The sequence below is a fragment of the Triticum urartu genome, unplaced genomic scaffold (genome assembly GCF_003073215.2).
Source record: "Triticum urartu cultivar G1812 unplaced genomic scaffold, Tu2.1 TuUngrouped_contig_711, whole genome shotgun sequence".
Classification (NCBI taxonomy): Eukaryota; Viridiplantae; Streptophyta; class Magnoliopsida; order Poales; family Poaceae; genus Triticum; species Triticum urartu.
The window spans coordinates 19,637-91,725 of record NW_024117928.1 but is presented as its reverse complement, the minus strand read 5'-3'; the positions used below and the strand labels follow the sequence as shown (position 1 = coordinate 91,725).

Genomic DNA, 72,089 nt, shown 5'->3' with positions numbered 1-72,089 from the left:
TCTTTTTAATAATGCAGAGAAGCCCTCAACGCAAAATAGCAATAAATATAGAGACAAAGGATCACCCTGTCGGAGCCCTCTAGATGGCGTGAAAGACGTTGACATGCCCCCATTTAACTTAACCCTGAAATTTGCAGACGTCACACATCACATAATCATGGAAATCCACCCAGGCTCAAAACCAAACTTTGACAACATCTGCTCCAGAAAAATCCATTCCACTCTATCGTATGCCTTCATCATGTCCAGTTTGACCGCGCACAAAGGTTTCTTGCATTTCCTGGTTCGTATAGCATGCACACACTCATACACCACCAAGACATTATCCGTGATGAGCCTTCCAGGTACGAAAGCACTTTGCTCTTCAGATATCAGCACTGGCAAGATTACCTTCAACCTGTTAGCAAGGACTTTTGATGCAATTTTATAAAGTACATTACATAAACTTATCGGTCTGAACTGGGAAAGCAACTCCGGTGAGTTGACTTTAGGAATCATGACTATTACTGTTGCATTAAACACGTCAGGCGCAGCCACACCACCCAAACGCGCTAGGAGGGGCTTCTAGGAAGTTCCAGTCGGTCTTTTCTGGTTTTGGGAAGCTTCCTAAACATAGTTCTTTAATATTTCTTTTCAATTTTTGTTTTTTTCTCTTGTTTATTTTTTCTGTCATTTTTATTTCCTTTTTCCTTCTTCCTATTATATTTTAGAAAAATTAGAATTTCATTATTTTGTTTCTTTTTTCCTTTTTCTTTTTTTATTATTTGTTTTTCAAGTTGAACTTTCTTTTTAATATTTTTCGAAAACTACAGCTTTTGTTCAGCTTTCCAAAAAATGTTCCTCTTTTTAAAATTTGTCCACAAATTAAAAAAAAATTGAGTTTCAAATATGTACAGGAATTTCAGAAAAGTTTTACTTTTAATATTTAGTTAGAATTTAAAAATATGTCTAGGAATTCGAGAAAATGTTCTTCTATAAAAAATAGTTCTCAAATTGGAAAAGTGTTGAAGGTATAAAAAATGTTCAAGATTTTGAAAAATGTTCGCGGTTCCAAAATTTGGTCAGAAATTCGAAAAATGTTCATGAATTTCATAAAATGTTCATGCTTTCATTTTTTTGTTCGTCATTTCATGAAATATTCCATTTTAAATTTTTTATTCAGCAATTCAAAAAATGTTCATGGTTTTAAATTTTTGTTTGGAATATCATGAAATGTTCCATTTTTTAAAATTTTATTCACCAATTCAAGAAATGCTCACGCTTTCAAATTTGTTCAAAAATTCAAGAAATGTTCAAGAATTTAAAAAAATGTTCGCGCTTTCGAATTTTGTTCATAATTAAATGAAATATTCTATTTTAAGTTTTTTATTCAGCAATTAAAAAAATGTTCGTGGTTTCAAATTTTTGTTTGGAATATCATGAAATGTTCCATTTTTCAAATATTAGTTCACAAATTCAAAAAATGTTCACGCTTTCAAATTTGTTTAGAATTTCATAATTTGTTCACAAATTCAAAAAATGTTCGCATTTTAAATGTTTGCCCAATTTGTTCCAAAATTCAAAAAATGGTTCATGTTTCTCCGAAACAATTTATGCCTTTTCAATTTTTTTGTTCACATATTCGAAATATGTTCCGGTCTCTAATTTTTTCATTAATTCAAATAATGTGCACACTTTTTAAAATATACACAATAAAAGAAATTACACTTTAAAAATCAATGTAGCAACTAATTTCGGGCTCGCTATAGTACACAAGTCAGGTTTTGTACTTTAAGCTGGGCGTTGTTGTTCAGCCGACTAAACTAGTCTACCCTAGTGGCCACGTGTGCGCGGTCGCAATCAGTTGGTCGTCAGTTTGAATCCCCTCCGCGCCTGCCACTTCTTTTTGCCATCTTTTTCGACCCGCGGTGGAGCTTCATGGGCCAGCCCAGTCGAGCTGCCCTGTGCGTGGCGCCGCCAATTTGACGCAAAGAACATCAAATAGGGGCTCCTGGAGGAGACAACCTCGTTCGTCCATGCGTAGCTGCCTGCTGCAGTGCTTTATGTTCTTTTTACACTGCACGTGCATGAATGGGAGTGGTTTATTCGAATATACAATTCTGAGCCCGGGTTTATCTGCACCCGCTCAAGAAACAACTCATACAAAATTCAAAAAAAAATCATGCGCATGAATGGGCTGGCCCAATATGAGGTGAGGGAGGAAAAAGCTTCAGCAATAGAAGCTGCTTGTATCGCTAAAGACGATAAATAATCGTCGCCGGAGGAGACAACCTCGTTGGTCCACGTGTGGCTGCCTGCTGTAGTGCTTTAGTGGGCTAGACCCTGGGCCCAACTTAAAATCCAGTCTTCTTTTAGCAAATTAAAATTTAGCTTTTTTAGAAACAGTGTAATTTTATTCATACTTGTAACAGTTACATGTACATTGATTTGAAACTAAAATCCAAGAAAATACATTGGTAAAGACTTCAGTAAAGAGGCTGCAAATAGATTGGAACAACGATATTGTCACTCTTACACCCACGTTGTCGGTGTATAAAACATGGGCATTTTATACCCTGACCTATGCACAGACAAGAGGCAGTGCCCCCCCTCCCCTTGCCAAATAAAGTTATAAATAAGACTCTCAAGCCAAGGGAGCCACTCCTTGAGAGATCAAGGAGTGCATCAAGAAGACCAAGATTCAAGGAACAAGACAAGCATAAGGGCAACTCCAGAAGCAGCCCTTGCCGGCAAGGCCGAGCTGGCAAGACGAAGGCCCGACAAGCTCCTTGGCCGACAAGCTCCTTGGCCGGCAAGCTCCTGCCAGCTGCCAGCGCTACACCTCATCGAGTAGCAAGTCGCTGATCAGTGAGGTGTCGAGCCCGTAGGCAGTTAGGTGAGGCTTGTCGGACACGTGTCACCTCGTCGGAAGGATTTTTACCTTTATTGACACCCGTCCAAATGGCGTGTCAAGCTAATAGGAGTTAGCTGAGCAAGCGGTGCAGCAACCTTGCCCGGGCTCCTCCTCCTCGCGACTCCTAACGATGCATTTAATGCTTTTTGTGCTAACTAGCAGAGTTAGGTATGATAGCACTGTTGCTATCTAATCATCATGTAATTATCTTTTTGTCACTGTGGTTACCCCTTTAGCTATAAAAGGGGGTGAAAGTGCGTTATATCGATTAGAGGGGGTGAATAGGCGATTTTTACAAATTCGTCACTGAGGAATTTCAGGGTGAGGAAATTCCTAAGCAATGAACTACTTAGCAGCGGAATAAGTACTCAGATGCAAGCATAACAAAGTAGTAGCACAATCATCATGAAGAAATGAAAACAAGCACAGGGTACAGAAAGCGTAAACACAGGATAAGCAGGCTGAGGACAAACTGACTGAAGAAATTGAGAAAATCTTTAGTCAAAGTCTTCAAAGGTAACAATCAAGAACAACAACACAATAATGAGAAAATGAAAGGGTTGAAGAAACAGAACCAGTTAGCTCGGTGAAGACAATGATTTGGTAGACCAATTCCAATTGCTGTGACAGTCATACGTCTGGTTAGAGAGGCTAGGTATTTAAACCTGAGGACACACAGTCCTCACCATATTCTCCTTGAGCTAAGGTCACACAGGCCTCGCCCAATCACTCGTAGCAAGTCTTCAGGTGACTTCCAGACCTTCACAAACTCGGTCACTGGGTGATCCATAATTTCCTCTCTGATGCTCTAGACCATGACGCCTAACCGTCTGAAGGATGCACAGTCCTCAAAGGTAACAAGCGTCGGTTCCACACACGAACAATATCTTCAGTGATGCTCAATCACTTTGGGTTTGTAGGTGTTTTTTTTGGTTTGGGGTTTTGGATTTTTCCTCACTTGATAATTTTCGCTCAAAGTCCTCGGAGGATGGGATGCTCTCAATGACAAGTGTCAGTTTCTCGCGGAGCAGCCAACCAGTTAGTGGTTGTAGGGGGGCGGCTATTTATAGCCTAGGGAGCAGTCCAACATGATAAGACATAAATGCCCTTCAATGATATGACCGTTAGGTGGATAAGATATTTTGGGATAGCTGGCGCATAGCACAGCAACTGTTGGAAATTCAAGGTTCAACTTCCTTAGGGCTATCATGTTCCTCACTTGTAGGCAATCCGCACTGGCGAATTCCTAACTCCTTAGTCAGAACAAATTTCTCAGAGACCAGAAGAAATTCGTCTCTGTTATTGAAGAAATTGACTGAACTGTTTGAGATTTCCAATGGCTTCACTCGAAGGGATTGGCAGGTGTAGGATTTTGAGTTGAGCATCACATGGAAACTTTTCCTTAGTTTTACCTCGACCCCCTTTAACAGTACGGTGTTTCCTATGACTCAAGAAAGAGAAAATGAAAATACGAAAACGAATGTCTTCACGCTTCATGTTCCTTGCATCAATACCAAGTCTTCAGGATCACACCAATTTCTTCACTTTCAAAGTCTTCAGAAAACCAAAGTCTTTAGTTGAAGACATTCGTTTTTAGGGGTCGACTCTCTCTGTAAATATCAAACTCCTCATAGACTTATAGACCTGTGTACACTCACAAACTCATTAGTCCCTTAACCTATAAGTCTTCAATACAGCAAAATTACTAAGGGGCACTAGATGCACTAACAATCTCCCCCTTTTTGGTGATTGATGACAGTATAGGTTAAGTTTTCAACGGGGATAAACATATGAAGAGTAAATACTGATATTGAGAAATTTGATTGCAAGATATAGAAGAACTCCCCCTGAAGATGTGTATGTGTCAGGAATTTGCTTTTGAGAAGCAATGCACATTGAAGAGTAGTATCATGGAGATCTCCCCCTATATCTTGTAATTCATACACGCATTTAACATATGATATGAAGAATTTGAAATGCATGATGAAATATGATGGCTGATGTAATTCAGCATGCGTGCATTATCATTTATGAGGAAATAGCATGCAGAGGAACATAGCAAAAGTATCAGACCACCATCGGAGTTAAGATTACAACTCGGTCCAACAAAGTTTTCAGAAGAACGAGAGTTGTAACTTAGCAAAAAAACGCCCATAAATAGATAGACCCGCTTGAAGATTAACTCAAATTTCTCCCCCTTTGTCATCGAATGACCAAAAGGGACGAAAAATCAGGACTAACGCCCCTGAAGAATATCATCATGAAGTCGATGGAGGAGCACCAGCGTTGTTTGGGTCGGTTATTCAAGTAGGGCCTGCCGCAGTGTCGTCCAAGTCTTCATTTTCATCAATCTCGTGCGATGAAGAATAAGAGCTGGACACTAAGTGAGGAACTTTGACCTTCTTGAATTTCTTCGAAGGTGGCTGAGACCAGTCAAAGTCGTGCTTGAAGCCCATCTGTTTAAGATCTTCTTCACCGTAGAGATGAGATAGAACATCCCAGGTGCGATCAAAAACTTCATGGAGGTAGTAATGGTTCTTCTTCACTGAATTCTGAGTGATGGTCATGTTCTGAAGAATTGAACCAAACTGACACTTGACCCATTTATGATTGCAATCGACCTTCTGGTGAAGAATGAGGAGAAGCTCACGATCAGTCAGCACCCTTGGAGCTGTGCCTTGAGGATTTTGCCTTGAAGCATTGGCGGCAGAGTCATGAGTGGCAGAGTCATCATTGATGGAGTAGGATGCAGCTTTGCGAAACTGTCCATCCAAAGGACGAATGCCTTCATCGATAATAGCAGACTTGCCCTTCTCATCAGATGAGGAAATAGGTCGTTGGAAGATTTCAATGGGCGACAAGTAGCCGAGATGATTCTGAAAATCAGCCTTGTAATTGATTGAAGACCTTGATCTGAGGAATCTCGTAATCCAATGAGTGTAGGGCTTCAACTCAAAAGGTGACAGTGCAACATTGGCCAGAGTCCTCATGAAGAAATCATGGTAGTTGATTGGAACGCCATGAATGATGTTGAAAAGCAAATTCTTCATGATGCCAACGACTTCTTCTTCATTTGAATCGTGGCCTTTGATAGGACTCAGGGTCTTGGTCAGAATGTGATAGATAGTCCTCAACACATATAGCAATTCCTTCACGAGGAATTTGGTTCTGTGGGCTTGACCAGGCTTCAGCGGCTTCATCAATACTTGCATGTAATGATCAGATAGCTCGGCACTAGTGCACGTCGGTCTTAAACAAACGGTTTTTAACCCCTTTTCGTGACGACAATTGGAACCGTCGCCAAGTGAGTGAGTGCGATAGGGTGTCCTTCGCACACGACCCAGAAATCGTCGGGGATAGGCCCTCCTGGGACCCAGGCTGGGGCCGTGTGCGATCGGGCGAGGCATCGAAACCCAATCATTTCCGTAGGTATGTACATCCCACACGGTAATCCGAGAAAATCATTTCCGTAGGTATGTACAACCCACACTATGAATCCCAGAAAAACATTTCCGTTCATATGTATATCACACACAGTCAATCCAAGGAATACGTTTCAGTTCTTATGTACATCCCACACAGTCAATCCAGGGAACACGTTTCCGTTCGGACGTACACCCCACACAGTTTTATGTGTAGGCTCGTGTGTGAAAGACGTAACTATCACACATGGTTTGCCATGGTTATGAAGGAAATATGCCCTAGCGGCAATAATAAAGTTATTATTTATTTCCTTATTTCATGATAATTTTTTATTATTCATGCTATAATTATATTAACCGGAAACTTAATACATGTGTGAATACATAGACAAACAGAGTGTCACTAGTATGCCTCTACTTGACTAGCTCGTTAATCAAAGATGGTTATGTTTCCTAACCATAGACATGAGTTGTCATTTGATAAATGGGATCACATCATTAGGAGAATGATGTGATTGACTTGACCCATTTCGTTAGCTTAACACTTGATCGTTTTAGTTTACTGCTATTGCTTTCTTCATGAATTATACATGTTCCTATGACTATGAGATTATGTAACTCCCGATTACCGGAGGAACACTTTGTGTGCTACCAAACGTCACAACGTAACTGGGTGATTATAAAGGTGCTCTACAGGTGTCTCCGATGGTACTTGTTGAGTTGGCATAGATCGAGATTAGGATTTGTCACTCCAATTGTCAGAGAGGTATCTCTGGGCCTATCGGTAATGCACATCACTATAAGCCTTGCAAGAAATGCAACTAATGAGTTAGTTGCGGGATGATGCATTATGGAAACGAGTAAAGAGACTTGCCGGTAACGAGATTGAACTAGGTATTGAGATACCGATGATCGAATCTCGGCCAAGTAACATACCAATGACAAAGGGAACACCGTATGTTGTTATGCGGTTTGACCGATAAAGATCTTCGTAGAATATGTAGGAGCCAATATGAACATCCAGGTTCCGCTATTAGTTATTGACCGGAGACGTGTCTCGGTCATGTCTACATAGTTCTCGAACCCGTAGGGTTCACACGCTTAACGTTCGGTATTATAAGTTTATGTGATTTGATGTACCGAAGGTAGTTCGGAGTCCCAAATGAGATCGGGGACATGATGAGGAGTCTCGAAATGGCCGAGACATAAAGATCGATATATTGGACGACTATATTCAGACATCGGAAAGATTCCGAGTGATTCGGGTATTTTTCGGAGTACCTGGGAGTTACGGGAATACGGGGAAGAAGTATTGGGCCTCATGGGCCAAGTGGTGGAAGAGAGGAGGCAAGGCGCGCGACCCCCTAGCCCAAACCGAATTGGACTAGGGGGCCGGGCCCCCTTTCCTCCTTTCCTCCCTCTTCTTCCTTCTCCCTCTCCTCCTTCCTTTCCTCCTCCTAGTAGGAGTAGGAAAGGGGAGTCCTACTCCTACTAGGAGGAGGACTCCTCCTCCTGGCGCGCCCTGCAAGGGCCGGCCGGCCTCCCCCCTTGCTCCTTTACATACGGGGGTAGGGGGCACCCTAGAACACAGAAGTTCATTGTTCCAAGCCATGTGCGGCGCCCCCTCCACCATAATCCACCTCGATCATATCGTAGAGGTGCTTAGGTGAAGCCCTGCGTCGGTAGCAACATCATCACCGTCATCACGCCGTCGTGCTGACAGAACTCTCCCGTGAAGCTCTGCTGGATCAGAGTTCGTGGGACGTCATCGAGCTGAACGTGTACTGAATTCGGAGGTGCCGTGCGTTCAGTACTTGGATCGGTCGGACCGTGAAGACGTATGACTACATCAACCGCGTTCTCATAACGCTTCCGCTTACGGTCTACGAGGGTATGTATACGATACTCTCCCCTCTCGTTGCTATGCATCACCATGATCTTGCATGTGCGTAGGAATTTTTTTGAAATTACTACGTTCTCCAACAGGTTAACTGTTTGCGGTTATCAACTATATCACGCACAATTTGATGAATAAAATTGTTTGGCATTGGGCTATCCATCGCAAGCGCTTTTTCTGCTAGAACCGTTTGCAAAGGTCCATGACACATTTAGTAGGTTTATTAGTTTACAATTAATAATTCCAGTATTACGCAAATTCACATTTCATATCGAACAGTTGTTTGCCAATTTCATATCAGGCACATAAATATATTATAACATCACAGTACGGTAGCTACATGAAAACAACACAGTACAACATATAGCTAGTTCAACTTTATAAGAACAATATATTCATTTCCCTAATCGAGATCATCCAGACTCGTCTTATCCACCTGCTTGCAGTTCAGTAAGAGCCCATTTTGCACGGACCAACTAGGAAAGTGCATCCTCCTTCGCCAACACCATCATAGCAAAGTTTGATTAAAAAAATATGAGCTCATTCTCCACCTTCAAATTTTTATCCCGCATCTTGAACTATGCTTCAGCGTTGACAACACTTTCTCTAAGCCTACGTGTGTTCTCTTCCTCATACATGCTCCAGAGCTTCGTTAGGCACATCTTCAAAGACTGTGGCCACTCTTGATCAACCCACTCAAAGTAAGAACACTTCCGTTCATCCTATAATATTTAAAATTAGACTAGTAACAATTGTAGGGGAAATGGGTTTATAGCAATATAGAAAATCATCAATGCTTATTTTGAAAAACTGAAGAAACATGTTAATTATGACATATCTTCTCAAAAAGATCAATGTGCAAATGAAATAATTGATACTGAGACAACAACCAAATTCTGAAACATCAGAAGCTATAATTAACTACAATGACGCTACAAGTTCTTACTCATGTACAATAAATAACAAATTGAACATTTTATGAGGAAGGTAAATATAACTGCAACAACATAGCGATAGTGTTTGGATGACAGCAAATTGATACTAACAGGTGTGTACATGCACAAATTTAGTAACATAGAACTAATAGCGCTAAGGCCGTCCACTATGTATGCCAAAACTAGGGTAAAGACAACTGTTGCTACATCTCGCACCGGTGCCCTACACTGGCGAGCCGATGCAGCGGAAAAAAATCAAGGACCCGGACTCCGGAGCACGTAGTTGCTCCGATGCCCAGTTCCTTCGTGCCATAAAGATTTAGTATTTTACTGCTTGGCTGCTCGGATGTGTGGACCAAAGTTGGCTGCACAAACTGCTGAAGTGGTGCCAAATATTTTTCTAATGGCACCGCTGATGAGATGGCAACAATTTAAGATACTAGGTACAAACTATGACACTATCTTACGGTGCGTTTGGTTGAAGGTGTGGTATGAATGGGTTGGGACCGTGACAGTGTCTGAATCACATCTAACAAATGATTTGTAACAATGAAAGAGGGTCTAACCTTCTCTGCACATGCCAGAAACTTCCTCCCACTGTCCACAGAATCAAACGCAACTAGCTTCACGCATGGAAATTGATGGTCACAACGAGCAGATAGATCTTCAGCCACCCCGCTCCATTCGTTGCCACTGATGGTCTTAGGGAGCTACAAGAGGAAGAAATGACTCAAATCGACCGCCGGGTAAAAATCCTTCATTCCAAGTCATAGACCAAGAGAGAGAAGAGAGGCATACCCGGATGTTGAAGGAGTAGTCGCCGGAGGAGGAACCGCTGGAGAGGTCTTTGAAGAAGACCATGGTGACCCCGGCGGTAGGATGCGAGACGACGAGAGCGAGGAAGCGGCTATAGATTAGCAATGAAGGAAGGAAGTAGGAAACAGGGGAAATGTGACTTGTGGTCAGGGAGAAAAGGGGGGGGGGGAGGGGGGAAGGGGGCGGGGGTAGATATTTTGGCGGTAAGCCAAACTTTTGAAAATGTGGAGGGGAAACTTTGCGCGTGGTGCCGCCGGACTATTCACTTTGAATGATTGTGTGCATCGCAAATGATTTTTCTGCTTTACGCGCATGGGATGAGTTTGATAATTCAAATTTTGGTGGAAATTTCCCCGGATACGTCATTGCATAATTTAACATCGCTTGCTAATTTGGGCACACAAAAGAGCGTACAGCAGACAGACCACACTTACTGAATCGAGCAATTTTAGTAATTAAACACATCCAGTTGACCTAAACATTACTCTAACAAAAGACCAGCATTAAAAACAAAGCCTAAGTATGCATAATTTTAACAAATCCGCTGCCGCGCCGGCCTATGCATCGTCGATGTGAGATGAGACGTCGATGACTTGTCCTGGCGACATGCCGCCGTTGGTGGACTCCGCGTCCCCCTGCTGAAGTCGACCGTGTCTTCGTCCTCGTCGTCGGCGCCGCCCTCAAGGTTGTAGTACTCGTAGTACTGGCTGCGCTAGAGCTCGCGTTGGTACTCCACAGCCGATTCCTTGACGGACAGACTCTTCTCTACCTCGACCTCGGCCACGCGCAACTCCTCTCCCGGCGCTCCTCGATCTCCGCCGCCTCCTGCATCTCCAGCTCATGCTCGGCGACCTCATGAGGAAGCAGGTGCTCCATGGCCACCGCCACCTTTTCAGATGTGGGTTGCATGCTGGAGTCCGAGGTGGCCTGGAATATCTTGGCGTGTGCATCCTTGATCTTGGTGTGGATGGCCTCGACCCGGGCCAGGGCGACATCAGCGGCACAGACGGCAGCTCAAGCGCTCTCGGCGTTTGCAACCATCGCCGCAGCAGCAGCTGCAGCCGTCTCGGCTGCTGCAGTTTCCCTATCGGCTGCCACAGACACCCTCTCGGTGGAAGCGGCCGCGCTCAATGCGGATGCGGTGGCACTCTCGTCATAGGCGGTCGCGCTCTTGGCGCAGGCGGCGGCGCTCGGGGGGGGGGGGGGGGGGGCGGGGGGGGGGGGGGGGACGCGACCATCGTACGGGCCTTCACGAAGCGTTTCCACGGTGTCATCTTTGCAAGAAAGGGGTGCGGGAATGGGGGTCGAGATTCGTGGATTTGGGGGTTGCCGGCACTGGAGCAGACGAGCCGGCGAAGCTTAAGGAGGGAGACTTAAATAGACCTAGATATTTTCATCGCGAACGGTTCCACGAAAACAACTGTGTGTGATGTTGTAGTTTTTTATTAGCTGCGAAAGACGAATTTGGAGTACAGTGGCAACGGATGGTGTTTTAAATGTATGAGAAATTTTGTAGTACTAATACAACTGTCATGTCAAATTTTGGAAAATTTCAGGGGTCATTTGACCTTTTAAGACATTTAAGTGATTTTCTAGCCATTTAATGACCGTAATTGAAATTTGAACTACATGTACATGCAACAGCTAACCATAACGGTTTGAAAACTCATATTTTGTGTACTTGTGTGCGATTTAATTCCATGTGCAGTAAATTGGAAGGAATTTTCAAACATATTGGTCTCAAGGCTATGACACAATTAAGCATGGAGTGACATGGCATTTTAATTCCAAAAAATTAAAAAAAAAATCAGAAACACATGAAACCTTGGTTGATGTAATTTCATGCCACCAAGATGATGTGGAAAAAATTGGGCATGTTTGACGAAAGTTTGGACACACACCCCTCACAAACCGAGCAACTCACTAGAAGGCTCGTCACTCGTGGTTCCGAGAGGGAACAATGCATGTTTGATGACGTACAAGAGATAGCTTCTCTTACAGACTTCAATTTTTTTTCTATGTTTAACGTGCACTACTACAACTATAATGTGAAAATTCTAGGGGTCATTTGACATTTTAAAGACATTTAAGTGATTTTCTTGCCATTTAATTCAAATTTGAACTATATCTACATGCAACGCTTAACCATAACGGTTTGACAAATCATATTTGTGTACTTATGTGCGAGTTAATTCCATGTGTAGTAAATTAGAAAGAATTTTTAAACATATTTGTCTCACAATATGGGCACATGCATATGTATGCATGGAGTGACATGGCATTTTAATTCCAAAAAATTAAAAAATATCAGAAACACATGAAACCTTGGTTGATGTAATGTCATGCCACCAAGATGATGTGGTAAAAAAATTGGCATGTTTGACAAAATTTTGGACACACACCCCTCACAAATCGGAGCAACTCACTAGAAGGCTCATGGTTCTGAGAGGAAACAATGCATGTTTAATGACGAACGGGAGATAGCTTCCTCTTACGGCCTTCAATTTTTTTTCTACGTCTAACGTGCACTAGTACAACTGTAATGTGAAATTTTTGAAAATTTTAGGGGTCATTTGACCTTTTAAAAAATTTAAGTGATTTTCTAGGCATTTAATGACCGTAATTCAAATTTGAACTACATCTACATGCAACGCCTAACCAAAACGGTTTGAAAATCATATCTGTGTACTTGTGTGCAAGTTAATTCCATGTGCAGTAAATTAGAAGGAATTTTCAAACATATTGGTCTCACGACATGGACACATGCATACCTATGCATGGAGTGACATGGCATTTTAGTTCCAAAAAATAAAAAAAATCAGAAAAACATGAAACCTTGGTTGATTTAATGTCATGCCACCAAGATGATGTGGTAAAAAATTGGCCCATTCGACAAAAGTTTGGACACACACCCCTCACAAACTAGAGCAACTCACTAGAAGGTTCGTTGTTCCGAGAGGGAACAATGCATGTTTGATGACGAACGGGAGATAGCTTCCTCTTACGGCCTTCAATTTTTTTTCAACGTCTAACATGCACTAATACAACTTTCATGTGAAAATTTTAAAAATTTAAGGGTCATTTGACCTTTTAAAGACATTTAAGTGATTCTCTAACCATTTAATGATCGTAATTCAAATTTGAACTACATCTACATGCAACGCCTAACCATAACGGTTTGAAAAATCATATTTTTGTGTACTTGTGTGCGAGTTAATTCCATGTGCAGTAAATTATAAGGAATTTTCAAACATATTGGTCTCAAGGCATGGACACACATGCATGGAGTAGCATGGCATTTTAATTCCAAAAAATTAAAAAATAATTAGAAAAACATGAAACCTTGCTTGATTTAATGTCATGCCATCAAGATGATGTGGTAAAAAAATTGGCCTGTTTGACGAAAGTTTGGACACACACCCCTCACAAACCGGAGCAACTTACTAGAAGGTTTGTGGTTCTGAGAGGGAATAATGCATGTTTGATGACGAACGGGAGATAGCTTCCTTTTACGGCCTTCTTTTTTTCTACGTTTAACATGCACTAATACAACTGTCTTGTGAATATTGGCAGATCGGTACGTCAAGCGCTGCGAGGCGGAGGAGGCGGAGTACTGCCTCCGCACTGGGAAGATGCCGTGCACCAGAGAGCTGTTGGCGAGGGGCTGGCGGAATATTGGCCCTAGGAGGGATTATTAGTTTTAGTACTTTTCGTTTTCAATTTTATGCATTATACATGGTAGTTAAGTATCAACACGTATATGTGATGATATTATATATATATATATATTCTGTGATGAATAATGAACATTTAATATATATATATATATTATGAATTCCATTTTCTATCTGTTTTATACTAATTTCAATCTAACTGTTATCATCCATATATACAGAATGGAAAGCGTATATACACACATTGAAAAAGAACATATCAGAATGGAAAAAAGAATACACACATTGAAACAAAGCAATACTATGATTGTTGTGAATACATAGCTATCCATGTCGAAACGACTTTTCAAAATAAAACGCGTCCATGAGACCATGACTAGCAGCCCTTGCCTATGGTAGCTCTTGGCTCTGCCTGAACTCGTGCAGGCGTTCGTCCAAGTGGTCGACACGCTTGCGGTACATCTGGAGCGCGATCTCGAGCTCCAAGTTGGCTATTTCATCGGAGATCACCAGCTCGAGGATGCGACGACCATGTTCCTCTACCGCGCCCAGGTGGACGCCTGGGCCAAGGAGGCGGTCGAGCCTACGGACCAGCGCGTTGGCATCCAGCGGGCAACGGACAAGGCGAACGACGGCACCCATGCGAACGGCGCGGCGGGCGTCCGGTGCAAGTACAGCGCGGCCGACCTCTAGTCCAAGTATGACGCTGAGGGCCTCTGCCCACTCCTGGCGAGGAATGAGGGTACTGACCGGACGTGTACCCAGCTGCGATGCCGTGTCGACAGCAGGCAAGCGCCGATGGATCCGCTTTTGCTATGTGGCGCACCGCGCCCCTTGCTCTGCGGCGCTCCAATGATCTTGCTGTTGGGGAACGCAGTAATTTCAAAATTTTCCTACGCACACGCAAGATCATGGTGATGCATAGCAACGAGAGGGGAGAGTGTCGTCCACGTACCCTCGTAGACCGTTAAGCGGAAGCGTTATGACAACACGGTTAATGTAGTCGTACGTCTTCACGATCGACCGATCCTTAGTACCGAAACGTACGGCACCTCCGCGTTCAGCACACGTTTAGCTCGGTGACGTCCCGCGAACTCACGATCCAGTAGAGCTCGAGGGAGAGTTTCGTCAGCACGACGGCGTGGTGACGATATTGATGAAGCTACCGTTGCAGGGCTTCGCCTAAGCACCGCTACAGTGTGACCGAGGTGGATTATGGTGGAGGGGCACCGCACACGGCCAGGAGAGATCAATGATCAACTTGTGTATTCTAGGGTGCCCCCTGCCCCCGTATATAAAGGAGCAAGGGGGGAGCCCGGCCGGCCCTGTAGGGCGCGCCAGGAGGAGGAGTCCTCCTGCTAGTAGGAGTAGGACTCCCCTCTTTCCTACCCCTACTAGGAGGGAGAAAGGAAGGGGGAGAAGGAGAAGGAAAGGGCGGCGCCACCCCCCTTCCTAGTCCAATTCGGACCAGAGGGGGAGGTGGCGCGCGGCCTTCCCTAGCCGGCCCCTCTCTCTCTCCACTAGGGCCCAACAAGTCTCATTAACCCCCGGGGGGTTCTGGTAACCCCTCCGGCACTCCGGTAAAATCCCGATTTCACCCGGAACTCTTCCGATGTCCAAATGTAGGCTTCCAATATATCAATCTTTATGTCTCGACTATTTCGAGACTCCCCATCATGTCCGTGATCATATTCGGGACTCCTAACTACCTTCGGTACATCAAAACATATAAACTCATAATACCGATCGTCACATGACTTTAAGCGTGCGGACCCTATGGGTTCGAGAACTATGTAGACATGACCGAGACACGTCTCCGGTTAATAACCAATAGCAGAACCTGGATACTCATATTGGTTCCTACATATTCTACGAAGATCTTTATCGGTCAAACCGCATAACAACATACATTGTTCCCTTTATCATTGGTATGTTACTTGCCCGAGATTCGATCGTCGGTATCTCAATACCTAGTTCAATCTCGTTACCGGCAAGTCTCTTTACTCGTTATGTAATGCATCATCCCGCAACTAGCTCATTAGTTGCATTGCTTGCAAGGCTTATAGTGATGTGCATTACCGAGAGGGCCCAGAGATACCTCTCCGACAATTGGAGTGACAAATCCTATTCTTGATCTATGCCAACTCCACGAACACCATTGGAGACACCTGTAGAGCACCTTTATAAACACCCAGTTACGTTGTGACCTTTGGTAGCACACAAAGTGTTCCTCCGGTATTCGGGAGTTGCATAATCTCATAGTCATAGGAACATGTATAAGTCATGAAGAAAGCAATAGCAGTAAACTTAAACGATCAAGTGCTAAGCTAATCAAATGGGTCAAGTCAATCACATCATTCTACTAACGATGTGACCCCATTAATCAAATGACAACTCATGTCTATGGCTGGGAAACTCGACCATCTTTGATTAACGAGCTAGTCAAGTAGAGGCACACTAGTGACACTATGTTTGTCTATGTATTCACACATGTATTATGTTTCCGATTAATACAATTCTAGCATGAATAATAAAAATTTATCATGATATGAGGAAATAAATAATAACTTTATTATTGCCTCTAGGGCATATTTCCTTCAGTCTCCCACTTGCACTAGAGTCAATAATCTAGATTACACATTAATGATTCTAACACCCATGGAGTCTTGGTGCTGATCATGTTTTGCTCGTGGAAGAGGCTTAGTCAGTGGGTCTGCAACATTGAGATCTGTATGTATTTTTCATATCTCTATGTCTCCCACCTGGACTTGATCCCAGATGGAATTGAAGCGTCTCTTGATGTGCTTGCTTCTCTTGTGAAATCTGGATTCCTTTGCCAAGGCAATTGCACCAGTATTGTCACAAAAGATTTTCATTGGACCCAATGCACTAGGTATGACACCTAGATCGGATATGAACTCCTTCATCCAGACTCCTTCATTTGCTGCTTCCGAAGCAGCTATGTACTCCGCTTCACACGTAGATCCCGCCACGACACTTTGTTTAGAACTGCTCCAACTTACAGCTCCACCGTTCAATATAAATACGTCTCCGGTTTGCGATTTAGAATCGTCCGGATCAGTGTTAAAGCTTGCATCGACGTAACCATTTACGATGAGCTCTTTGTCACCTCCATAAATGAGAAACATATCCTTAGTCCTTTTCAGGTATTTCAGGATGTTCTTGACCGTTGTCCAGTGATCCACTCCTGGATTACTTTGATACCTCCCTGCTAAACTAATAGAAAGGCACACATCTGGTCTGGTACACAGCATTGCATACATGATAGAGCCTATGGCTGAAGCATAGGGAACACTTTTTCATTTTCTCTCTATCTTCTGAAGTGGTCGGGCATTGAGTCTTACTCATACACTAAGCATAATACCTGGCCTAGATGCACATAAATACAATAAAGAGCCAATCATGGAGCGGTATACCTTTTGATCGAAGTCAATACCATTTTCATCAGTGCATAGATGGCCATTTGTGGGCATAGTGATTTTTACTCATTTGCAATCTTGCATGCCGAATTTCCTCAATACATCCTTGAGGTATTTTTCCTGAGATATGAAGATGTCGTTGCGCTGTTGACGTATCTAAAGACCTAAGAAGAATTTCAATTATCCCATCATAGACATTTGATATTCTTCACTCATCATATAGGCAAATTCATCACTGTAATGTTGGTTAGTACAGCCAAAAAACGATATCATGAACATATATTTGGCACACGAATAGTTCATCATCATAGGTTTTGGTGAAAAGAGTTGGGTCAAGTGAATCAGGTTTGAAGCCTTTCTTCATGAAGTATTCCTTCAAAATATCATACCACGCCCGAGGGGCCTGCTTGAGGCCATAGAGGGCCTTATTGAGTCTGAAGACTTTGTCAGGATGCTTTGGATTTTCAAAACCTGGGGGTTGAGCAACATATACTTCTTCCTCAAGCTTACCATTGAGGAATGCACTTTTCACATCCATTTGATATAAGATGATATTGTGATGGTTAGCATAAGCAAGTAATATGTGAATAGCCTCAAGTCTAGCAACAAGTGCAAAAGTTTCACCAAAGTCAATTCCTTCAACCTGTGTGTAGCCTTGAGCTACCAGCCGTGCCTTATTCCTCACCACAAGGCCATTTTCATCTTGCTTGTTGCGGTAGATCCATTTGGTGCCGATGATATTGTGCTTGCGTGGGTCTGGTTGCTTGACAAGTTACCACACATTGTTGAGCTTGAACTGATGTAATTCCTCTTGCATCGCTTGAATCCACTCAGACTCCAGAAATGCTTCATCTACCTTAGTGGGCTCTGTGATAGAGACGAAAGCAAAGTGCCCACAAAAGTTAGACAAATGTGAAGCTTTTGAGCGTGTGAGAGGACCCGGTGCGTTGATGTCGCTGATGATTTTCTCAATCTGCACTTCATTTGCGATGCAAGGATGTGCTGGTTGACGACGAGGAATTTTCTCAACATTTTCTTCAGAGCCATTTTCATCAGGTGCACCAGCATGATGTTCTTCACGATCAGGAATGACTTCTTCAGCAGATTCTTCGATAGGAATGACATCCTCAGTGGCCTTGAACTTGATGGTTTCCTCAGGTGATTTTTCATCTAGCATAGGAGGTAGGTGCTCTCTTTGCGAGCCATTAGTTTCATCGAACTGCACATCTACAGTTTCAACAACCTTGTGGTGATAGGTGTTGAAGACTCTATAGGTGTGTGATTCCTTTCCATAACCAAGCATAAAACCTTCATGTGCTTTCAGTGCAAATTTAGAACTGTGATGAGGATCTCTAATCCAACATTTAGCACCGAAGACTTTGAAATAACTCACATTGGGTTTCTTGTCAGTGAGGAGTTCATATGAGGTCTTTCTGAAGAATTTGTGAAGATATACCCTCTTGATGATGTGGCACGCAGTATCAGTTGCCTCGGGCCAGAAGTGAGGAGCATCTTGTATTCGTCAAGCATAGTGCAAGCCATCTCAACAAGAGTCCGATTCTTGCGCTCCACGACGCCATTCTGCTGAGGAGTATAAGGAGCAGATAATTCGCGAGTGATACCAAGTTCATCAAGATAGTCATCAAAACCAGTATTCTTGAACTTGGTTCCATTCTCACTTCTGATGTGCTTGATCTTCACACCAAAGTTGGTTGAAGCCCTCGAGGAAAATCGTTTGAAGACTTCCTGCACTTCAGTTTTGTAAGTGATGATATGCACCCATGTGTAACGAGAATAATCATCAACTATGACGAACCCGTAAAAGATGCAGCATTAGTAAATGTAGCATAGTGAGTTGGGCCAAAGAGATCCATGTGAAGCAATTCAAATGGATGAGTGGTAGTCATGATGGTCTTTGAGGGATGCTTGGCCTTGCTCATCTTTCTAGCTTCACATGCTCCATAGAGATGGTCCTTGAGGAATTTGACACCCTCGATGCCAATGACATGCTTGTCCTTCGCTAGAGTGTGCAGGTTCCTCATGCCTGCGTGACCAAGTCGTCGATGCCATAGCCAGCCTTCTAAAGCTTTTGCAAGTAGACATGTAGCAGGTTGTGGTCCTGTAGAGAAATCAACAATATACAAATCTCCTCTCGTAAAGCCTTCGAAGACTTTGTAATTGTCAGCTTCCATGATCACAACACAACGATACTTGTCAAAGACAACAACCATATCAAGATCACAAAGCATTGAGACAGACATGAGGTTGAACCCTAAGGACTCGACAAGCATGACTTTGTCCATGTGTCGATCCTTTGACATTGCAACCTTACCTAGACCCAATACCTTGCTTTTGCCTTTGTCAGCGTAGGTGATATGCTTCAGATGCGATGAAGATAAAGTAGTGTCCATCAATAAGTTCCTGTCACCATTCATGTGATTTGTACATCCATTATCGAGGATCCACTCAGTGGCTTTGGGTTGATCATCCTGCAGATGAATTAGTGCAACTTATGAACTCATATACTTCATCAGTGAAGAATATGACATCAAATTCATCATATCAATTTCATTAAGCAAGAGAACATGTAAAGCAGTATGAGGACGAGAGAAATGAAAGTTCATTTCTTCATGATTAGCTTGCATCTTTTCAAACATATTCAGGTCTCCAGAAAATTCTTCAAACGTTTAAGTTCGTCTGGAGACCTGACCCTGCATAAGAGATTAGTTCTTTTTCTTCACCACCCACATCTGGAGGGGTGGCAAAGATTCATCATTCTGCGAGCTCCATAAGAGAAAGGTGGCATTGAAGCCAATCCACTTAGTTTCACATGAGAGGGGTTAGAGTAAGCATATGAATAAGCAGAGAAATTCTTCGAGGACTTATGAACATAATGATTTGAAGAATGATGCACATATTCATAACCCTTAAATCTTCCCTGCGAAACAGAAGTTTTAGCACGATGACGTTCATATGAGGACTTTGATCCATATGAGGAATTTGATCCACGCGAGGAATGTGGTCCATATGAGGACTTGGATCCGTATGAAGACTTTGGTCCATATGAAGAATTTGAACTGGGGTTCCTATTCTTCACAAGTGGTGTCATGATGACATTCACCTGAAGACTTTCAAGGCACATTTTGGGAACCCAGATTTTCTTCATAGGGGGGACCATTCCTACAGTTAGTGCCAACATATCTAGCAAATACTTCATCATTCTGAATTTTGAACAGTTTATAATTGGAGTCAAATGACTCATCAGAAGAATATGAAGATTCACATGTAAAGCCAGATAAGGTAGATGGATCCACTGAAGGTCCCTTTGCAGGAACCCATGAGGTTTTGGGATACTGCTCAGGTTTCTAGTAGGTCCCATCAGCATTGAGTTTCCTCTCAAAGGCAATACCCTCTTTCCTAGGGTTCCTGTTGAGGATCTGCTTTTTAAGCACATCACAAAGAGCCTGATGCCCTTTGAGGCTTTTGTACATGCCTGTCACATACAATTACTTCAGCCCTACATGGTCAGTGATACTGGCAACATCCTCAAACGATGAATTAGTGATAGCAGAGACAGTTGAAGAATTTGCAGCAATAGAAGCATTTGAACTTTCAGGTGAATAATTAGCAGATTCATGTTCAATGCATTTCAAACATGGTGACATGAATTCTTCCTGAGTAGCGCTGATTTATTGAGCAAGTAATGAATCATGCTCCTTCTGAAGATCTTCATAACTCACTCTTAGCTGCTCAAGGTCTTTCTTTCTTTGAAGAAATTCATAAGAAAGCTTCTCATGGTCAGATAAGAGAGTGTTATGATGACTCTGAAGGTTGTCAAACTTATTCTGAAGTCTCTGAAGATTTTCAGTCAAAGTTTTAGTGCGATCCATTTCTTCACCCAACATATCATCGCTTTTGTCTAGCATATTTTGAACCTTTTCAAGAGCATTTTGTTGTTTCACAACAATCTTTGCAAGTTTAGAATAGCTAGGCTTGAGGTTTTCATCAGATTCATCCTCACTTGATTCAGAGGAGGGATATTTGAGTACCTTTGCACATTTTGCCATGAAGCAATAGGTGGGAGCGTAGTCATCATCGCCGTCGTCAGCAGTGTTGGGGAGGTCATTTTCCTCAGAGTTGAAGATGGACTTGTTGACAAACGTAGTAGCGAGGGCTAGGCTCGCCACACCAGAGTCTGACTCCTCAGATGCCTCCTCTTCCTCATTTTCCTCATATTCAGCCTCAGAGTCCATTTCCTTGCCAATGAATGTCCAACCCTTCTTGGAGCTGCTCTTCTTGTGAGATGAAGACCTTGAGGATTTTGATGAAGAGGACTTTGAAGATTTCTTCTTCTTCTTTGAATCATTAGAATTATAGTCCTTGTACTTCTTCTTCTTCTTCTTTGATTCCTTTTCCCACTGAGGACAAGCTTGAATGTAGTCACCGGGTTTTTTGCATTTGTGGGAAAGTCTCTTCTTGTAGTCACGGGAAGAGGAATCTGATCTTATATCATCACTTCTTGAGGATTTGCCAAAGAGACCACATCTTGAGAACTTCTGAAATTTCCTCACAAGCATTGCTAGCTCCTGGCTCGGTTCTTCAGGATCACCAAGGCTGCTACCTGAATCCTCACCTTCAGATTCAGAGACTGCCTTGGCCTTTAGTGCACGTGATCTGCCATAGCTTGGTCCATAGAGATCTCTCTTCTCAGCAAGTTGGAACTCATTAGTATTTAGCCTCTCGAGGATATCAGCGAGATCAAGTGACTTGTAGTCTCCACGTTCTTGTATCATCAGTGCCAGATTGTCAAATGAGGAATCAAGCGATCTCAGCAATTTCTTCACCACCTCATGGTCGCTGATGTCAGTGGCACCAAGTGCTTGAAGCTCATTTGAAATGTCAGTGAGGCGATTGAAGGTTTGCCGAACATTTTCATTGTCGAGTCTTTTGAAGCGGTTGAATAGATTGTGAAGAATGTCAACTCAAGAGTCACGCTGTGTTGAGACTCCTTCATTGACCTTGGATAACCTATCCCAGATAAGTTTTGCTCTCTCCAAAGCACTCACTCTGCGATACTGCCCTTTGCTCAGATGGCCACATATGATGTTCTTCTCTTGAGAGTCGAGTTGCTTGAATCTCTTCATGTCAGCAACGTTGGTGGTAGGGGTGACGGAGGGAACGCCATTTTCCACAACATACCAGAGATCGTTGTCAATTGCCTCAAGATGCATTCGCATCTTATTCTTCCAGTAGGGGTAGTCCGTCCCATCGAAGTAGGACACCCAGCGGAGACCTTGATCATACATGTGGTCGACATAACTAAAACTCCAGGCGGTTAAACCAAAATCACACAGAACAAGGGAGTACCTTGCTCTAATACCAATTGAAAGTGTGTTATATCGACTAGAGGGGGGTTGAATAGGCGATTTTTATAAATTCTTCACTGAGGAATTTCAGGGTGAGGAAATTCCTAAGCAACAAACTACTTAGCAGCGGAATAAGTACTCAGATGCAAGCATAACAGAGTAGTAGCATAGTCATCATGAAGAAATGAAAACAAGCACAGAGTACAGAAAGGGTACACACATGATAAGCAGGCTAAGGACAAACTGACTGAAGAAATTGAACTGAAGAAATTGAGAAAATCTTCAGTCAAAGTCTTCAAACAGTAACGATCAAGAACAACAACACAATAATGAGGAAATGAAAGGGTTGGAGAAATAGAACCAGTTAGCTCGGTGAAGACAATGATTTGGTAGACCAGTTCCAACTATTGTGACAGTCATACGTCGGGTTGGAGCGACTAGGTATTTAAACCTGAGGACACACAGTCCTCACCGTATTCTCCTTGAGCTAAGGTCACATAGACCTCGCCCAATTACTCGTGGTAAGTCTTCAGGTGACTTCCAAACCTTCACAAACTCGGTCACTCGGCAATGCAAAATTTCCTCTTGGATGCTCTAGACCATGACACCTAACCGTCTGAAGGATGCACAGTCCTCAAAGGTAACAAGCGTCGGTTCCACACTGGAGAAATCTCTTCAGTGATGCTCAATCACTTTCGGTTTGTAGGTGTTTTTTTTGGTTTGGGGTTTTGGGTTTTCCCTCACTTGATGATTTTCGCTCAAAGTCCTCGGAGGATGGGATGCTCTCAATGACAAGTGTCAGTTTCTCGCGGAGCAGCCAACCAGCTAGTAGTTGTAGGGGTCGGCTATTTATAGCTTAGGGAGCAGCCCGACATGATAAGACATAAATGCCCTTCAATGATATGACCGTTAGGCGGATAAGATATTTTGGGACAGCTGGCGCATAGCACATCAACAGTTGGAAATTCGAGGTTCAATTTCCTCAGGGCTATCATATTCCTCACTTGTAGGCAATCCGCACTGGCGAATTCCTAACTCCTCAGTCAGAACAAATTCCTCAGAGACCAGAAGAACTTCGTCTCTGTTACTGAAGAAATGGACTGAACTGTATGAGATTTCCAATGGCTTCACTCGAAGGGATTGGTAGGTGTAGGATTTTGAGTTGAGCATCACATGAAAACTTTTCCTTAGTTTTACCTCGACCCCCCTTAACAATACGGTGTTTTCTATGACTCAAGAAAGAGAAAATGAAACTACGAAAACAAAAGTCTTCACGCTTCATGTTCCTCGCATCAATACCAAGTCTCCAGGATCACACCAATTTCTTCACTTTCAAAGTCTTCAGAAAACCAAAAGTCTTTAGTTGAAAACATTCATTTTTAGGGGCCAACTTTCTCTGTAAATATCAAACTCCTCATAGACTTATAGACCTGTGTACACTCACAAAATCATTAGTCCCTTAACCTATAAGTCTTCAACACACCACAATCACTAAGGGGCACTAGATGCACTTACAGGAGGGACATGGCAACGTTTACGAGAATCGATCCTCTGCACAACTACACGCGTAGCTACCACCCTCTCGCATCCTTGTCGGGGTAGCCCTCCTTGTACTTGTGTTCCAACACATACACCCAATATAGCAAGCAGGAGTAGGACTTTACACCTCTCGGTGGCCCGAACCTGGGTAAAGATCCCTGCGTCTTTTGTTGATTTTGCTCTTTGCATCTTCTCCCCAGCCGAACCACAAGGGGACTTGATAACCCCATAGATGGCCGTCCACCCCGACACACACAAACATTACTGATAATAGTTTTTGAAAGCGCCTTGAGTCGCCCATCCAAAAAGATGGGAAGTCTTAATCTATGAACGTACTTGGGCCGGAGATGATCCCCTAGAAGTCCACGTCGTCGAACCACTATATCTTCATCATGGTGTCATTCAAAGATTTCACCTCCATAAAGAATAGAGCCAACAAAAAAAGCTTGACACACCAACATAAACTCATCATATCTTAATAATTGGATCGGCGAGGACAAAAGACTCTCTAACCTCATGGCACCATCAAAGAAACAAGAGTAATTTTATTCTTTAAACGTTGACCACACGAGGAAGGATCGAGTCCAGAATGATGATATATGAGATAGAGTTGGGGTAGCACCAATTGAAGAGAATAAGCTTTCCCAACATCGTCTGAGATGGTTTGGGCATATTCAGCGCAGGCCTCCAGAAGCTTCAGTGCATAGCGGACGGCTAAACCGTGCGGAGAATGTCAAGAGAAGGCGGGGTAGACCGAATTTGACATGGAAGGAGTCCGTTAAGAGAGACCAGAAGGATTGGAGTATCACCAAAGAACTAGCTATGGACAGGGATGCGTGGAAGCTTGCCATCCATGTGCCAGATCCATGAGTTGGTCGCGAGATCTTATGGGTTTCACCTCTAACCTACCCTAACTTGTTTGGGACTAAAGGCTTTGTTGTTGCTGTCGTTGTTGTTGTTGTTGTTGTTGTTGTTGTTGTTGTTGTTGTTGTTGTTGTTGTTGTTGTTGTTGTTGTTGTTGTTGTCGTCGTCGTCGTCGTCGTTGTTGTTGTTGTTGTTGTTGTTGTTGTTGTTGTTGTTGTTGTTGTTGTTGTTGTTGTTGTTGTTGTTGTTGTTGTTGTTGACAAAGAACATAGACCTCTCAGCGTCAAGATGGAAGCCAGAGGCGAGGGGCCAAAAGTTCCATGGCGATGACGACAGCTGCGGCTACAGCAGAAAACCCTCACGCGTAATTAAGATCCAGCTAGTTGGGCGTATAAAAAATTTCCCATGCCCTTGGCCTGGGACCTGGGGCGTGGCTCCACCAGATGGTTGCATGATTCTAAGACTAAGATCATTCTTAGTCATTGTTTTAATTTTGCGTGAAAAAGAGCTTTAGTCATTGTTAACACTTGAAAGAACCACTTGCACAAACATCCGAAGACAATAAGCCAAGGAAGGGTAGAGACATCTCGCCCATCCATACTCTTGACGTGAGCTACTGCATTAGAAATTCAGGATGCACCTTTCATAGGGCTCTGCAAGATTCCTACTTTATCCTCTTACAACATTTATTTTCTTAGTCCCTACCTTGAGGACATAATCTATGACAGACTTGACAAAGGGCTTGTCTATTAATTTTCTAAAGTCCCATTTAAAGACTGCGACATTTGTACTATATCTAGTTATTCAATCTTTAATCTTATATGACTGGCGTGTGAAAATGTGACCAGGACTATGTTTGTGTTCAGCCTTATCTTAATGCAATGAGTGATGCTCTTTCCTTCTGCCACCTTTGTGATCCGCTTCAGGAGAGTCCTTTTGCACCTCATCCTCGACTGCCCGTAAGTCTAGGGCAATCTGGGCCTCCCATGTTGTACGGATCAGCGAGTTCAGGCTATGTGTTGCCCCTGATCAATTTGATAGCCCGGTTGATTATTGAATCGCTATCGGCGGTGTCAGTGACAGAGCGCTTGAGGATGCAATCCATGTGTGTTGGCATATTTGAAAGGAAAGGAACAGGCGAGTTTTGAAACAGCATGCTTCAACCGAGGGCCAGGTCATGGAGCGCACCAAACAGGACTTACTGCTGCAGAATGCTAGGCTTTCCTGGAACATTTTCTTGGTCGATGAGGAGCTGGGTGAATGTCCATTATTCCTGAGTAGATGCCTTCCTTTTTGTCCTTCGGGGAAGACTCCAAGCGTGATCAACATCACTGAAGCCTGCCGTCGGGACATGGAGCAATGGAGGATTGCCGGAGCCAAATGCATCGAGCACCCCTTCGGGGACGTGCCATGAGATATCGCGATCAGGCTGATTCGCTAGCTTATGAGCCCGCTAAGCTGGCAGTGTATTTTACTCTTACAATCCACTGATCGCTTGATCAGCACCCGTTTTCCGCTCTCTCCCTGCTTATGAAATGAAAGCCAGAAATGGTCACTTTCAGAAAAAAAAGAATCATAGTACGTACCTGGGGTATTCTAGAACATAGCTCTGCATCACCTACAGCGAGATGGCACTGGAACTGCATTTCACACTTGCAGGATGCCTGATCTCTTGCGCAAGACTCCATACATCTTGGCATTTCACCTAACACCAACTTTTACAATATGCATTTTTCTAGGATATCCCACAATTATGCATTTACCCGACTTGGGTATGAACTTATGCGACTGAAGTCACCTGAAATATGCCTCATAACCTTAAATCTTTAGAAAAGACAAACTGTGATGTTTTCCATATATCATATGGTCTCTTATCTATGTATTTAGATGCACATTTTTAGAGCGTAACCCCAAAATGAAAACGATGGATCTGAGTGGCTCATCATCAACCGAACCATGTCTAACAATGTACGATTCCTCCGTTTTGACACACCGTTCTTTTGCTGTGTATCCAGGGGAGTGAGTTGTGGACTATTCCACGACTCTTCAGATGATCATCAATCTCTTGGCTCAGATACTCGCCTCCATGATCTGATTGCAGAAGTTTGATCATCTTGCCAAGTTGATTCTCTACTTTCAAAGGTTTTCAACTTGTGCCTCATCAAGTAGATATATCCATATCTGCTATATGTATGAGTTCAAACAAGTCGGATGCCCTCTTGCAACTCTTTGCAAAAGGTGTCTTGGTCAGCTTGCCAAGTACACAGAATTGACACTAAACGTGGGAGAGGTGGCTGACAGTCCCGTATTTCCTCCCCCGAGCTCCTCCCCCGCTAGGGTTCCTCCCCCGCCGCCGCCGGCCTCCTCGCCTGCTTCCGCCGCCGCCGGCCGCCGGGCGAGCGCCTCCAGGCTTGCCCTGCTCCCCCCTCCCCCCTCCCCCACCAATCCCCTCGCGGCGCGCCCGCGTGCGCCGGGGGTGGGGGGGTGATCCGTTCCTTTGCAGCCTCGAACCCTCCTTCCTCCCCTCCCCCTGCCGTCGCCGGCGAGCTTCGTCGGGCAAAGCCCGGGGGGCCCTTCTCCCCCCTGTTCGTGGGACACCGGCGTGGGGCGGTCTCCTCGAGCTGCGGCGCTGGTCTTCGCGGGGTCCAGCGGCTCGGCGGCGGGCTCGCAGGGCGGCGGGCTGGTGGCGGTGCGCCGGCGCCCTGGGGCTCGTGCGTGGCGGGGCGGCTGCGGCGCTCCCGTCTCGGGAGGTGGCGCGCGGTCGGCCCCTTGCTAGATCCAGCCGGATCTGGTGGTGGGGGTCGGTCGGCGGCGTGTGGCGGCGGTGGTGCGTGCCCGGCGGCTCCGGCGCTATGAGCGTGCCGGGCGACGCGGGTAGGGCAGCGGCCAGGCGTGGCCGTTGCTCCGGCCGTGGGCGGCGACATGTGGAGGTCCGGCGGTGGTGGACTCCCGGTGTCGTGGCGGCACCATGTTGGCTTGGCGGATCTTCTTGCGGCGGCGACCTGCTTCTCCGGCGTCGGCTTGTCTGCGATCGGACCGTTTCGGCCTTCACTCCATCTCCTCGGCGCTCGGTCGTTACTCCCTTTGGAGGGCTGGCCCTTTCCTAGCTGCGGTCCATCGCTCGTCTCGCGCCCGGTGCAACAGGACCGAGGTTGTCTCGCGCACAGTGCCGCAGGACCGAGCTCGTCTCGCGCACGGTGCAGCAGGACTGACTCCGTCCCCGCCCCACGGTGCTGCAGGACCGATCTCGTCTCGCGCTCCGGGCTGCAGGATGGGTCGATGGATGCCAGTGTTGGCCGACCTATTGGGTCTCGACGCTGGGGTGGGCCAGGGGTGCAAAGGCGTCTCCTTTTCTGCTCGTCTCTTTGGTTGGGGTAGCGGCGGGTCTCGGGTGTGGTGGTTTCAAGGTCTTGGATGCTGGGGCGGCGGCCCTGGTGGCAGTGCACGGTGCTCTTGGGCAGAGCCCGTGTCTTGGCGCTGCCCGGTGATCATGGCCGTGTGGGCGGCGTGGTTGCCGGGGTGTAGCGGTCGGTGGCGGTGAGTGTAGACCGGGGTGAAAACCTGCTCTATCTTCGGACGGACCGACGATGGCGAAGCTCGCTCCCTTCTTGAAGGTGTCGTCGCGGCTCTCACCGCCCGTCATGCGACTCCGGGGGAAACTCTGATCCTTGGATCTGGCGGTGGCGGCACTCCGGTGTCGTATCCTTCCTGAAGGTGCCGCCTTGGAGTCCACGGTTCGCTGTATGCGGCTTCATCTCTTCGTGGTAGTGTGCTAGGGGTGGTGTTGCTGCGCTCAGCGCTTTTGTATCCTGCCTTGGGTGTGTGTGGTGTGGGCGTGCGTTTGTTTCGGATGATGTTGATCTTTGCTTTATATATAAAGCAGGGCGAAAGTCTTTTTCGGTAAGTACACAAAATTCATACGTCTCGAATGATTCAAAACCAAACGAAGTTAGAAGTCCATCGTCATGGAGCTTCTTTATGCGCTTCATACTTATATGACCAAGTAGACAATTTCAAAAATAAGTTGCATTCAGATTGTTAGGCTTAAGCCTCTTGACATTTATAATATAGACATATTCACCTTCAAGATCTAAAATGAATAGCCTGTTCACAATGAGTGTGAAGCCATAAAACATTATTCAAATATATAGAACAACCATTATCTTTAATATCGAATTCAAATATATAGAACATAAAAAAACTTGGTCTATTGCAAAGAGCGGTCTTATGCCAGGCCCATCGCCGTCGCATCTCCTCCCTATCGACCTAAAGTAAACAAGACGAAGAAAAGAAATATTTTCAAATCCAGTGAGACGAAATAATTAGGAAAAAAATCCACAAAACAAGTTAGAAAAATTTCCTGCAAAAAAAGTTACTAGAAAATTGATGTGGGCCTCATCTTAATACCCCCAAGAAGTACATTGCTGATGCTCGAATAAGTTGATCCGAATCTTCGTGACGCATGTTTAGCCTCTTACCAACAAACATACGCATGGAATATGATGTTTGGCAACCAATTAAGCAAGTGCTCAGGGACTAAGGATGACAGCTGCGTCATGTTTCATCCACCAGAAATAAACAATAGTGAACACTATTCCAGTCAGGTGTTAACTTTACCTCTGCTTGTTGTTGCAGCTGCTATGACAGCTAGCTTCTCTGTCATCTGTTAGTTTTCTCTTAGGAAAGGCTACAGCTTTGTAATCGTTCCAGACTTGCTCCATCTACATTATTGAAAACAGCTCAATGCTGCTTTTTCGTAAAAAAAAAAACACTGACCTAGTGAAGGATTTGCTGATTTTCAATGGGCTCACTTCAAGTTTAACACAATGCACAATAGCCAGCTCCTCCCTTGCAGGTGGCAGAAAGATGGTTGTTGAGGCAGCTGCTGGTGGCAATCCTAACCTCGGTCAAAGAATCTTAACACCCGCATCATCAACTCATGGGGAATAGTCAATACTCGAGACAGCTGCCTAACCCCCGCATGCATAATCCGGCTGTCTGAGCTTGAAATCGCTTAGTTTACGTGACCCCAAGACAAGAGATCCACATTCTATATCATCCACTTCTGGTCACAACAAGGGCGGGTATGAGATAAACCATCCCGAGTGGCGCTCCACGACGCGGAGTCGTGCCTCACGCGTTGTCTTACGTTGTTTCAGTCTTTCATCCCACCGAAGTGACAGCGCGCTTTCCCTGCAAAGAAAAAGCTGCCATGTAGGAGTACTTTATTTTCGGCTTGTTTTGGTTGTTGGAAACAAAGCCATGCATGGAATTTGAATACATCATCTCATATGACTGTCAACACACCCAGTGGTAGCCATAATTAATTTCGATACTTGCACAGCCTGTGCGCCTACTTAATTGCGCAAAGCAACAAATATACTTTCAAATGACGGAGGAACCGAGGAAGCATGGCTGCATGTTCATGGAGACTAGTTGCAGACTTCTCTTCTTTTGTCATGGTTGTCGTCTAATGGAGGCCCAAGAATATAGAAACGTGGAAGCCACTCGGGTTTCGTACAGTGTGCAAGTGTCCAACCATGCTATTTGACGATTTAGCTTCGGCCTTTCACATATGCATTGCACACCTTTGTTGCAGTTGAGAACTGAAATATGTTCAGGATTCAAACTGGAGATGCCTTGAACTTTGGTGTTGAGGTGCATCCATATTCCTGGGGGACTAACGATGTTTTGAGAAATATGACACGTATCCTAGTTCCCGTACAGTTGTTCAAGATACGTGACTAGCATTCTAGTTTTATCCAGTAAACCGCCTACGAAACCACAAGAAAGTTACAGTGCAATTTTTCGAATCAGGAATGGGTGTATTTTATTTGGATTCAGCATCTGGTGGCTGCACCAATAGTCTCTTTCGTGTTGTGTCGCTATCTTCCTGTCCTGGAAGGAATTTTCGCCTCGCCCCATCACGGATTCACGGCGACATATCAAGCAGTTCTATCAATACTAATGGTGAAGTGGGGACACATGATAATATCACCAATTCACCATGAGCGCCCCCCTTGGGCCTCCCCATTTGTTAACCACGATGAGGTTACGCATGTGGTGGCAACCAGCTTCGGCTCCAGCTACCAGCAATTTTCTACCTTAATTAATATGAATATATAAATACAGCAGGAAGTGGTCTCCTCGAGAAGATGAACGATATCCGTCGGATGCTGATCCAAGGGTGCTATCTATAATTGCAATACCGTCTTTCTTTCGCGTTGCTCCTTTATGTTATGATATGGTGACGTTATGCCAGGTTGTCATGCTGATGAGCAAGCTTGCCTGGTGAGCTATATATTGAAGACAGATTCAGTCGAGCTGAGGCACCAATTGCTACGCAAATGGCGGCCGAGCAAAAACGCCACAACAGTTCACATGATATCACAGTAGACGGCCCCGCGCTGGATGCTTGCCCTCCTGCCACCAATCCAACAAATGGAAACAGCCAGCCCCATGATACTCAGCCTCCTGCAAATGGAAGCAGCCAACCCGAGGAGGTGATCGAGAGCTACGAGCTCATGCTCGACCTGAGCAAGTACATCCTGCTGCTGGCAACGCTGGTGGCCACGGTGACATATGCCGCGGGGTTCAACCCACCGGGGGGCGTCTGGCAGGAGACTGTCGACGCCACGGGCCAATTCGCAGGCGACTCCATTATCCGGACCACCAGCTACCACCGGTACCTGGTGTTCTACTACTGCAACGCCACCGCATTTGCCTCGTCACTCGTGATCATCCTCGCCATCCTCTTCCTCACCCTCATGGAAGAGAAAAAGAAGAACCGCGTCACCCTCCTGCCACTGCGGGCGGTCATGCTTGTGGACCTGCTAAGCGTCATGGGAGCCTATGCTGCCGGGACATGCCGCGACAAGCCCACGACCATCTTCTCCTCGGTGCTGGTGGTTGCCGTCGTTGCCTACCTTGCTCTTCAGATGGTGCTAGCCTCGTTGCCAGAAGACAAGCACAGCTACATCGACGCAGTGCATGAGAAACGGCTACGAAAGGTCCTGATGCTGCTCGCGACGTTCGCGGTGAGCGTGACATACGTTGCCGGGATGAGCACGCCAGGCGGCTTCTGGGACAACAGTGAGAACGGCCACAGCCCTGGCGACGCGATCCTCAAGGACAGCCACGGCAAGCGCCTGACGGTGTTCTTGTTCTTCAATGCCCTGGCGTTCGTGGCGTCCTTGCTCATCATTGTGGTGCTTCTGGACAGAAAACCTCGTGTGACTGAGGCATACTGGTTCATCGCCGTCGCGCTGATCAGCCTCATCGTCTCATACACCGCAGGCAGCTGCAGGGAGACCGACACCAACTTCTATGTGGGCAGCCTGGTTATTGCCGTCCTGGCATTCATGGCATTGCTGCAAGTTGCAGTTATTCAAGGTACCATAAAAGCTGCAAGCGATACCAGGTTCTGGACCAAAATCAAAAGCTTCCATCGTTCGGTGTCAGGGAGCTTGTCAAGAGCAATAACAAGAGCACCAGGTCTGGAGACTAATGACAGCAGGTACTACGGGAGCACATCCCTTTTCTTATTCTTCTTCCTCCTCTGCAAATCATTGGCTTTAACTGACCTCTTTTGCTCCCCAACTACATAGGGTCGCAGCGGAGCATGCTCGTTCCCTTGTACTGTTACTAGCCACTCTTGCCGCAACCATCACTTACCAAGCAGGGCTGGATCCTCCCGGTGGCTTCTGGCCGGGTAATCGGGACGGCCACATGGCTGGTGACCCGATCCTCCTCACCGTGAACGCTAAGAGGTACAAGGCCTTCTTCTACTGCAACTCTGTCGCCTTCGTAGCCTCCTTGGTGGCCATCATCCTGGTCCAAAGCAAGGTTATGCTCCAGACACACGTGCTCGAGGCAGCCATGATACTGGACTTGTTTGGCCTCATCGGAGCATATGCTGCGGGAAGCTCTCGGGACTTGACCACCTCCATTTATGCCATGGCCTTGGCTGGCGCCGTCCTGGTCTATGTAGTGATCCATGTTGTCTTCTTCACACTGAACCATGCCACCAACCCCACCAAAGAAGAAATTAAGTCCGTGGAGAAGAGGCGCAAGCGGTTGCTCCTTTTCGCAGTCTTGGCCGCAACCATCACTTATCAAGCTGGGTTGACCCCTCCTGGCGGTTTCCGGCTCCAAGATGATAGCAGGCACCACGCTGGGGATCCAGTCCTCCTATACAACTTTCCCCGGCGTTACACAGCCTTCTTCTACTGCAACACGGTGAGCTTCATGCTGTCCATCGCACTGATCATACTGCTCGTGAACCCACATCTATACAGGCCTGCGATTCGAAGCTATGCACTCGCTGTTTGCACAGGGGCGGGCATGTTTGGTCTGATGGGAGCATATGCTGCCGGAAGCACGCAACATCTGAAAACATCCATCTACATTTTCGTCTTGGTGGTTGTGGTCCTCGTCGTTATAGCTTTACTGCTCCTGGTATTCTTGTTGAAGGAAAGGAACAACATACCTGAAGACACGGCCGGTGAACTGGAGCCCATTGAGGTAAGCAGTTGTACACCAGGAAAGGAAAAACATGTCATGCGCAAATATCTGATGCTGCTAGGAATCTTGGTGGCAAGCGTCACCTACCAGGCCGGCCTAGATCCACCAGGCGGAGCTTGGCAGCACAGTGGGAATGGATACGACGCGGGCAACCCAATCATGCATGACAACCAGAGGCACCGTTACCTCGCCTTCTTCTACAGCAACTCCACGTCCTTCGTGGCGTCCATTGTTGTTATCATCATTTTGCTACTGGAGTGGAAGGACGAGAAGAAATGGTCGCTCAAGGTCATGAACACGACGATTGTGCTGGATTTGCTCGCTCTCCTAGTGGCCTACGCAGCAGGCTCCAGCAGGGGGTGGAAGACGTCTATGTATGTCGTTGCACTAGTGACCGCCGTGCTGGTATATGTTGCAATCCATATAGTGCTGGCAATCTCATGTTGTCATAGCCCGCAGGAAGAGGAGAGCAGTGTGGATCCTGCATAGGTAAACTCCAGCGGCACCTGTTTCTGTTTGATTATTAGTGTGCACTGCAGTTCTGTTCATATGAAACAGTGGCAGTAAAGCCTGCGATTCTTATACGCCTATCAAAATGTCAAGGCAGGTGATCATTTTGTATACCCATTTCCCCTAGTATCCTGATTTACTTTATTGCTATTATGTAATACAAATAGAAAGTGGGAAACTTGGATTTTTTGTGGTGTGTGGCTCCTTTTTTATTTTTAGTTTATTTCTATTCTTAGTTTCTGGCGGTGGCTTGTCCAGTCTCTGCTATGACCTATTCCTCCCCCTTTCTAGAATTGTAGTGTACTTGATGTTTGATGTAACTGGATTATTTTAAATCCCTCAAACTAGCTAGTACTGTATATTTGACCATAATGGCAAAAACTGTAAATTTTTGCCTCAGGCATATTTGGACTTGAGTTGGGTGTAAACCTGAATCCAGTGGATGTGGCAAGTTTGCAGGACTATGGAGCTATGTATGGTTCTACATTTACATGATTCGGAGATTAAGAGCAGTCTTCATTATTGTTAACACACAAAAAAGGATCACTTGCGGACACATCGGGCATCTCTGCAGAAGAATGGGCTCATAGATACAACCTCGAAGATTCTCTTATGGACATCTACTCTAAAGAAGAGGAGTATTGGCGCCAGCGGGGCTCTATGAACTAGGTGCTGTTTGGTGATGCCAACACTGCCTACTTCCAGGCCATTGCTAATGGCCGTCGTAGACGCTGCTCCATTCCCCTTTTATGGGAAGGAGGCCAGCTATTTCAGGACCCCCCAGCGATCCGGGCCCATGTGGACGGATTCTATAAGTCGCTATTTGCCGGGCGAACTAGGGGTGGTGTCTCCCTAGCGGACCACATATGGACACCTAGCCAACAAATCTCCCCAGCGGAGAATGCTGCTCTCCTCGCTCCCTTTGATGCCACTGAGGTCGAGACTTTTGTGAAAGCAATGAACCCGGCCTCGGCCCCAGGTCCCGATGGTCTGCCGGTCCGCTTCTTTCAGGCATTCTGGCCGATGGTCAAGGATGTCATCCTCGACCTGTTCCTTGAGCTCTCTCGAGGAACATTGGACGTCTCCCGCCTCAATTACGGGATCATTTCCTTGATCCCGAAGGTCCCGGGTGCGGCAGACATTCGGCAGTTCCGGCCTATCACAGTTCTCAACGTGCTTTTTCAGATTCTGGCCAAGGGGTACGCCACTAGGGCGGCCCTGATTGCCCCCCGGATCCACCATCTGAACCAGACGGCCTTCATCAAAGGCCGATATATTTTGGATGGGATCCTCGTTCTCCACAAGGTCATTCATGAAGTCGAGCGAACACCTCCACGCGGTGTTCCTCAAGATTGACATCCATAAGGCGTACGACACTGTACATTGGTCCTTCCTTCGAGAGGTGATGATGAAGTGTGGTTTCGACCCACACTGGATTGCTCGGGTTATGCAGCTTGTTACAAGTGGGCGCACGGCTGTCAACATAAATGGGGAGGTCGGCTCGTACTTCCTGACTGGCCAGGGAGTACGGCAAGGGGACCCTCTCTCCCCATTTCTCTTCAATCTTGTGGTCGATGCCCTGGCAACGGTCCTAGACTTGGCCAAACACGCTGGCCACATTAGGGGGATTTGCCCCCATCTCGTGGGCGACGGAGGTTTGACCCACCTCCAGTATGCGGACGACACCAACATGATGGTGGAAGGCTCGGACGAGGATATTCGGCACCTCAAGTTTCTCCTTCTCTGCTTTCAGGAGATGTTGGGTCTCACGATTAACTTTGCCAAAAGTGAGGCGATGGTTCTTGGGTACTCTGAGGAGGAGGCTGTGACGACCCGAGACCGACGCTTCAGAAGCCTTAAAATATCTTTCCCAAACATCCCTAAAATAGCTTCGGTTCTTTGTTAGACTCTCCTAGCCTATTTTTTCGAGCCGTCCGATTACGATCGGAGGGTCCAGCTAACCCCTCCCCCTAATCCAACCTACCTATATAACAGCCTAACCCTAGAACCTAGGCTGTCCCATCCATCCCCTCACCCGCCGCCGCCACTCTTCTCACCATCTACATTGGGATCTCCTCCGTCTTCACCCGCAGCCGCTAGCTTCCCTCCTCGATTTCCATGCCGAACCAATCCATCGATCCACCCCAACCTGATGGCTCCGACCACCTCCCTGGATTTCCGCCGCCACCCAACCCGCAGCTGCAACCATCCATCCATCTAGTGACGCGCCTCCACACTTCGTGCCCGAGGAGCCCCATGTCGAGCTCCTCCTCCCTGCCTTCGCCCAAGCACCTCCTGCTTCTCCTCGTCGCCCTCAACCCCGCCTCGACTCGTCGGAGAGCCGTCGGCCTTGGAGACCACCCCGTGCTTCTTCCTTACCTCCCTCCGAATCTCGCTCTCTCCATCGCCCCACCTCTCTACCTCTGTCTCCAGGGACACGAACGAGCAAGCCGCCATGGACGCCGACGCCTGGAGCTCCAAGTCCACCGTTCGCCCTGGATACGACCAGAGCTCGCCTTCCGACCCCGGATCTGCGCATCCTTGCCGTTTCCCGTGCCTCTGCCTGCGTTGTTGCGCCGCCCCGCCTCGCATGCTCCTTAAGACCGCCATCCCAGTCCCGTTCCGGCCGGTCCCAACCTAGGCCACCTTGCCGGAGCCCCTGCATCGTGCCATTGTTCCCCTGCTTCACCCGCTGCTGCCTTCTTCGTCCACAGACGCACGCGCCCGCATTGACTCGAGCGAGTCCAGCGAGCCAGCGCCCAGCCGCCGCAAGCGACGACAGCGCCAAGTCCCGCTCGCCCGCCCATTTACTCCGTCAACCCGTTCCTGGGCCACGAGGGCGCCGAGGCCCAGCAGCGTCTTCTCATCGCCAGATCCGGCCCAGCCGCTTCTCCGCTTTCGGCCCAATGGCCCGATGTGAGCATAGCCCAGCACCTCCACTATATTGTGCTTGTGCGTCTGATAGTTATGTTGCGCATGTTGCCTTGCTGGGCCTCTCCTTAGATTTGGCCCGTATAGTGTTTTTTTCTCTTGTTGCGAATTTGCCTATTATCCAGTGAACTGTTGTTTTACAGAAAAACCCTCATTATTCATGCATATAATAACTCATTAACTGTGCATCGGATTAAATGATTTAAATATGTAAAATGCTTAAAATTTCATCTAGCTTCACAATATGCTACTCTCATCCATGTTTAAAATGTTGTTTGCATTTAATTAGCATAAATGTCATGTTAAAATGGTTTATTTCATAACAAAATAACCATAGCTCCAAATTTAATAATCTTTATATGTGAATGGGATAGAAAAATGCATAGTTTAACATGGTGGCATTACTTTGCATGTTTAACAACTCTAAAATATGGTTTAGGGCAGAACAATACCAAATCTAAAATATGCATATGGGGATTTTCCGGAATTGTTGTTTGTTGTTTCCGGCCTCATTTAAACTTGCCTAGATAGGTAGTTTTATTATGCTTCACCCCTTGCCATGTTTAATAACATTTAATATTGCTAGATACATAAACGAGAGCAAACTAAATAATTCGAATGTGGTGTTTCGTCAATACGCAACTCGTTGCATATTGAGCTCCACTTAACTTGTAGTATTGTTTGTTGCACTTTGCCATGCCATGCCCCATTAAACCGGACATGCATCATACTTGATTATGCATCATGCCATGATTATGCTTGTTGGTTTACCATGTTGTTTGCTTCTTTTCGGTGTTGCTTCTTCTTGATAGTTCCGGTATCGTTGCGATGGTGAGGATTCGTTCGACTATGTTGGTCCACCTACCTAGCAGTCGGCGGTGCCGCCTCGGGGCAACTCGATGGTATTTTGGTTACCGTCCACTTAGCATAGACGGTGTTGTCCTGAGAACGAGATACGCGCGGCTCCTATCAGGGTATCGACACACCGGGTGGTCTTGCTGGTTTTGTTTTACCATTGTCGAAATGTCTTGTGCACCGGGATCCCGAGTTTGATCGGATGTCCCGCGATGAAGCATTGTCTCCGCGGATCGTGAGATTGTCATGGGCTAAGTTGGGACACCCCTGCAGGGTTTAAACTTTCGAGAGCCATGTCCGTGGTTATGTGGCAGATGGGAATTTGTTAATATCCGGTTGTAGTGGACTTGAACTAAACTCAACTAAAATACACCTACCGCATGCGTAACCGTGACTGTCTCTTTTTGGATGAGTTCGAGAAGAGAACACGGTTGGGTTATGTTTGACCGTAAGTAGTTTAGGATCACTTCTTGATCATTACTAGTTTGCGACCATTGTATAGTTTCTCATCTTATTCTTGTACTCGTAAGTTAGCCATCATACAATGCTTAGCCGCTTGTTGCAGTCTCACCACTTATCCATTCCCTATCCATTAAGCTTTGCTAGTCCTGATACCCATGGTGATGGGATTGTTGACTCATCGTGGCTCATAGATTACTACAACAACAGTTACAGGTACAGGTAAGCGATAGTCTGACGTGAGAGCGATGCTTGCTTGTGTTGGAGTTCTTCTACTTCTTCAATCAAGGAAAAGGTTCCGGGTCGGGGAGCCTAGGGTTAGCAGGGTGGATGTCGTTCTTCTTTTTCGTTTGATTTCATCCGTAGTCGGATCCTGCTCTTCTGTATGATGATTGCTATGTATTGATGAACTGTTGTATTGATGTTGTAGCTTGTGGCGAGTGTAAGCCTTTATCTTGTATTCTCATCTATTCAGTACATGGTATGTTGTAATGATATCCACCTTGCTAAGCGCTCGAAATGCGGTTGTGCCCCAATCATGAATTCATCACGTGATTGGGATAGAATCGCATCTTGGGCGCTACAAGTTGGTATCAGAGCCTTACCGACCTTAGGAGCCCCCTTGATTGATCGAACCGCTACTGTTGTTGAGTCTAGAAAAAAACTATTTTGAGTCTAGTTATATATCGGAGAGTAGGAATTCTTTTTACTCCTTATCCCTTTCGTCGCTCTGGTGAGGACTCCTGACGTAGATGTTTTGACTTCACTCTCCTCTTTTTCACTCAATTTTTTTTGGGTCACGCGGGTATCTTGAAATCGGACCGATATCATTATGACGGGAATTCTGTCTTGGTGCCTCCTGACATTTAGGGGTTGTGGCAGTGTCCCGGGGAGTTGAGCTCCAAGGTGTTTTTGTCACAGTGTTTATCGTTTCAGTTCCGGAATACCAGAGGTCGTCGACATCGAAAACGCTTCTATATTCTTTGTGGTGAGAGTAGTTTGACAACACCCGGTACTGGGGAGAGCGATCAGATGTATTGCCACAACTAGTATATCGAATGTTTTCGAAGGTCTGAGGTACATGATTTTCGAGGTTTTCTTGGTTATGTGTTCACGGATGGATATAGTTGGAGTGTAGGATTTGTTAGTTGTGTGAGATATTTGTGCCTCCCTGTATCCCCAACACCAGATTGCATAACCAGAAAGTTTCGGGAGTTCTTAGGTGGGAATTCAAGTAGTTACCTAGGTCTATCCTTCCAACAAATGCATGAGGGGTTATGTATTTGTTTCCAGCTTATTCTGCAAGCCAAATCCTTTGTTTTGTTTTTGAGTTGTGGTATTCGAGTTGCTTCAATGTCAAATGATGATTCCATACATGTCCTAAGCGGTGTTCTCATATTTGTATGGGAGTACTAATCCTTTTTTATCATCGAGATTGTCATGTCACATCTTCTCAACCAGCGTGTTCCCTTCAACATTTGCAAGATCAATACTCAGTTCTTCTCAACGGTGTTCATTCCGTTCGTCCCTAGTTGTCTATATTTTCCCACCATCCCACCCTTTTTCTACAAGGACTCAGATTTCTTAATCAAGTATCCATTTATTCATGTGAAGTCTCTTCATTCTTTTCCTCCATGTTCTTACCTGGTGATTCTCATGAAGATGCTAAGGAAGCTACAAGTTCATCATTCTTCATTCTCTTTTTCTTCCCCGATGGAGTAAACTCAAGCCTCGGTGTTAATCATATCTCTTTCTTTTGTTTCACATGCTTTCCCATGTGGCAATTTCTTATCCAAGCCTCTCTTATTTATTCACCCCTCTCTATTCATATCCGGAGTGCTGAAGGTATCTCAGAAGATTCAAGTTTCCATTCTTAATCCTTTTAAGCTATTTCCGGGTCCTTACCTTATTCAAGCCATTTAATTCAACCGGTGCAATCTCTCTTTAAAAATCATCGTTCAATGGTATTTCTTTCGAGTGGGACCATAACCCACAAGTCTTTTCCCAGGATCTTACCTGACTCTTCTAATTTTTCTGTAGTTATTCTCAATTCCTTTCAAGGTGTGATGTAAGAATGAATTTTCATCAGTCAGATGCCTTCTCGAGGACCGCTTTCAAATTATTTTCATCTTCCGCTCAACTTTTCCTTATTCATTATTCCGGAGTGCCTCAACAAATCATGGTGTTGTTTCTCGTCGTCATTCTCGGATTCTGCAGACCGAGGAAGAGTTCCTCTTAAATCCTTACCCGTTCTTCCACAGATGCGTAGTTCAAGCTTGATGCCATCCTCTCATAATTGTTTTCGATTGTGATAATTCTTTTCATACCCATCCGAAGCATTTCAGGAGTTGTTTTCGTTTCTTGATCATCCAAAGGCCATCATTTCAGAAGATTTATTCGTTCTCAACGTTCAGCTCTCATTCTCCAATTCTTACCGGGTGCCTCATTCGAGTATTCTTTAATCAGCTCGTGATCTCTTCGTTCTCTTGTATCTAAATTCCCTCAAGTATCTTCGTTCGTTTTCTAACTCTTCCTGGTGGTTCATTCGAGATTCATCTTCTATTGTTATCGTATCAATGCATTTGTTCTTCCAAATCCTAGTGGTGGATCGTTGAAGACCTTCCTCAAGTTTGCGTTATATCTCCCTTAATCCATTCAACGAGAATAAGTAGTATGCCAAATCAGTTGCTTGTCATCAATTTAAATTGGTGAAGGATACGCATAACATAATTCTTATTCTTATTTCCTCGAGATGAATTAATTCCTTCTTCCGGAGTTTGTTCATGAGGAAGAAATTCTCGGTTCCAAGTTGTTCATCTTTCTTTTCCGGAGCTCCAAGTTATTTCAATTATATCATTTCAAAGCTCCATCTAATCATTGCAAGGCTTCATCTTGTTCTTTTCAACTTTCCTTTCGTTTCATCATTCTTTTATTACCGGAGTTCTCACAAAGGCTCAACAGAGTGGTTCATTAAGATTTCATTCATTCTCGTATGTTCTTCAAGATTCTTGTTGGAGGAGCTCAAGTATTCTTCATCTTGCATTTAGAAGTGCAATCCCTTCTCCCTTATCTTTTGAGGTGGTAGTATATCATTCTTGATTCATAAGGAGCCTCGAAGTGAAGTTGTTAACAATGAGATATTTTAAATCCATCAATCTCTTTGTTGGAGTTATCTTGGGTTATATTTCACCTACAGCCTTCCCTAAGGAATGTTGCTATTGTGGTGCTTATCAATGATCCAAGTTTTCTCCTATCCTCTAGGCGAAAGAAGTGTTCATCTCTCCGTTGATCTCAAGTAAGCAATTGTTCCCGTAAATGACAGAATCTCACCTCTAGTTTTGAGATGTTTTCATAAGCCCACGAGGAGTGTATCATTTGATTGTTGATTCGTCAACAACTCCGTTCAAATTTTCTTTTAAGGATGCCCTCTCAAATTGATTTGAGGTAGAACATGTTGTTTTCTCTCCGTTCTTTTCATTCAATTCTTTCATTTCTTCCAGAGGCATTGTGATGTTGCTCTCTTCATTCCATCATCTCGTTTTGCCAAGATCATGTTCTTTTCCTAGCTTATCCATTTAACCGGAGTGTGGTGTTCTCTTTTCAAGTTCTTTTCATCTTATCAAGTTCTCCTTCTCTTTTCTCCCGGAGTGGTTTCAAAGCCTAACTTCTCCATCGAGCTCTTGGTTCTCGTCGTATTCCTTGTTGCTCTTGTCCAACGGACTGTTTGCAATCTCGTTCATCTCCATTGTATTCTTTCTTTCAATTTGTTCAACCTCTCAAGGTTCATGGTTTCACTCGTTTGTCAAAGAAGCAATTGTTTTACCTCTTCCTCTTCCGCTTCTCTCCGGTGCCATCCTTAGATCTCGGGACGAGATCTCTTGTAAGTGGGGGAGTGTTGTGACGACCCGAGACCGACGCTCCAGAAGCCTTCCAGTTATTTCGTTGTTGCTGTGTGTTTTATTTAATTGTTGCATTCATCATGTCATCATTTGCATTGCATCGGTACTCCGTTGCCATCATGTTTTCAAAACTTGCATCCGTTCGTGGTTGCCGCTTCTTCCTTGTCTCTGCTAGACCGTTCTCTTCTCTCTTGTCTTCTCCGTGGCAATGTTGTCAGACCGTTTGTCTTCCTTGATGATTCTCAGTCCAACCACACAGTTGACCTCGTCTGCCTAACCCCTCTTCGCACTGTGCATCGACCCCTCGCGTGCACGCCCGAAAGTTGTCCCGAACCCAACCCGGGCAACCGTGACCGATGGATCCGGATCATCCCCAAACATTCCTAAAATATCTTCGGTTCTTTGTTAGACTCTCCTAGCCTATTTTCCCGAGCCGTCCGATTACGATTGGAGGGTCCAGCTAACCCCTCCCCCTAATCCAACCTACCTATATAATAGCCTAACCCTAGAACCTAGGATGTCCCATCCATCCCCTCACCCGCCGCCGCCACTCTTCTCACCATCTACATCGGGATCTCCGTCTTCACTCGCAGCCGCCAGCTTCCCTCCTCGATTTCCATGCTAAACCAATCCATCGATCCACCCCAACCTGATGGCTCCGACCACCTCCCTGGATTTCGCCGTCGCAACCATCCATCCATCTAGTGTCGCGCCTCCACACTTCATGCCCGAGGAGCCCCATGTCGAGCTCCTCCTCCCTGCCTTCGCCCGAGCCCCTCCTGCTTCTCCTCGTCGCCCTCAACCCCGCCTCGACTCGCCGGAGAGCCGTCGGCCTTGGAGACCACCGCGACAAGACCAGGCCCTCCCCCGTGCTTCTTCCTCACCTCCCTCCGGATCTCGCTCTCTCCCTCGCCTCACCTCTCTACCTCTTTGTCTCCAGAGACACGAACGAGCATAGTTTAACATGGGGTAGAATAATCTTTATATGTAAATGGGGTAGAAAAATGCATAGTTTAACATGGTGGCATTACTTTGCATGTTTAACAACTCTAAAATATGGTTTAGGGCAGAACAGTACCAAATCTAAAATATGCATATGGGGATTTTCCGGAATTGTTGTTTGTTGTTTCTGGCCTCATTTAAACTTGCCTAGATGGGTAGTTTTATTATGCTTCACCCCTTGCCATGTTTAATAACATTTAATATTGTTAGGTACATAAACGAGAGCAAACTAAATAATTCGAATGTGGTGTTTCGTCAATACGCAACTCGTTGCATATTGAGCTCCACTTAACTTGTAGTATTGTTTGTTGCACTTTGCCATGCCATGCCCCATTAAACCGGACATGCATCATACTTGATTGTGCATCATGCCATGAGTATGCTTGTTGGTTTACCATGTTGTTTGCTTCTTTCCGGTGTTGCTTCTTCTTGATAGTTCCGGTATCGTTGCGATGGTGAGGATTCGTTCGACTATGTTGGTTCGTCTTCTTCATGGATTCGATCTTCTTCCTAGCGGGATTTCACGCAAGATGACCGTCATCTTGGATCTCACTACTATCTTTGTTATGCTAGTTGTCTCGATGCTATCGCTATGTCGCGCTACCTACCACTTGTTTATCAAGCCTCCCCATATGCCATGAAACAGCCTCTAACCTTTTTCCACCATCCTAGCAGACCGTTGTTTGACTATGTTACCGCTTTGCTCAGCCCCTCTTATAGCGTTGCTAGTTGCAGGTTGTTCCATGTTGGGTCATGGATATCATGGGATATCACAATATATTTTACTTAATTAATGCATCTATATACTTGGTAAAGGGTGGAAGGCTCGGCTTTTTGCCTGGTGTTTTGTTCCACTCTTGCCGCCTTAGTTTCCGTCATACCGGTGTTAGGTTCCTTGATTTTGCATCCCTAACAACGATGAGGGTTTATGGGCCCCTCTTGACAGTTCGCTTTGAATAAAACTCTTCCAGCAAGGCCCAACATTGGTTTTATCATTTGCCTAATAAGAACTAAAACTTGCATAGGGACCCGCCGGCACCCGAGGTCTCTTAATCAACCCCCCGGGCCAGTGCTCCTCATGAGTGTTGGTCCACCTACCTAGCAGTCGGCGGTGCCGCCTCGGGGAAACTTGATGGTATTTTGGCTACCGTCCACTTAGCATAGACGGTGTTGTCCTGAGAACGAGATACGCGCGGCTCCTATCGGGGTATCGACGCACCGGGTGGTCTTGCTGGTTTTGTTTTACCATTATCAAAATGTCTTCTGCACCGGGATCCCGAGTTTGGTCGGATGTCCCGCGATGGAGGATTGTCTCCGCGGATCGTGAGCTTGTCATGGGCTAAGTTGGGACACCCCTGCAGGGTTTAAACTTTCGAGAGCCGTGCCCGCGGTTATGTGGCAGATGGGAATTTGTTAATATCCGGTTGTAGTGGACTTGAACTAAACTCAATTAAAATACACCAACCGCGTGCGTAACCGTGACTGTCTCTTTTCGGGTGCGTTCGAGAAGAGAACACGTTTGGGTTATGTTTGACGGTAAGTACTTTAGGATCACTTCTTGATCATTACTAGTTTGCGACCGTTGCATAGTTTCTCATCTTATTCTTGTACTTGTAGGTTAGCCATCATACAATGCTTAGCCGCTTGCTGCAGCCTCACCACTTATCCATTCCATATCCATTAAGCTTTGCTAGTCTTGATACCCATGGTAATGGGATTGTTGAGTCCTCGTGGCTCACAGATTACTACAACAACAGTTGCAGGTACAGGTAAGGCGATAATCTGACGTGAGAGCGATGCTTGCTTGTGTTGGAGTTCTTCTACTTCTTCTTCGATCAAGGGATAGGTTCCGGGTCGGGGAGCCTGGGATTAGCAGGGTGGATGTCGTTCTTCTTTTTCGTTTGATTTCATCCGTAGTCGGATCATGTATGATGATTGCTATGTATTGATGAACTGTTGTATTGATGTTGTAGCTTGTGGCGAGTGTAAGCCTTTATCTTGTATTCTCATCTATTCAGTACATGGTATGTTGTAATGATATCCACCTTGCTAAGCGCTTGAAATGCGGTTGTGCCCCAATCATGAATTCATCACGTGATTGGGATAGAACCGCATCTTGGGCGCTATAGAGGCCCAGCGAATTGCCAATCGGTTGAACTGTCGGCTGGGATCCTTCCCCACAACTTACCTCAGCATGCCGATTAGTGACACCCGTCTACAGGAGAAAGACTTCCGCCCAATTATTTCCAAGCTCCAACCTCGGATGGAGCCTTGGCAAGGGAGGTGGCTCTCTAAGGCCACTCGAGTGGTTCTGATGAACTCCTCCCTTATTAGCCTGTTGATGTACGTTATGGGATTCTATAGTTTACATGAATCCCTTCATCACGAGGTCACCAAACTCCTCTCCAGATTCTTCTGGGCTGGAGAGGGTGATAAACAGAAATACCACATGGTTAAGTGGTCTGAGATTTGCAAGCCTAAGGATCAGGGCAGCCTCGGGGTCATCTCATCTAAGTGGATGAATATTGCCCTCCTCTCCAAATGGCTTTGGCGCATTCAGACCGGCGAAGGTGGACTGTGGCTAAAGATTATCCGCGCAAAGTACCTGCAAGGGCAACCTCTGGCATTCGCTTCTAGATCTAGAGGGTCCCAATTTTGGCAATCGGTGATCCAACTGATGTCGGTCCTACGTATTGGGACCTCCATTAAGGTGGGTACTGGCTCCGGCACCCTCTTCTGGCTGGATAGATGGTCCAGGACTAGACCTTTTGCGGAGCGATTCTTCACCTTATTCTCTATATGTAGCAGCCCACAACTTACGGTGGGCGTGGCATTGGCTGACATGGGCTCTATTGCCTTCTGGTGTACCTTTGGGCGGTGGAACACGCACAATGGGAGGAGTTGGTCGAGTGTATTGCCCTACACACCCCTTCCCTCGAGCCCGATTCCCTGACCTGGCGCCTTGAGCCCAATGGCAGGTTCTCTACAAGGTCCCTATACCAGGCGATTGTGCCCACTCCTAAGCCTATTGAGCTTTCAGTGATTTGGGAGATCAAGCTCCCCTTGAAAATCCGCATTCCTTTGGCAATGGATTCGAGGACGTCTGCCTTCGGGCACGGAGATGCATAAGCGTAATGGCCCCGAGGACAGCCTCTGTCCCATTTGCATTGTACCGGAAGACTCCAACCACATTTTCTTCCGGTGCCCTGCAGCGCAATTCCTCTAGAGTTGCTTCCAGGAGGTTGTTGGTGGCGTTTGGTGCCATGACGACCTTCTGGATTTGTTTGGGGAAATCCTTAGGCTCCCCATCTCTAGACGTGCTCCCATCTGGGTGGCTATGGGTACCCTTGCATGGACCCTCTGGAGCATCCGCAATAAATTAGTCATCGAATGCGTGATCCCTTGCCGTGTGACTGACGCAATCTACAAAATGTGTGGCTTCTTACAGCTATGGAGACTGCTTAGCAAGCGGCGTGATCAGGACGTCATCGACACCATCATCTCAGGTCTCCGCTCCTCGGCCTCGGCGTTAGCTCCACCACCACCGCCACCCCCTCCCGAGCCAGATTAGCTCCTGTTTTCTTTTTGTTTGGGGCTTGTTTTGCTGTGCCCCTAGCGATTATTTGAGACTTGCTTGTACCTGAACCTATCTTGACTTGTTGTTGGATGCTTGGTGCTGTTGCTTTATAATATAAAGCAGGAGGAAACCCTTTTTCGTAAAAAAGGATCACTTGCACAAATATCTCATGACAACCTGCCAATCAAGGATGTAAACATCTGCCCCATTTGTGCTCAGTTGATCTCACTTGTTGCATTAAAAATGCAGAATGTAGCTTTCAAAGTGCTCTGCAAGATACCTACACTGTCCTATATGCAATTTCATTTCTTAGTTTCTACCTCGAGGGCATAAACTATAACGACTTTACGAAGTGCTTCTCTCTTGTAAAGTTATCTTTAAGGACTGCAACATTTCAACTTTATCTAATATTCGAATTTCAATCTTATAACTGGCATGTGAAAAATCTGGTCATGACTTAGAGGTCTGCCTATTTTTTGTTGACCTGGGTTTCTTATGATCTCTTTATGTCCAGCCATATCTTTATGCAAGAAATTATCATACTAAATTTTCCTGGTACAATCACATGCAATCTGGTAAATATCGAGAATCATTTGCCACTAGTTACTATGTAAATTCTGAAGTCTAATCAAACTAGAACATGGAAACTGGGAAATTGTACTGTTACGTTAAATATCAGTTTTCAAATTAGAAGTGGTTCTCAACCTGTTCTGTATTTGTCTCTACATAATTTGGGTCAGTGCAGTATTAGTCTAATATTGCCAAATTTGTTGTTCTTGCAGAAAATGGAACTTCTTAACCACTTGTTTTAAGAAGCCATATAGATGAGTCTGCCATCTTATTTTAAGTAGCACCAATATGTTAAACATAGAGTTCACTTCTGTATCCTGATGTATCCAAGTTGCATTATTGCACGACAGAGCTGGAGGTACTAATGGGACAAAGACCGGCTCATCCTTACGACAATGGAAAATTCCACCACACACAAGTTGCATTATCTTGTGTCCAATTTTGTCCCTTGCCATGACAAATGATGAGGACCTTCAACTACTTTACTTTGCTCGAATTTTCTTGGCAAGTACTCCCACTGTACACTAATGTAAGACGTTTTTGCAGTTCAAATTGAACTGCAAAAACATCTTATATTACCGAAAAAGGCTTCCGTCCCGCTTTATATATAAAGCAACAACCAAGGATACAACACCTGGATACAACACGCCACCACCACACATGACACACACACCCAAGGCGAGATACAAGGGTGCCGATGCGCCGCAACACTACCCAATCAACCCCAAGCACACTACAAATGAGCCCACTTGGGGCCGATGAGGACCTCCTGAGAACTAGTCACCGAGAAGGGAAGCGGAACAATGACGAAGCATGGACTCCAAGGCGGTGCACGACACTGGATTGTCGCCACCGCCCAATCCCGAAGATCAAGTTTTCACCCGGAGCTACATGAAGGGAAGGGAACACCATGACGGAACCTTCATGAAGGAAGCGACGCCCGCGGCCACTGCCACCTTCGGCCGGAGAGAAAACCGGGCAAGTAATGTACCACAGTGCTCCCCCTTTGCCAAACCTCCACGCTACGCCAAACATCACCAACCATGCCACCCAAGTGACCATGGCTGCCCGACCGCACCCAAGGCGCGTGCTCCGCCCGCGAACACCGCGTCTCCCGCCGCCAGGGCCGCCGCCCTGCATCCAAGCAACCCCGTGAACACCCAAAGGCCTTGGATCTGGCTTGATCGGCAGCCCCCAACCGACGGAGCAGCCAGCAACCGCCCTGCCTCAAACATCGCCAGAGCTTCACCAGAAGCCACGCCAGTGCTGAAGCAGCTCACCGGCGCACCGCTGCGCCCGCACCATGGCTGACCCGAAGAAGGCGGCCCGTGCCACCCCATCGCGCGAGAGGAAGACCGAGCCCCGCTGCCCCCGCCGCCGGTTGGGCTTCACCCGGCCACGCCCTCTGGCGGCGGCGGCGAGGGAGGAGTAGGGAGGCGGAGTGGAGCTAGAAGAGGGGATCGAGGAGCCCTCCCCAGCCGCCTCGCGGGTGGCGGCGCGGAGGGATAGGGTTCCAACATCTTATATTAGTGTACAGAGGTACCCGCACTGTCCAACATAAGAACAATTTTCAAGCTAACAAAGCTTGAAAAATGTTCTTATATTATGGGACCGAGGGAGTAGTATTTAGGGCATGTATAATGGTGGCATATGGATACATATGCCCCATGACAAAAAGTAGTTTGAGGCATCTATATTTCTTTTTTCTCCCCAATGCAAGCTACCACTAGTGGGCCTCATTAAGAAATGGGAAATAAAGACTCTAGTGCACATGCACTTTTTCTCTTCAAGCACCCGCCTCCTATAGAGGATCTCGCTTCCCTATCCGAACCTACTTTACTCGATATCCGATCCTACATGGCATCTGAGGCATCACCCTAGGGCTATGCATTGTACATGCCCTTATGAACAACTCCCAACGTCAGAATAAAAAAGAAACATGTACAAGCAGCCGCATGAACCATGATGGACAGAATGACATGAGAAAACTGTAAAGCTAGACAAGTACAGGGCGTCATAGCATGTACCTCGGGTATTCTACTGAAACACAGACGTGAACGTTCCATGGGTATGCCTTCCAGAATGATTGATCTTGCACAAGATTCCATAAAGCATAGCCACCAAGAGGCTCTTCACGGAGAACTACATGTGCAGTCCATCTGTGGCAGTTCATCGAACACAAACAAGTCATTCCCCAGGTGCGTTCCATCTCAAATGTCAGCTTGTGCTAAGCCTTACACCAACAGACAGCCTCCTCTACAATTTATTTCATTCGTCAGAATCATGACACATGTCGCACTGTCCTCAGGCAATGCAACTAAATCATTATAAAAAGAACTAGCTTAGTCTCCTTATGTAATTATGGAATAACATACAGTGGTTGGTATGAATGATTGAAGCTCGCTGGTCAGACAGATGATAAATGTGCCTACATTTCTAACTCCAACATGGGTGTGAGTGCTGTTTACTAATTCGGGTCCGCACACTAATATTTGCCACACATATTATTCGTTTTCCTCGCAGAAAATGTATCTTTTTAACCACTTATTTCTAGAAGCCATATATACCGGGTTTGACATCTTATTTAAGTAGCACAAATATGCAAGCACAGAATTCATTTTATGTATCCTGACGAATACAAGTTGCATTGTAGCATAACAGAACTGGAAATTCTAATGGGCCAAAGACCAGCTCACCTTTGCTACGACAATAGAAATTTCCACCACATGCAAGTTGCATTACTTTGTGCTCCAGTTTTGTCCCTTGCCATGTCAAATAACGAGGACCTTCAACTACTTTGTTTTGTTGGAATTTTCTTGGTAAATATTTAAGAAATCCCAACGTCACAACAAAAAAACATGTTCAAGCAGCATGATGAACCATGATGGACAGAATGACTTGAGAACCCTCTAAGGCCAGACAAGTACCAGGCATAACATGTACCTCGGGTATTCTACTGAAATGCAGCTGTGCACAATCCACCATAGGATAGATCAGCAAGCCATGGGATTACGATCTGCAGACCCAGAATGATTGATCTTGCACAAGACTCCATAAAAGCATATAACCTCCAAGAGGCACTTCACTGAGAACCACATGTGCAGTCCATCCTGGCAGTTCGTCAAACACAAACCAAGTCATTCCCCATACGTGTTCCATCACAAATGCTAGCTTATGCCAAGCCTTACACCAACAGCCTCCTATATAATGCTATTTAATTTGTCAGCATCATGACATGTTGCACTGTCCTCAGACAATGGAACTAAACATTATACAAAGAACTAGCTTAGTCTCCTTATGCAATTATGGGATTATATATGGCAGTTGATATGAATGATTGAAGCTGCTCGTTAGTCAAAGACAAGATAAGCATGCCTACATTTCTAACTCCAACTTGGGTATGGGTGATGTTTATGTATTGGCATACAGCTCCTACAAGGGAGCTGCATGGAATGAGCATCTCCCACTCCCAGAGTCTTGTCTTGGTCACATAAACAAAGCATTACCCTGTACACACAACCGCACTCTGCATTTGGCATGACAAGGCTAATGACTATTGACTATTCATCATTTCATCATTAGCTCTGTGATTAGGCTAATGATGATACAAAGTAATATTTTAAGGAAGTTTTACATTTGTTCCAATAAACTCTCAGAATAAAACAAGTATTGCGAGTATATGCAGGAAAAAAATTACCTGGATGTAAATAAACTGCAGCATGGTCAGCTGAAACCTGGAGTGTGAACATTCACTACTTCAAGTCCACAGCTGACAAATGCTTGTTCAGTTGCATACAAGCCTGGGAGAGATAATGGAATAAACCTCTAAACAAAAGTAATTGATGGATTCATGCCACAATTAACAGATAGTGAAGCAGTGTCATTTGCTTATGCCAAGCTATCGAGCTTCTTCATTGGTCTCTGTGATACTGCATGGTACTTCATCGCCTTATGTGGCAATTGCAACCATTCTGCTCCAAGGGTGTGGGAGGGAGTTTCTGCTGGTGGGTTCACACCGGTCACCTTATTTACGGCAGAGATGGAACTGCGGCGTCATCCTGGCAGCATCGCTTCCAAACATGGTCGCTCCAGAAATGCCAGCTTGTGCCAAGCATTACGCCAACAGCCTCCTGCATAACATATTTCATTCATCAGCATCATGACATGTTGCACTGGCTAATGCAACGCAAGTAAGTTATAATAGAAAGAATTATATAGTCTCCTTATGTAACCATGGAATATCATACTGCAGTTGATTTGAATGATTGAAGCTTGCCTAGTCAGAGAGAAGACTATGAAGGTTCCTGCCAAGTCTTGTTTGTTCACACAAACTAAACATTGTACTGTTCACGCATCGCACCGTTCAGCGTGAGTATACCCGTGTAGTCTGACTATTCCCCATAAGCTCTGGGACAATTTGATGATACACAGTCATATTTCAAGGCGTTTTTACACCTGTTCAGATAAAACTTCGCAGAAAATAATTTATAAATCACAGTATATGCAGGGAGGAAGTAACTGGAATGGGAATAAGCTGTAGGATGATCAATTAAGATGCTGAATGTGAATACTGACGAAGAGTGCCAAAAGGTATGTAGATCACATGTGTGCACAGCTGAAAAGATTGTTCATTGATGCCTGTTAAGTTGTCATACAATCTTGGGAAAGACAAGGGAACAACTATTTAAATAAGACGACTCGATGTAGTCATGGCATGATTAGCACACAGGCAGATTCCGGGGAAACATCATGCCAAGCCAAAGCATGGGGGTGCCATACAGACCCACTCAGCTATATAACTAAGAGCTTAACAGACCACAACTTCACATCGCCGCCTCAAGGCGTCTTCTTCGTGTTCCAGTTCCACCAACAATTAGCCAAATGGCGTCCAGCAACCAAGTAGCATCCCACAATCCAGAGCAACCAGATAAGCAAAGTCTGGCCAGCCCGCCCGGCAGCAACAAGCCTTCAACAGAGTACCAGCTGAAGACACAGCTTCTACTGCTGGCCACTCTGGTTGTGACCGTGACGTATGCAGCGGGGCTCAACCTGCCAGGGGGTGTCTGGCAGGACACACAGGATGGACACTTCGCAGGCGACCCGATCCTTCCGGACACGCACTACCACCGGTACCTTGCGTTCTACTACTGCAACGCGACTGCATTCGAGGCGTCACTTGTGGCCTGCCTCCTTCTCCTTGTTCTTGATGAGGCGAAGGACAACAGTGTCTGCGCAACTGTGCTGCGGGCGGTCATGGTGCTCGATTTACTTGGCCTCATGGGGGCCTATGCTGCTGGAAGCTGCCGGGATGCTTTTACAACCATCTACTCCTCAGTGTTAGTCTCTTCCGTCTTCGCCTACATCATATATGTCTTTGTAACATACGCCTTCCAGTGGGCATTTCCCAAGAGTACATATGCCTTCCGGTGGGCATTCCCCAAGAGTACAGAAGGCAAGGCTCCTGAGAAGCAAGACAAGGATCCTGAGAAGCAAGACAACGATCCTGAGAAGCAAGACAAGGATCCTGATGGACACAGGCGTGAAGAGGAGCACAACTGCACAAGGTCTTGATGCTACTTGCAACATTCGCGGTTACCATCACATACGTGGCCGGACTGGGCCCACCTGGTGGATTCTGGAGCAACAGCCAGGACGGCCACCGTGTGAGCGACCCAATTATGCAGGACCACAACTCCAGCCGGTATCAGGCATTCTTCGTGTGCAATAGCACTGCATTTGTTGCGTCCTTGCTCATCATCGTGCTGCTCCTGGACAAGAAGCTGAGCAAGAACTTTTCTGTAAGGTCTGTTGCACTGTATGGTTTCATAGCGGTGGCGCTCATCGGCCTTGTGGGGGGCTATGCTGCAGGGAGCTGCAGGGAAGCTGATAATACCATCTATGTCGTTTTTCTGGCTGGTGCAGTTCTTGCATACATATTTCTACAGCTGGCTATTACTAAAGCCATGAAAAAGAAGGACAGATGGTGCCATACACAACTCACAACCATACGTGATTCTACTTGGCTGAAGAAAATAAAAGGCATGTTTGCTCCTACTCCTGCAAGTTCTAGCACTAGCAGGTACGCAACCACGTATTGTTATTCCTTGGAAATTATCATTGGCCCATATAATCCAATTCTAGGATACAATTTTAACTCAGTATATCTATGCAATTACCAGCAATACAGGAGCTGACAAAGTACTGGAAAAGAATCACTCTCTTGTCATGTTGCTCGCTACTCTTGTGGTGAGCATGACTTACCAAGCTGGATTAGATCCACCAGGCGGCCTTTGGCCAGATGAGCAGGATGGACATAAGGGTGGTGAACCAGTACTCCTCACAACTCATCCTACTGGGTACAAGGTGTTCTTCTATAGCAACTCAGCCGCCTTCGTGGCATCCTTAGTCGTCATCATAATGGTCCAGAGTATATTTCTACTTCAGCGCCATACATTGCATGCAGCCATGCTACTGGATTTGTTTGGCCTCATAACAGCATACGCTGCAGGGAGCAATAGGGATCCAAGCACCTCCATCTATGTTGTCGCCTTGGCAGGTGTTGTCCTTGTGTATGTGGTGATTCATATAGTATTCTTCACGTTAGAAAGCATGTGGGAAGCCACCAAAATCCCGATAAGTTGGATAGGAGGCGCGAGATGTTACTGTTGCTTGCGATCTTGGCTGCAACACTCACTTACCAAGCTGGCCTGACCCCACCAGGTGGCTTCTGGTCAGCTGATGACAAGTTTGGTCATCATGCAGGATTTCCAGTCCTCCTTGTGATAACTACCGTCGTCGTTACAATGCATTCTTCTACTGCAATGCAGCAAGTTTCATGACATCTGTAACTCTCATAGTTCTTGTGAACCCCACCCTATACAAGCCGGGCATACGGTGTTATGCACTCTATGTATGCATGGTGGTGGGCATGTTTGGCCTCATGGGAGCCTATGCTGCTGGAAGCTCCCGACATGTACGAACCTCCATCTATGTGTTAACTTTAGTTGCTGCGGTATTCACCTTTCTCACCGTTCAGGTGGTTATTTTATGGATACCAAAAAACTGGAGCAATAAGCAGTCATCTACCTCCTCTGGTACAGTACATGGGTCCTCTGAGCAAGAAAGCATCATCAGTGAGTCTTCTGAACTGGTAGCCCATGACACAGGAACAGAAAAAAAGGACCTTCGTGAGTACTTGGCTGCAAGTGTAACATACCAGACTGGTCTAAAACCACCAGGTGGTCTCTGGCAGGACAACAACAACAACGGACATACTGGAGGCAACTCAATCCTCCATGACATCGACAAAGGCCGTTACCGTGCTTTCTTCTATAGCAACTCCACTTCATTTATGGCTTCTATTGTCGTCATTGTCTTGCTACTTCCACGGAACAGCAACAATTGGCCACTGTGGCCAATGCATACTGCCATTTTGCTAGACATGGTAGGCCTCCTTGGGGCCTACGCAGCGGGCAGTACAAGAGAGTGGGAGATGTCAAGGAATGTCATTGCTCTGGTCATTCCTGTGCTGATCTATATTGCAGCCATACGCAGCAGTATCATTGTTCCGCAACAAGGGCCGATGTGGCAGCGGAAATTCTCATGAACCACCCCAATGATCAAGAAAGCTTAGGCTTACCGAAAAAGGGTTTCCCCCCACTTTGTATTCCAAAGCAACCAACACCGAGTACAGATAACGTTGTGGCGAGCAGCACAACACACCAAGAGAAAAAGAAGAAGAAACAAATGCCAACGACGACAGCTTGGCAAAGCGCGGATGACCCGCCACCGCGGCGCCCACCGGAAACAAAACACCACAGACCGAGGCTCCAATCCGCCGCGTACTAAGCAGCACCTCCAAGAAGGGATGCGACACCGACGACGCTGCTGCCCGGACGAGTACTCGGGTTTCCCCGGGCACGCGGAGGGAGGTGGGGGTGGATACCACCGACACCCTCCAGGGAGGAATGGTGGCACCCGCAGGTGTCACCGCGTCGGGGCCGAAGCCGGCAGGGATTTCTCCCGCATTCCAACCCCAACCGCCCAACCGAACAGAACCGACCGCCCAACCGTCGCCCATCACCATGCGCCAACGCAGTAGCGCCGCCACCCACGCCGCCTCACTACGAACACCACCACGAGGCCAAGAGGACCGAAGAGAAGCTCACCACGACGGGAGCAGCAACATCGACGCCGAGCTGGAGGGAACCACCTCCACCGCCGTCGTGCGGGAGGCCCGTGCCTCCGGCACCGTCGCGGTAGCCGTCCGGACGCGGCAGCGGGGCATGCCGGGCCACCCCTGGCCCAGCCAGGCCCGAAGCGGGCCCGTTAAGCCCCGCCAGCCGCGATGCAGCAGGCTGGCGTCGTCGCCGCCGGCACCCAGCCACGCGTCGCATCTCCCCCGCCTCCCAGAAGCCACACCGGAGCCATCCCCGCCGCCAGCCCGCAGGGCCCAGATCTGGGCCGAGCGGACGACGCCAGATCCCGCCGCCGCCACCCAGTAGCTCGCCTGCATGCGCCACGGAGCCCCGCCGCCGCCTAGATGCACCCCCCGGAGCCACTCCGCCCGCGTCGGAGAGCGACCGGGAGGGAAAGGGCCAGGAGGCCACCGCCACCAGCAGCCCCAGGGCCAAGCCAGCCGCGGGCGCCGGCGACGAGAAGGAAGAAGGAAGGGGGGAGCCTGGAGGGAGGAGGCCCGATGCGCGGCCGGTCGCCCGCAGCGGGGCGACGCGGTCGCGAGAGAGAAGGGGAGAGCGGGGGGTCTTCCGAAAGCTTAGGCTTCGCACAATTCTTTATCTGGCTTTCAATCTTTTTGAACTGCAAGTGCTGTATGTATTTCAAGATATTCAGTTTATTGTTCACATGTACTTTGCAAACAATATATATTGGGGATGTCTATAAATTATCATGTTTTTTTTACTTCTGTACAAATAAGGTAAAATAATATACTTTTAAGATTGAACATTTCCAACAAGTGTATACAATTATTGAGTATTGAACATATTGTCAAACAATAAAAATTGGTAATGTGCAGCTTTGGTTTCGAGCTTTTTCATTGGTCCCAGCAATACTGGCAGACCTACCATAGCAGTGCATTTTGTTTGGAGGAATTAGTGGTAGGAATGGGAGTTTGAGGGGTATGAGGCATATAATCCATTGTTTGTGTGTGCGGGTGGGGTGGGGGGGGGGGCGGTAATTCATGCGGGATAGAGATGAGAAAATAACTTCATCTCATATTCCCACTACTGATTCCCACCACACACCGAACATGGGTTTGAAACTAAAAATCAACTTCCCAAGCCTAACCCCCAACAACTTTTCAAGCCTAAACTCCCATTCCCTTTCCCTAGTATTGCCAAACACGATCTAGGGGCGAGCAGGGGAGGCCGCCCTGGGCCTCTGTGGAGGAGCACCCCCATCCCCCCTCCCTATCTATCCTTCAGCGCAGCACCATGGGGTACAGTAAAAGTTCACCCCGGCAAACCTCAAATCCCCTAGGTCCACCACTGGCAATACTGGTATCTTTATGGCCTTCTGTCACAATGGCAGCATTACTTACTTCACTTTATCTGTTTCATTTGGTGTAAATAAACTATTGTTCTTTGTTCAGTTTAATTCAGCGTGGCCCTCTTGTCCCTTTACTTCCATTTGATGTAATTGTTTTTTGTTCAATTTAATTCAGCATGATCCTCCTGTCCCCTAATGCTTGGCAGAAAATGAAGTTCATCTCTTAGTTGGCCAACATAAGCACTCAATCAAAAGTCATATAGTGAATTCAGAGGACTTCACCTAATCCAATGGTAAGGAAAATTTGCCCAAATATGAAATAAAGGATCCTTGAAGAAGGAAATTAAGATCTGGCACCCAGTTGAACGGGCCTGGTGAACTAGAATCACATAAGGCAACTTGTAGTGACTCAGCACTCTATAATATGAAAACATATTATATTTGTCCAATTCTGTCGTAATCTTACCAGAGATATAAAGTGACACCTAGTTTAATCATCCTACTGCTCTTTTAATTGATCTCACCTTAATTTAGTCCTGTTCATTCGCAGTTACGTTTGTAGCCTTCATATGAATCATATGTGATGTGATGAGCCAATAATGATGGCGTAATCGATCATGACGAGAAATCTAAAGGCTAACCCGCCACCTATCATGATTAGTTCTTAACCTCTGTACGATCTTCAAAAATTGCATCAAGTCATAAGAACTGCTGAACACAGCCAGTTTTAGTTTTATTGTACCTTCTGTCATTTCACAAATATTTAAATATGCTTAGCTTCTACACAGCACACTCAGAATGCACATTTTCAAGCAATGTGAAGATGGGGGAATATAACAAGACAATACAAACAATAACCACTAACACCAAACATACCTGAAACGCGAGTAGATATCTGTCAGGCATCGCACTGAACACGAGTGCAGCCATCAGTTATCCATGACTGACACCCAACCCCACAGGATTCCATCCGATTGTCATCGACGATGACCCAAGGAGGAAATTTGTGGCATGCCGGCCGAACATGCTGTCCCGTTTGAACAATCTGTCGAACACCTGCAGTGCACCCGGCCCGCGCAGGCATTTCAGTAGAGCAAGCAGTCGCCACAAAAACCGTGCGTCCTGGGAGGATACAGGTCGTACCATCCTGGAGGGAACCCTGGAGCGTGAGGCCGTTATGGTCGCCTCAGCGCGCATTGCTGTAAGCGGAGGGGACGGCTCGTCGACGAGCACACGACCGGGACGGCAGAGGTCGGGCGTGGTGGGGGGTCGCGCGACGGCTCCAGGCGTCACGGGCGACGGCGGATCCGCCCGGAATCAGCACTCCACGCCTCCACAGTAGGCGATATAGCAATGAAAAAGAGGGAAGGAGGGCAATGGCGGCAGGCGAGGTCACAGACTCACAGAGGTGGCGCGGCTCCGCGGGAATCCTAGGCGAGCGCTAAGGCAAATCCATCCAATTAGACGCCAAGCCCGGTGATGGGCCGGTCCTTTTACGTACTGCTTCGGCTGCCGGGTTTTTTTTTCTTTCTTTTGTTTTTTGCTTTTTACTTTTTTCTGTTTTTTCATTTTCATTTTCATATTTCTGTTATTTCAATTTTCGTTGTCTCATAACATATGTACATTTTTTAATACACAGAATTATTTATTTAGTAGACTTACATTTTTTAGAATTTAAAATAAGATGAATATTTTTTGTGCATGGACTTCTTTTTGGCCCTTGCATGAACTTTTTAATATTACGTCCATCCCAAATTAATTGTCTTAGATTTGTGTATATACGGTTTACCTAACAATAAAGCGTGTCTGGATACATACGTATCTAGAAAAATCTAAGACAAGTAATTCGGGTCAGAGGGAGTATATGATCTTTTAAAAAATATGTGAACTTTACTTTCTAAATATTTAACACTGTTATATACATGAATTTATTTAAATATGTGAACGTTTTACTCTTTAAATTTCTTTGGAAAAATCTTAATTCTGCTAAATACTCCCTTCGTCGTAAATTACTTATCGTAGAAATGGATAGAAGTAGATGTATCTAGAACTAAAATACGTCTAGATACATTCCCTTATGTGACAAATAATTTAGGATGGAGGGAGTAATAAATAACTAAAGCTACATGTTTCTCACCTAAATAGTCGCCATTGAGGCGACTTGCGTCATTGCGTGGAGGCGTCCTAATAACGCTTGGAGCAATGACGGCATAACACACAGAGCGTCCACTATATAGGTAGGCCCAGTTATATCACTCGCGCTACTGGTTTTGGGTAGCTCTTTTCAATTACGGTTTTAGTCCGGTTTTTATTTATTTAGTAAAGTATTCAAACTTTGAGATTTATTTTGGAAAATCTGAACCTTCTAGAAATATGAATAGATGATCAATTTGTGCGAACATTTTGTAAATTATGTGCACGTTTAAAAAAATTGTGCACAACCTATAAATTTCATGAATATTTTACAAATTTACGGACATTTTAAAAATATAATGTTTCAAACATTTTTCAAACGAGAAAAGGAAAAAGAAAAGAAAGACCACATTATAACCTAGATAGCCATAACGCAGCATAATGCCGCCGTCCTGGTGAGGAATTGGTTCTAAATTTCTAGTTAATACCGCCTGATTAGTCAAGATATTTGATAAGCCGACAAGATTAATAATCTTCTAATGCCCAAGCTTGAGATGTATCTTGAGAAGGTATGTTTTGCAAACTTTCATAGAGAGAGACTCTCCCAGACTTCGGAATTCAGATCAATTCATCAATATATGTCCCTTAAAATTTACCCGGGTTCACATTTTCCACAAAAGTTTGACAACCTTTGCTCCAATCTCCATCGTTATGCTTGGCCGTGGTGCACGGTCGGCTTAGCAAACTAATCCTTGTTAATTTCCATCTCAGCCAAAACAGTCCGAGTAATACTACTAGATACATCCTTTTTATCCTTTGATGACAAATATTTTTGGACGGAGGGAGTACAATATACACATGCCTACATCCTGGTTAAGTGCAGTGGATGATGTCAATGAGTGTTGCCTGGCTGCCTGGTCGCTGGAAGTAGAACGTGAAGATGCAATGGACGAAGATGCCTAGTCGAATAGCGACATCAGTCGCATTAACTAGGAGTTCAAACGCTTTTCGAGCCCCCGTGGGGTATTAAAAACAAGTTGCTGAGCTGGTGGCCTATCCTACCTCCGTCCTGGTTATTGGTCTCCAATGTAATCCATGCTAAATTTTGATCATAAATTTAACTAACAAAATGCTCATGCATGTCACTAAAAAATATATGATCGAAAACTATGTTCGAATACGAATCTAATGATATAATTTTTGTTAACATGCACTAACATTTTATCAGTTAAATCTTTGATCAAAATTTAACGCAAATTACAAAAGAGAATAATAAATCAGGAAGGAGATAGTACTTGACGAACTATGGATAACCAACTGCGGTTTTGCACGGGTTTCAAAGGCGGTTTTGTCGGACGTACAGCCCAACCGGTGATGATCAACATACTATAGGCTATCTCATGCATGCCTGCGTGCGCCGAGAGTGAGTGTATAAAACATGCCAGTTGTTAGCTGTTGTATTGTCACTTGTCAGCCCACTGTCCCGGCCATTCATCGATCAGCCTCTGGTCAAACTATCCAATCTCTCTATCCAGTTGCTGCATCGATAACAGTAATCCACATCTTTCCTGGTCAAGTGGCACAACTTGCGAGCTAACCCTAAAACCCTAATGAAGTTGCCCGGAGAAGCCATGCGAGTTGATTAGTTCAACGCACAAGTTCATGGTAGTTCTTTCCTGCCGCCCCTAGCATATAGGAGTAACAATTGTTCAGATTGGATCATTCTGTTGCCAATATGTCGAGTTGTTACAAGGGCTCTTGGTAGATGTCACCCGCATGTTGCAAACAAGGAAAGTGCATGTTGCAACAGCGTATCCGCGACTACTAGTAGAATACACTCCATTGCAACTGAACAATCAAGTCGATCCGACCTCTGATATTAACTTCGGTTTGGCCGACCAGGCGACCATGGCGGCTACATCTGTATGTGCAACGGCATCTCATCTCATCATCCAATTTCGGGTATTTTCTTGGATTTTTCAGAAATGGACTTTTTGTCTCCAAAACCGACGAGGGGCAAACCATCCAGGATATACTGGTAGCTTATGGAGGGAATGCAAGGAGTCAGCCTTCATCAAAAGTTCAAAAAAATGAGCTAGTCAACCGATAATTTTTGGATCAGGAAGTAGACTTCTCTACATTCTGTTTTGCACACTTTTCGGCGATTCTTTCAGAATCGTCTCCCTCCCCAGCTTCTCTCAGAATCGCCATTCCATATATTTTTTATAATCTTATCTAATTAAAATCTAATTAGCTAGGATTGTAAAAAACATATGAAATGGTGATTCTGGAAGAAGCTGAGGAGAGGGGCGATTCTGGTAGAATCGCCCAAAAGAACTGGCCCTAAACTCTGATGCCCATCTTACAAAAAGCAAACGGGGTTCCTCCGCTGATGCAATGCACGAACGCTGGCCAGCTAGCAGTACATGATTACGTCGCTTGCTACTTCCTTCGTTTCAAATTACTCGTCGTAGAAATGGATGTATCTAGAACTAAAATATATCTAGATACATTCATACCTGCGATAAATAATTCGGAACGGAGGGAGTATTATATAGCGACCATAGGCAGAGACGTTGTTTTAAGTATGTGCTTAATTAATTATAGGTGCCTTCGTAAGAACGTGCACTTAAGTAGGGAAGTCGGCTCGGTTAGCTGCAGCTGCAGAAGAGTGACACTTGCTTGCCAGTCCACTACTCCGGCCACTCACCGAACGGTTTTCGGTCAAATTATACATAGTACATATTTTTAAAGACAGTTGGTGCATCGATCCGAGTAAATAATCGGCACATATATCAGTTTCCTAATCAAGTGGGCGCAACTTGCAAAGTCCTAAATATTTGTTTTTTTAATTTCTAATGAACTACTCCCTCCATCCGGAAATATTTATCTTAAAAATAGATAAAATAGATGTATCTATAACTAAAATAAGTTTAGATACAATCATTTCGAGGACAAATATTTCCAGACGGAGGGAGTACTACATACGGATGTATATAGACATATTTTAGAGTGTAAATTCACTCATTTTGCTACGTATATAGCCACTTGTTGAAATCTGTAGAAAGACAAACATTTAGGAACGGAGCGAGTACACACTTGTGGAATCTGTGTTTTGGACATTTTTACCAAAAAGGCTTTCGCCCCACTTTATAAATAAAGCAACAAGCCCCAACCGATACAAAGTGATGTGGGAGACCCCTTACAAAGCAGATCAAAGATTAAAAACAAGATTACAGGAGTGCCCACACTCCATCACGACAGACCCGAGACTATTGACTAGAAGAAAGACTGTGCCTCCATGAGAAACCACCAGACGTCGATGCAACACACACACCAAGTTGTCGCCAGAGAGGACCCCCCGCTCTCTCGCTCCGAGCCGTGGAGCACCAATCCTGCCTGCATACAACCAGGACCGAGAGTGATGCCCTTGACGTCATGTGTAAAAGATAGGGAGTCGTCGAGACCACTCCAAGCAGAGCCGAAGGAACGTCGAGATAGGATCCAAGCTCGCCCGCCGATGACGAAGAAATGCAACCATAGGGAACCTAAGCTCCATGACGACACCCTCAAGAGGGTGACGACGCAACACGCCACCGCCGTCAAGACCGAAGATACAATCAGGGGTTCTCACCTAGAGCCTTGACGTGGAGAGAGAGAGACCGCAACAACGCCCCCAAGAGGGACACGACACCCACAGGCATCGCCGTCGTTGGCGCCGGAGCGCAAAGCTTTCGCCCGAAGACTCTCCCGCACCACCTGGAGGTACCATGGTCCAAGTCCGCCGCCACCAAAACATGCCTCCACCACGATCTGGAAGATGTCATTGCCGAAGCACCGCCACCGCCAGGCTCCCCGCCGCCGAGCTCCTTGCTGCCCACACAACCAAGGAGAGACGCCACCACCACCGCAACGTGCTACCTCTTGAGCACTGCATTGGTTTTCCGTTGAAGAGAAAAGGGTGATGCAGTAAAGTAGCGTAAGTATTTCCCTCAGTTTTTGAAAACCAAGGTATCAATCCAGTAGGAGATCACGCTCGAGTCCCACGCACCTACACAAACAACTAAGAACCTCACAACCAACGCGATAAAGGGTTGTCAATCCCTTCACGGTCACTTATGAGAGTGAGATCTGATAGATATGATAAGATAATATTTTTGCTATTTTTATGATAAAGAGAAATAAAGATGCGAAGTAAAATAAACGTAATAGAAATAGCTAAGTGTTGGAAGATTAATATGATGGAAGATAGACCAGAGGGGCATAGGTTTCACTAGTGGCTTCTCTCAAGAGCATAAGTATTACGGTGGGTAAACAAATTACTATCGAGCAATTGATAGAAAAGCGAATAATTATGAGAATATCTAGGCATGATCATGTATATAGGCATCACGCCCGCGACAAGTAGACCGAAACGATTCTGCATCTACTACTATTACTCCACACATCGACCGCTATCCAGCATGCATCTAGAGTATTAAGTTCATAAGAACAGAGTGATGCTTTAAGTAAGATGACATAATGTAAAGGGATAAACTCATGCAATATGATATAAACCTCATATTTTTATCCTTGATGGCAACAATACAATATGTGTCGTTTCCCTTTCTGTCACTGGGATCGAGCACCACAAGATTGAACCCAAAGCTAAGCACTTCTCCCATTGCAAGAAAGATCAATCTAGTAGGCCAAACCAAACTGATAATTCGAAGAGACTTGCAAATATAAACCAATTATACATAAAAGAATTCAGAGGAGAATCAAATATTGTTCATAGATAATCTGGATCATAAACCCACAATTCATCGGATCTCGACAAACACACCGCAAAAGAAGATTACATCGAATAAATCTCCAAGAAGATCGAGGAGAACTTTGTATTGAGATCCAAAGAGAGAAGAAGCCATCTAGCTACTAGCCATGGACCCGAAGGTCTGAAGTAAACTACTCACACATCATCGGAGAGCCATGGAGTTGATGTAGAGGCCCTCCGTGATCAATGCCCCCTCCGGCGGAGCTCCAGAAAAGGCCCCAAGATGGGATCTCTTGGGTACAAAAGGTTGCGGCGGTGGAATTAGGTCTTCATGGTGCTCCTAGATGTTTGCGGGGTACGTGAACTTATATAGGAGGAAGAAGTAGGTCGGTGGAGCAACGAGGGGCCCACGAGGGTGGAGGGCGCGCCCAGGGGGGTAGGCATGCCCCCCCCCCGCCTCGTGGCCTCCTTGATTGTTTCTTGACGCCCACTCCAAGTCTCCTGTATCACGTTTGTTGAGAAAATCACGTTCCCGAAGGTTTCATTCCGTTTGGACTTCGTTTGATATTCCTTTTCTGCGAAACACTGAAATAGGCAAAAAAACAGCAATTTGGGCTGGGCCTCCGGTTAATAGGTTAGTCCCAAAAATGATATAAAAGTGTAAAATAAAGCACATTAACATCCAAAATAGATAATATAATAGCATGGAGCAATCAAAAATTATAGATACGTTGGAGACGTATCAAGCATCCCCAAGCTTAATTCCTACTCGTCCCCGAGTAGGTAAATGATAAAAAAAATGATGTGGAATGCTTTCTAACATATTTCTCAATGTAATTTTTTTTATTGTGGCATGAATGTTCAGATCCGAAAGATTCAAGATAAAATTTTAATATTGACATAAAAATAATAATACTTCAAGTATACTAACTAAGCAATCATGTCTTCTCAAAATAACATGGCCAAAAAAAGTTATCCCTACAAAATCATATAGTCTGACTATGCTCTATCTTCACCACACAAAATATTTAAATCATGCACAACCCCGATGAAAAGCCAAGCAATTGTTTCATACTTTTGATGTTCTCAAACTTTTTCAATCTTCACGCAATATATGAGCGTGAGCCATGGATATAGCACTATATATGTGGAATAGAATGATGGTTGTGGAGAAGACAAAAAAGGAGAAGATAGTCTCACATCAACTAGGCGTATCAACGGGCTATGGAGATGCCCATCAATAGATATCAATGTGAGTGAGTAGGGATTGCCATGCAACGGATGCACTAGAGCTGTAAGTGTATGAAAGCTCAACAAAAGAACTAAGTGGGTGTGCATCCAACTCGCTTGCTCATGAAGACCTAGGGCATTTTGAGGAAGCCCGTCATTGGAATATACAAGCCAAGTTCTATAATGTAAAATTCCCACTAGTATATAAAAGTGATAACATAGGAGACTCTCTATCATGAAGATCGTGGTGCTATTTTGAAGCACAGGTGTGGAAAAATGATAGTAGCATTGTCCATTCTCTCTTTTTCTCTCATTTTTTATTTGGGCCTTATTCTTTTTTCTTTTTTTGCCTCTTTTTCTCCCTTTTTTTCGTCCGGAGTCTCATCCCGACTTGTGGGGGAATCATAGTCTTCATCACCATTTCCTCACTCGGACAATGCTCTAATAATGATGATCATCACACTTTAATTTACTTACAACTCAAGAATTACAACTCAATACTTACAACAAAATATGACTCTATGTGAATGCCTCCGGTGGTGTATCGGGATGTGCAATGATGCATGAGTGACATGTATGAAGAATTATGAACGGTGGCTTTGCCACAAATACGATGTCAACTACATGATCATGCAAGCAATATGACAATGATGAAGCGTGTCATAATAACGGAACGGTGGAAAGTTGCATGGCAATATATCTCGGAATGGCTATGAAAATGCCATAATAGGTAGGTATGGTGGCTGTTTTGAGGAAGGTATATGGTGGGTTTATGGTACCGGCGAAAGTTGCGCAATACTAGAGAGGCTAGCAATGGTGGAAGGGTGAGAGTGCGTATAATCCATGGACTCAACATTAGTCATAAAGAACTCACATACTTATTGCAAAAATCTATTATTTATCAAAACAAATTATTACACGCATGTTCTTAGGGGGATAGATTGGTAGGAAAAGACCATCGCTTGTCCCCGACCGCCACCCATAAGGAAGACAATCAATAAATAAATCATGCTCCGACTTCATCACATAGCGGTTCACCATACGTGCATGCTACGAGAATCACAAACTTCAACACAAGTATTTCTCAAATTCACAACTACTCAACTGTCATGAATCTAACATCACCATCTTCATATCTCAAAACAATTATCAACTATCAAACTTCTCATAGTATTCAATGCATTTCTATAAAAGTTTTTATATTATTCCTAAAAGCAAATTGCCATTTTTGTTCTAAAGGACTCTCAAAATAATATAAGTGAAGCATGAGAAATCAATTATTTCTATAAAATAGAACCACCGCCGTGCTCTAAAAGATATAAGTGAATCACTAGAGCAAAAACTATATAGCTCAAAAGATATAAGTAAATCACATAGAGTATTCTAATAAATTTCAAATCATGCGAGTCTCTCTCAAAAGGTGTGTACAGGAAGGATGATTGTGGTAAACTAAAAATCAAAGACTCAAATCATATAAGATGCTCCAAGCAAAACACATATCATGTGGTGAATAAAAATATAGCTCCAAGTAAAGTTACCGATGGACGAAGACGAAATAGGGGATGCCTTCCGGGGCATCCCCAAGCTTAGGCTTTTTGGTGTCCTTGAATTTTACCTTGAGGTGCCATGGGAATCCCCAAGCTTAGGCTCTTGCCACTCCTTGTTCCATAATCCATCAAATCTTTACCCAAAACTTGAAAACTTCACAACAGAAAACTCAAAATAGAAAATCTCGTGAGCTCCGTTAGCGAAAGAAAACAAAACACCACTTCAAGGTACTGTAATGAACTAATTCTTTATTTATATTGGTGTTAAACCTACTGTATTCCAACTTCCCTATGGTTTATAAACTCTTTTACTAGCCATAGATTCATCAAAATAAGCAAACAACACACGAAAATCTGTCAAAAACAGAACAGTCTGTAGTAATCTGTAGCTAACGCAAACTTCTGGAACCCAAAAAATTTCTAAAATAAATTGCTGGACGTGAGGAATTTACCTGTTAATCATCTGCAAAAATAATTAACTAAATATCACTCTCCAAATAAAAATGGCAGCAATTCTCGTGAGCGCTAAAGTTTCTGTTTTTTTACAGCAAGATCAAAAAGATTTTTCCCAAGTCTTCCCAACGATTCTACTTGGCACAAACACTAATTAAACACAAAAAACACAACCAAAACAGAGTCTAGATAAATTATTTATCACTAAACAGGAGCAAAAAGTAAGGAATACAAATAAAATTGGGTTGTCTCCCAACAAGCGCTATCGTTTAACGCCCCTAGCTAGGCATAAAAGCAAGGATAGATTAAGGTATTGCCATCTTTGGTAGACAATCCATAAGTGGCTCTCATAATAGATTCATATGGTAATTTAATTTTCTTTCTAGGGAAGTGTTCCATGCCTTTCCTTAACAGAAATTGAAATCCAATATTCCCTTCCTTCATATCAATAATTGCACCAATCGTTCTATGGAAAGGTCTACCAAGAATAACAGGACATGAAGGATTACAATCTATGTCAAGAACAATGAAATCTACGGGCACATAGTTCCTATTTGCAACAATAAGAACATCATTAATTCTTCCCATAAGTTTCTTAATAGTGGAATCCGCAAGGTGCAAGTTTAAAGAACAATCATCAAATTCACGGAATCCTAGCAAATCACATAAAGTTTTCGGAATCGTGGAAACACTAGCACCCAAATCACACAAAGCATATCATTCATGATGTTTTAATTTTAATAGTAGGTTCCCACTCATCATAAAGTTTTCTAGGGATAGAAACTTCCAACTCAAGTTTTTCTTTATAAGATTGCATCAAAGCATCAACGATATGTTTAGTAAAAGCTTTATTTTGACTATAACCATGAGGAGAATTTAGCACAGATTGCAACAAGGAAATACAATCTATAAAAGAGCAATTATCATAATTAAATTCCTTGAAATCCAAAATAGTGGGTTCATTGATATCTAAAGTTTTGACCTCTTCAATCCATTTTTACCAATTTTTGCATCAAGATCTAAAAACTCCAAATTTTTGGAACGCCTTCTAGGTAAAGGTGGCTCATCTTCAGTCCCATCATTATCAAGATTCATATTGCAAAACAAAGATTTAATAGGAGACACATCAATAACTTTTAGATCTTCATCTTTATTTTCATAGAAACTAGAATAACACGCTTTCACAAAGCAATCTTTCTTAGCACGCATCCTAGCGGTTCTTTCTTTGCACTCATCAATGGAAATTGTCATGGATTTGAGAGACTCATTGATATCATGCCTAGGTGGAATAGATCTAAGTTTCAAAGAATCAACATCAAGAGAAATTCTATCAACGTTCCTAGCCAATTCATCAACCTTAAGCAATTTTTCTTCAAGCAAAGCATTGCAATTATTTTGCGAATTCATAAACTCCTTAACACTAGTCTCAAATTTAGATGGCTCTTATTAAAATTTCCATAAGAATTGTTGTAGGAATTACCATAATTATTAGAGGAATTACTAGGGAACGACCTATGATTAAAATTTACTCTATACGCGTTGTTACCAAAATTATTCCTACCAACAAAATTCACATCCATAGATTCATTATTATTCTCAATCAAGTTAGACAAAGGCGCATCATTAGGATCAGAGGAAACACTCTTATTAGCAAACAATTTCATAAGTTCATCCATCTTTCCACTCAAAATATTAATTCTTCTATCGTATGCACGTTTTTATTAGTAGATCTTTCGGTGTGCCATTGAGAATAATTAAGCATAATATTATCTAAGAGTTTAGTAGCTTCTCCTAAAGTGATTTCCATAAAAGTGCCTCCTGCGGACGAATCTAAAAAAAATTAGAAGCAAAATTCAATCCGGCATAAAAAAATTATATAATCATCCAAAGATTCAAACCATGTGTAGGGAAATTACGTATCATTAATTTCACCCTCTCCCAAGCTTGTGCAACATGTTCATGATCAAGTTGCTTAAAATTCATAATATCATTTCTAAGAGAGATGATTTTAGCGGGAGGAAAATACTTAGAGATAAAAGCATCTTTGCACTTATTCCATGAATCAATACTATTTTTAGTCAAAGATGAAAACCAAGTTTTAGCACGATATCTAAGGGAAAAAGGAAATAGCTTCAATTTAACAATATCATTGTCCACATCTTTCTTCTTTTGCATATCACACAAATCAACAAAGCTATTTAGATGGGTAGCAGCATCTTCACTAGGAAGGCCGGCGAATTAATCTTTATGACAAGATTCAACAAAGCAGCATTAATTTCACAAGATTCAGCATCAGTAAGAGGAGCAATCGGAGTGCTAAGAAAATCATTGTTGTTGGTATTGGCAAAGCCACACAATTTAGTATTGTCTTGAGCCATCGTGACAAGCAAGCAATCCAACACACGAGCGAACAATACACAAGCGAAAAAGAGGCGAACAGAAAAAGAGAGGGCGAATAAAACGGCAAGGGTGAAGTGGGGGAGAGGAAAACGAGAGGAAAATGGCAAATAATGTTATGCGAGGGATAAGAGTTTGTGATGGGTACTTGGTATGTTTTGACTTGTGCGTAGACTCCCCGGCAACGGCGCCAGAAATGGCTCGTTGTCGGGAGTCAAATCTTGACTTGACTTGGCGCGAATCTCCCCGGCAACGGCGCCAGAAATCCTTCTTGCTACCTCTTGAGCACCGCGTTGGTTTTTCCCTTGAAGAGGAAAGGGTGATGCAGTAAAGTAGCGTAAGTATTTTCCTCAGTTTTTGAAAACCAAGGTATCAATCCAGTAGGAGATCACGCTCGAGTCCCACGCACCTACACAAACAAATAAGAACCTCACAACCAACGCGATAAAGGGTTGTCAATCCCTTCACGGTCACTTACGAGAGTGAGATCTAATAGATATGATAAGATAATATTTTTGGTATTTTTATGATAAAGAGAAATAAAGATGCGAAGTAAAATAAACGGCAATAGAAATAGCTAAGTGTTGAAAGATTAATATGATGGAAGGTAGACCTGGGGGCCATAGGTTTCACTAGTGGCTTCTCTCAAGAGCATAAGTATTACGGTGGGTAAACAAATTACTGTCGAGCAATTGATAGAAAAGCGAATAATTATGAGAATATCTAGGCATGATCATGTATATATGCATCACGTCCGCGACAAGTAGACCGAAATAATTCTGCATCTACTACTATTACTCCACACATCGACCGCTATCCAGCATGCATCTAGAGTATTAAGTTCATAAGAACAAAGTAATGCTTTAAGTAAGATGACATAATGTAGAGGGATAAACTCATGCAATATGATATAAACCCCATATTTTTATCCTCGATGGCAACAATACAATACGTGTCGTTTCCCTTCTATCACTAGGATCAAGCACCGCAAGATTGAACCCAAAGCTAAGCACTTCTCCCATTGCAAGAAAGATCAATCTAGTAGGCCAAACCAAACTGATAATTCGAAGAGACTTGCAAAGATAAATCAATCATACATAAAAGAATTCAGAGGAGAATCAAATATTGTTCATAGATAATCTGGATCATAAACCCACACACTAGTAGAAAAAGGGTCAAACGTGAAGCACATTAGTACCGGTTTGTATTTGAGCCGGCACAAATGTATACATTAGTGCCGGTTCCAACGGCTAGCCGGGCCGCTTTCATTAGTACCGGTTCGTGGCGAACCTTTAGCACCGGTTCGTGCCACGAACCGGTACTAATGAGAGTGGTGGCAGGATGTTGTCAGACTGGGGCCCCTCCAGCCCCTTTAGTACCGGTTCTTGGCACGAACCGGTACTAAAGGTCGTCCTACATAAACCCTTCGTCCACCCGAGCTCGCTCTGTTCTTCCCCTTTACCCTCTCCTCTCTCTGTTCTTCCCCTCTTCCTCTCGAGCTCATCACACATTTTGCCCAAAATTTGTCAAGATTTGAAGGCCCCCATCCATTCAAATGATCACAAAGGTTAGCAACTTTGTCCTTTCATCTCTCATTGCTAGATTAGCTCTTGCAATGCTTTATATAGTGATTAATTTGTGAGTTTAGTAATTTGGGAGGATATATATATATATATATGTGCTAGTATTTGATTTATATGCAATTTGAGGTCAAAAATAACACTTAGTTTGCATATGTAGGTGTGGTTTACTTAGTGCCTTCTAAATCTCTGTCGCAACCACCGTCGATCGCCCGCACCGTCCCGTCGCCGGCACCACCTTGTGGTGAGCCTCTTGTTCATGAAATTTTATATAAAAATTGATGTTTGTGTGATTTGGATATATAGTTACTCGTATAATTATCTTACCCGTACGTTGTTTGTTATACATATAGTGCCATGGTTTTGATATCCGTCCCCGTCGGCCCTCGTCCTTGTTATGATTCGGATGTGGTATATATATTCTCTTTTAAAACTAGTTGCATTTCGTGTTTATGACAAATTATGCCCATCAAGTTGACATAGAAATTTTTTCTAGGAGGTATGTGAACCGGAAATTCCAACCGACCCTATTGTCGAGAGGTTAAATTTAGTTGAAAGAGAAAACGAGTACTTGAAAGAAAAATTGAAAAGAATTGAGGGGGAGAAGATGGAATTGGAGTTGCATGTTGCCGATGTCATCGATGATCACAAGATCAAGATGGAGAAAATGCGCTTGAAGATTAGAAAGATTAGAAAATATGCCATCGATAGTGAGGCTTGGTATCATTATGCTGTTGGATCCATTGTTACCTTAGTTGCGATCTTGATCGCATTTGTTGTTGCATTTAAATGCTTTAGCTAGAGAGTTATTTGTTTGTTGCATTTAAGTGTTGTATGAACATTATGTATGAACTTGTATTAATTTGGTCTATTCGGTGTTGTGTAATGAAGATGAGCCGGTAATGGATGTACGATGACCGATGCTCTCCCCAGTTCGTTGAGGGCGTGCATACTTTTCTGCTTGCGGCTGAGGCAAACAAGCGGGCAGATGCTTTTATGCCTTGTCCATGTGCTGGCTGTAAGAATGGTCACAATTACTCTACGTCAAGAACCATTCACGTCCACCTGTTTAAGTCCGGTTTCATGCCCCACTATAATGTTTGGACCAAGCACGGAGAAAGAGGGGTTATGATGGAAGACAATGAAGAAGAAGAGGACGACGACAGCTATCCTGGCCATGGGTTCCCTGAATACGATGATACAACAATGGGGGAAGAAGCTGAGCCGGTAATGCGGGAAGAAGCTGAGCCGGCAATGCGGGAAGAAGTTGAAGAAGAGGCATCAGATGAGCCCGTTGATGATCTAGGTCGGGCCATT

The 72,089-nt window shown here is 44.8% G+C and overlaps 1 protein-coding gene, 1 long non-coding RNA gene and 1 pseudogene across 2 annotated transcripts; 2 read left to right on the top strand and 1 right to left on the bottom strand.

The window, feature by feature from the left end:
- Nucleotides 1-28,990: 28,990 nt before the first annotated feature.
- On the bottom strand, nucleotides 28,991-58,125 carry LOC125531441. The gene is made up of 6 exons (XR_007293228.1): nucleotides 57,823-58,125; nucleotides 57,556-57,735; nucleotides 50,870-51,302; nucleotides 49,869-50,282; nucleotides 49,200-49,428; nucleotides 28,991-29,112 (listed from the first exon to the last, which is right to left on the bottom strand). It is a non-coding gene; the product is annotated as an uncharacterized LOC125531441 (long non-coding RNA).
- On the top strand, nucleotides 30,267-35,701 carry LOC125531438. Its single transcript, XM_048695843.1, has 3 exons — nucleotides 30,267-32,300; nucleotides 32,333-32,340; nucleotides 32,454-35,701. Exons 1-3 carry the CDS (start codon nucleotides 31,194-31,196, stop codon nucleotides 33,856-33,858), a joined length of 2,520 nt encoding a protein of 839 aa, XP_048551800.1. The 5' UTR covers nucleotides 30,267-31,193; the 3' UTR covers nucleotides 33,859-35,701.
- On the top strand, nucleotides 51,416-54,827 carry LOC125531439 (annotated as a pseudogene).
- Nucleotides 58,126-72,089: the final 13,964 nt, after the last annotated feature.

Coding starts and splice junctions, on each gene's coding strand:
- LOC125531438 (XM_048695843.1), top strand. CDS start 31,194: ATGGCGGCCGAGCAAAAACGCCACAACAGTTCACATGATATCACAGTA.